At 40.1% G+C, this 52,198-nt stretch overlaps 3 protein-coding genes across 6 annotated transcripts; all 3 read right to left on the bottom strand.

Moving 5' to 3' along the window:
• Window positions 1-7,287: 7,287 nt before the first annotated feature.
• lin7b (lin-7 homolog B (C. elegans)) lies at window positions 7,288-23,866 on the bottom strand. 4 transcript variants are annotated; one of them, XM_026325013.2, is made up of 6 exons: window positions 23,498-23,866; window positions 21,388-21,506; window positions 20,275-20,346; window positions 16,639-16,848; window positions 10,400-10,563; window positions 7,288-7,893 (listed from the first exon to the last, which is right to left on the bottom strand). In XM_026325013.2, the coding sequence occupies exons 1-6, from the start codon at window positions 23,571-23,573 to the stop codon at window positions 7,872-7,874; spliced, it is 663 nt and encodes a 220-aa protein (XP_026180798.1). In that variant the 5' UTR covers window positions 23,574-23,866; the 3' UTR covers window positions 7,288-7,871. The 4 variants fall into 4 exon arrangements, with proteins under 4 accessions (XP_026180798.1, XP_026180800.1, XP_026180799.1 ...); XM_026325014.2 differs by having other exon boundaries at window positions 7,777-7,893; window positions 10,387-10,563; XM_026325015.2 differs by lacking the exon at window positions 10,400-10,563.
• A 48-nt stretch (window positions 23,867-23,914) lies between these two features.
• snrnp70 (small nuclear ribonucleoprotein 70 (U1)) lies at window positions 23,915-34,312 on the bottom strand. Its single transcript, XM_026324993.2, has 10 exons — window positions 34,113-34,312; window positions 33,550-33,703; window positions 33,383-33,445; window positions 29,951-30,005; window positions 29,796-29,860; window positions 29,634-29,696; window positions 29,105-29,186; window positions 25,677-25,778; window positions 25,323-25,422; window positions 23,915-25,240 (listed from the first exon to the last, which is right to left on the bottom strand). The coding sequence occupies exons 2-10, from the start codon at window positions 33,694-33,696 to the stop codon at window positions 24,502-24,504; spliced, it is 1,416 nt and encodes a 471-aa protein (XP_026180778.1). The 5' UTR covers window positions 33,697-33,703; window positions 34,113-34,312; the 3' UTR covers window positions 23,915-24,501.
• Window positions 34,313-36,738: 2,426 nt separating this feature from the next.
• On the bottom strand, window positions 36,739-48,406 carry scaf1 (SR-related CTD-associated factor 1). Its single transcript, XM_026324970.1, has 6 exons — window positions 48,044-48,406; window positions 41,871-45,399; window positions 41,362-41,444; window positions 40,953-41,255; window positions 38,145-38,273; window positions 36,739-37,876 (listed from the first exon to the last, which is right to left on the bottom strand). Exons 2-6 carry the CDS (start codon window positions 45,310-45,312, stop codon window positions 37,718-37,720), a joined length of 4,116 nt encoding a protein of 1,371 aa, XP_026180755.1. The 5' UTR covers window positions 45,313-45,399; window positions 48,044-48,406; the 3' UTR covers window positions 36,739-37,717.
• Window positions 48,407-52,198: the final 3,792 nt, after the last annotated feature.

Below are 52,198 nucleotides of genomic sequence, written 5' to 3'. Positions count from 1 at the left end.
AATGTGGATTATTAAATATTAGGTCCCTTTCATCTAAATCTCTGTTAGTAAATGATTTGATAACTGATCACCAAATTGACCTACTTTATCTTACTGAAACCTGGTTACAGCAGGATGAATATGTCAGTCTGAATGAATCAACCCCCCTCAGTCATAAAAATTATCATGTTCCTCGAAGCACAGGTCGAGGTGGAGGAGTAGCTGCAATCTTCCAGTCAAACTTATTATTAAACTTTCATCCTCAGAACAGTTATAACTCATTTGAGAGCCTCACTCTTAGTCTCTCACATACAAACTGGAAAACACAAAAACCAGTTCTACTTGTCATTTTGTACCGTCCACCTGTTCCTTACTCAGAGTTTTTAACTGAATTCCCTGACTTCCTGTCTGATTTAGTGCTTAGATCAGATAAAGTCATTATAGTGGGAGATTTTAACATTCATGTAGATGTTGAAAATAACAGCCTCAGCATTGCATTTAATTCTATATTAGATTCAATTGGTTTCATTCAAAACGTTAATAAACCCACCCACTGTTTTAATCACACCCTTGATCTTGTTCTGACCTATGGCATCGAAATTGAACATCTAATAATTTTTCCCCCAAATCCTGTTTTGTCAGATCATTCTTTAATAACTTTTGAATTTAAAATGATGGATCATGCAGCGTCTGGAAGAAAATTCCACTACAGCAGATGTTTATCCGACAACGCTGTTAATAAATTTAAGAAAATTATTCCATCTTTATTTGCATCTATGCCAAGTATAAACATAGTGGAGGGCAGCTGCCTTAATCCTACTCCCTACCAAATTGATCATGTTGTTGACAGCGCTGTAACCTCACTGAGTGAAACGCTTGATTCTGTAGCCCCTCTGAAAAAGAAGTTAGTGATTCAGAGAAGACTAGCCCCATGGTATAATTTACATGTTCGTACCTTAAAGCAGGCATCACGAAGGCTGGAAAGGAAGTGGCGTTCCACAAACTTAGAAGAAATTTTTCTAGCCTGGAAAAACAGTCTACTAACATATAAAAAAGCTCTCCGTAAAGCCAGAACTGCATACTATTCATCACTAATAGAGGAAAATAAGAACAATCCCAGGTTTCTTTTCAGCACTGTAGCCAGGCTGACAAAAAGTCACAGCTCCGTTGAGCCCAGTGTTCCCTTAGCTCTCAGCAGTGATGAATTTATGAGTTTCTTTACAAATAAAATCACAACTATTAGAGATAAAATTCAGCAGGTGCTTCCTATACCTGCAACAAATGAATCTTCTACTACAGTAGCTCTTGAATCATCTGTAGGACCTCAGTTATGTTTAGACTGCTTCTCTCCTATAGATCTCTTTGAATTTACATCAGTAGTTGCTTCATCGAAATCATCAACGTGTCTCTTGGACCCCATCCCGACTAGACTGCTTAAAGGCACCCTGCCATTAATGAACTCATCTTTATTGGACTTGGTAAATTTATCTCTAGTATCAGGCTACGTACCACAGGCCTTTAAGACTGCAGTAATCAAACCTTTACTCAAAAAGCCTAGTCTTGATCCAGGAGTCTTGGCTAATTATAGACCAATATCCAACCTGCCATTTATTTCTAAAATCCTAGAAAAAGCTGTTGCTAAGCAGCTATCAGACCACTTACACAGGAATGAACTATTTGAAGATTTCCAATCAGGATTTAGAGCACATCATAGTACAGAAACAGCACTGTTGAAAGTTACCAACGATCTTCTCTTAGCCTCAGATAATGGACTTGTTTCGATACTTGTCCTCCTAGACCTTAGTGCAGCATTCGACACCATTGACCACAACATCTTATTACAGAGACTGGAGCATGTGATTGGTATCAGAGGAACAGCGTTAAAGTGGTTCCAATCCTATTTATCGGACAGATTCCAGTTTGTTCATGTCCATGATGAACCTTCCACACGAACAAAAGTTAGTTATGGAGTTCCACAAGGTTCTGTGCTAGGACCGATTCTGTTCACCCTGTACATGCTTCCTTTAGGATATATCATTAGGATGCACTCTATTAATTACCACTGCTATGCGGATGACACTCAGTTATATCTATCTATTAAACCTGTTAACACAAACCAGTTAACCAGACTTCAAGCCTGTCTAACTGACATAAAGGCTTGGATGACCAGTAACTTTTTACTTTTAAACTCGGAGAAAACAGAAGTCATTATATTTGGGCCAAAAAATCTCAGAAATAACTTTTCTAAAATTATAGCTACTCTAGATGGCATAGCCCTGGCCTCCAAGCACTACTGTAAAAAACCTTGGAGTTATTTTTGACCAGGACATGTCCTTTAACTCACACATAAAACAAATTTCTAGAACTGCATTCTTTCACCTGCGCAACATTTCCAAAATTAGGAACATCCTGTCTCAAAATGATGCAGAAAAACTAGTCCATGCATTTGTTTCCTCAAGGCTAGATTACTGTAACTCATTACTATCTGGATGTCCTAATATCTTAATAAAAAGCCTCCAATTAATCCAGAATGCCGCAGCCAGAGTCCTGACAGGAACTAGCAAGAGAGATCATATTTCTCCTATATTGGCTTCTCTTCATTGGCTCCCTGTAAAATATAGAATAGAATTTAAAATCCTTCTTCTCACATACAAATCCCTTCATAATCAAGCTCCTTCATACCTTAAAGACCTCATAGTACCATATTATCCCAATAGACCACTTCGCTCTCAGAGTGCAGGTCTACTTGTGGTTCCCAGAGTTTCCAAAAGCAGAATGGGAGGCAGAGCCTTTAGCTATCAAGCTCCTCTCCTGTGGAACCAGCTCTCAGCCTGGGTTCAGGAGGCAGACACTCTCTGTACTTTTAAGGCTAGACTTAAAACCTTCCTCTTTGACAAAGCATATAGTTAGGGCTGGCTTCAGGCAACCCTGAACCATCCCTTAGTTAGTTATGCTGCTATAGGCCTAGACTGCCCGAGGACCATCGGTGCACTGAGCTCCCCTACCCTAACCCCCCCTCTCTCCCACCTCATGTATATTCCACCATTGAATGTCACTAACCTTGTGCTCTCTCTCTCCCCTAGTTTGTGCTCTCTCCCTCCCTCTCTCTCTCTCTCTCTCTCTGTACCTTCTGCAGGTGTCCCTGGTCCTGGAGCTGTATATTGCTGATGTGCAGTTACTGGTCCCACCAACTTGCAGTGTCTATTTGTTGTTTATTGTTGCTGTTCTTTTCTCTCTGCTCTATCCACTCACCCCAACCGGTCGAGGCAGATCGCCGCCCAAACTGAGCCTGGTTCTGCTGGAGGTTTTTTTCTTCCGTTAAAGGGAGTTTTTTCCTCTCCACTGTCGCCAAGTGCTTGCTCATAAGGGAATTGTTGGGTTTTTAGTTTTAGTTTTTGTAAAGTGCCTTGAGATGATTTGTATTGTGATTTGGCGCTATACAAATAAAATTGAATTGAATTGAATTGAATTGAATTGAATTACTATCTGGATGTCCCAGTATCTCCATAAAAAGCCTCCAGTTAATCCAGAATGCTGCAGCCAGAGTCCTGACAGGAACTAGCAAGAGAGATCATATTTCTCCTATATTGGCTTCTCTTCATTGGCTCCCTGTAAAATATAGAATAGAATTTAAAATTCTTCTTCTCACATACAAATCCCTTCATGATCAAGCTCCTTCATACCTTAAAGACCTCATAGTACCATATTATCCCAATAGACCACTTCGCTCTCAGAGTGCAGGTCTACTTGTGGTTCCCAGAGTTTCCAAAAGCAGAATGGGAGGCAGACCCTTTAGTTATCAAGCTCCTCTCCTGTGGAACCAGCTCCCAGCCTGGGTTCAGGAGGCAGACACTCTCTATACTTTTAAGGCTGGACTTAAAACCTTCCTCTTTGACAAAGCATATAGTTAGGGCTGGCTTCAGGCAACCCTGAACCATCCCTTAGTTATGCTGCAATAGGCCTAGACTGCCCGAGGACCATCGGTGCACTGAGCTCCCCTACTGCTTACTCATAAGGGAATTGTTGGGTTTTTAGTTTTAGTTTTTGTAAAGTGCCTTGAGATGATTTGTATTGTGATTTGGTGCTATACAAATAAAACTGAATTGAATTGATGTATGATGGTTTTAACAACATTCAATGACCATCTACTGCATCTGTACTTGCAAGAAATAAAGACTTGATACATATATGTTCTCTTTATTTTATTATGCAAAATGATTAAAACAAACTGGGTCCCTAATCATTCTGCCATCTGGCACATCTAGAGGGTAGTCAAGATGGACTGTTTCACTTTCTGTTGGTGCAGGACATTGCTCTCTTCGCACTGTTTCTATGTTGTGGAGAACCACACACAGGTATTCTCAGGTGTGAATCACAGGATTATTCATGATCATTCACACCATATGCTCTTTCAAAACAAGTATGTCAGAAAATTTAAATCAGTGTATTGTTTTCTTTGAATGATTGAACAAGATGATTTTCACATCATTGTGAAGCAGAAACTTTAGCAGAAACTTTAGATGGTTGCAGCACTGCATACAATAATAATCTATCAATTGGGCCTAATGAAATAATTTTAAGTTGAAAAATTAAGCTTTTTCGTGAATTTGTTCAAGTTTCGAACAGAAAGTATGGTAGAAGTCTTGTTGAACCCGCACATTCATGATGTCTTTCCAAACCAACAGCCAGAAGGTCTTTGACCTCTGGAACACCGCCATTCTTTTCTGTTTTTGTTTTTGAGAGTTTAAAGTAGCAAATATTTGAGTCCACAAAAATAAAAATGATGCTTTACAAAAACTCCACAGTTCCATTAAACAGGTGGCAAACCGCCCCAGCACACACAATGAAGCAAGCCAACATCATTAAATTACAGACCTGTGTTAGTTCTTTTGCTATAATTTATATTTACTTGTGGGAGTCTAATTTAAAGGGAAAATGCATTTCCACATTAAGACAACAAAAGTAAACCTGGAGAGAACATTAAGCAAGTTAAATACCTTCAGTTTTCCTAACTAGCTAAAACACATAATCTGCATGTCAAAGTAAGAGTAAAAATATTCACTATACAATGCATTATATCATTGGAGTATTTTACAAATGATAATTTAATCTTATTTTATGGGTTTGGACAAAACTGGGAACATACACTTTTAACATATCACTACTGTCTACTGCCTTTTGATGATGAATCAGAATTGTGCTATGTTGAAAGTGATACAGATGGAACTGCACTTGCTGCACTTGTTCAGAAGGTGTTGTTGCGTTTGCATACAGAGTTACAAGGGCTTTTCCAAACACCTCCTAAAAAGAATCTGTTCATGTAGGTCAGTCAAAGCCGTGGTCTTCCATTCTTGACCATACCGTTTAGACCCTTCCATGTTTGTCATTACAATTATAATTTTTTCAATGGAATGACTCGAATTACTCCTGTTACTTGTAGACTGGAGAGGACCAACTAATGACATCGCCACCCCTCTGAATTATCATCAGAGGGGCTGTAACCAGCGTCTACCTACCAAAGGTAACCCAAATTGAGTGGGAAATGACCATTGGTGGTTAAAAACATCTCCAACAGTACATGAGAGTTAATAAGTTAAAGAAAGAAAGAGAAAGCTCAAACCACTGATTGAACCTGAGCCTCCCACAGTAGCCAGCAGCTCCTGCCCCCTGCTGAATAAGATGGGATTTGTTCAGAGGAGAAAAAGTGATGAGCCTGCTATCATCAGTTTCCTGCTCACAGGAAAAATATCCTGAGCAATTTTATAGCACATTACTGAAAAACTCTACCTTCCTTTCCGATCAGAGCAGGAACTGAAAAGAGTGTCGAACAAATTGTAAAAAGAAACAGAGAGAAATACGAGAAAACAGTGACGACACCGAGCTGTTGAGGAGTATGAACAGAATAGAGCTATGTTTGAACAGTCTGTAAGAGAAGGTCCTGCTACATCTGGAGCATCACTGTGACTCTTCAGAATGTCAGCATAGGAAACCTGACACATCACTTGGATTTACTATAAGAAAGTCCTGTTGGTAACTATTAACAGTCCTGCTCACATGCAACATCTGTGTGACTCCCTCTCACAACATCAGCACAGGATACCTTTGGTATTAGGTGGTGTGCTATGTTGACCACCCACTCTCACAGGCATATTTACCTCTGCACAGCTCTGGGGATCTTTCTGAAGACATTCTGAGTGTTCAGTTGTTGCACACTGAATCCATCCTTGCAGCTTGTGACTTCTTTCTATTCCGTCGCATTGTTGTTGTTGTTGTTGTTGCTTAAAATCACTTAAAACTAATGCAAGTAGCTTTTAAAACCTGGTAGACTTTTCTTAAAATTTAATTAAAATTGGTTTTCTGAAATAGAATATTTAATGTTTGCTAATTTTATTCAGACAACTTGGAAAACTGGGGTTTAATAGATGAGAAGTGTAGAACCGAAGAGAAAAACGTCAGCAATGAGAAACCATAAACCCATGAAACAGAGCGATCCCCCACTTGGTTCAGATCCCTAGACTTGATAAGATTAAGCTGACAACATTACAAAAACCCAAAAGACGAGGCTCCAAATTTACCTATTTGAACACACATAATCAAATGAAGCTATTAACACCACCCATGTTTCAAACTATCAACAATATTATCTGCGCTGATAGCCTGGTGGAAATTCCACAAAATTACAAACTCATCAGTAGCACCATCCAAACACACCCCACTGGAACAAGCCCCATATTAATAAACTTCCATTGTTGGGTAAAGAAAGGAATCATCCACTTACATCACATCTTTCATAATGACTCACTAGACTTATTTCCCTCCATGTAAGAGGGCATTTACTTTATAACAGCAGTGATGCAGAGCATATTTCAAAGGCAACTGCATGTCACACTCAAACATCTGCTGTACAGCTTTGTGGTCATCCCCAATCACATAGAGGAATTTACAAAATTGCAGGTATCAGGACAATCAACAGTTGGCACATTCAGCCTTTAGCTTTGATAATTTATTCACAAATCAATTTGTATATTTTATTATTTCCAGGCTTGAACAGCTGCATAAATAGAACTCATATCCCTCTAGTGGCTCCCTCTGTAAATGAAGGCGATTATGTAAATATAATATGCGAATATGTGATACTTTGATGTTTCAATGAACAGCTTTGTTGAAATGAGCAACAGTTCAGACATGGATTACTGAAATTGTACAAAACGACAATATCCAACAGAAGCAACAGGAGTCAACAGAAATGAACTAAATTACACCAGGCTATATTCATCAAACATATACTGCAGGAAAGAAGGCAGTGTGTAATTTATTCAGTTAGACTTTATTTCATGAATAGTTATGCAAATAATAAACACAAATAATTTGCAAAACTAAGACAATACTTGCCAATCACAAGTTTTCAATAAAGTTCGCCATAATGCCAATGTTTAGCCCTCTAGCTGGAATATCTGACAGAAAAATGGCCTTAAAAGGCTGTAGGTGTTAGCATTTAGACCTCTGATTACCGAGGTCTAAATGCAGATAGTGGACTCTGAGGAGGACTGCAGTGTAGTATCTGAAGATGCAAAAGTAAAACAACTAGAGAATATAAACATTAGGTTCTATTTAAGTCATATAGTAAAGATAATGTGATGCCCTTATGTAATAGGATACTGGAGATTATTTCACATTGGAAATTTTGAATCACAAGCATGTTCTAAAAAGGTTACTTCACGTTTCTCTAAGAACTAAAGAAAGAGGAAGGGTAGAATCTTCTAAACTGGATTCATGAAGTTCAGATAACTTCACAACAGGATACTTTGGTTTTTTGCGTCTTGTCTACAGTCTTCCCCTCCCACTAGAACAGAAGGGTTGATCAATGGATGATGATGGAGGCATTGGATTAGTTAGCCCCTGGACTCCAGCGATCTGCAGGAAACAAGATAGAATTATCTGCTAAACTAGCTTCCAAAACCTGCCAAGACATATGGCCACAACAATATACATTTTTGATATGTAGATAGGTGCCGTAAAATATAATTGTATAATTGTAAAATAACCATAAATGAAGTTTACCACAAATGTCTTTGTGGTAAACTTACCAATGTTGAAATCAATCATTGTCTTAGCTGTTTTTATTTATTTTTTTAATCTAGGAGACAATGAGAGAGAGAGACAGAGTGTGAGACATAGTGACTAACTTTTGTGATATGGTTGTCTCATTGTTGGTTACATGCCTAACACAGAGGTTTGCCAACCATGCCAACCTAGCATGTGGCTAGCGCTAACTGTCATGGGAGAGTTTGTCTCGAGGAGATCGGAGAGCTCATGTGGACCAAAATAATGAGGCGTCAATTTGGAGATTTATTTTGTGTTGATGTTGTGACAAACATTAACATTTCAGCAGAGTGTATCAGCTGTCAGCGTACCTTGCTACTTCAGTGTGGCTCATGTCGTTTCACATTGAGAGCAGTCTATTCCACTTACCGAACAGAAAAACAGAACAGTCAAATTTGGGTTATTGAGTATCAGAACTCTCATCTAAATCTCTTTTAGCAAATTATTTGTTGAAAGAGGTGGAATTAAAGTGATGAGGTACACATTCTTTACTGGCCTAACAGGCCAGTCTCCCCCCCCCCCCCGAAGGGCTGGCTTCCAGAAACCCAGATGTGTTCAGCCAATCAGAAGCTGGGGGATACCATTTCACTTTGTCCCTCACTTCCACCCTCATCTGAGATGGTATCTTCCAGATTCTAATAGTCAGGGATAATTCGTAAACAAGCAGAACACTTGGAACTGGACTCTGAAAATGAACAGACCCTGAAGAACAGTTAAAGTTGCGCTGAGACTGTTTAAAGCAGGGGAAGCACAGACGTCACTAAAAGTTTATGTTGGTTCTTCCAGTAAACCATGCCATACATATATGCACAATGCAACATAGCTAAAATGGAATGTAGCCATCTTTAATTACACCTGTGCTTTTGCTGTTTTGACAAGTGAAGATGTAAAGGACATTTTGTAAAGGACATACTAATGAGAGCTGGGATGTTTGGACATTGTGGTTGAATCACTGGTCAACCTCACATGGGATATTTGGCACAAGCTGTCTTTCTTTTCCTCACCCTGTCAACTCTGTGGCACTGTCAGCTCATCTCACCATTTATACAGACTGAAATAATCAGCAAACACACACACACACATACATCCATTAACATGGATGATGTGCTGTGTGATACTGATACTGATACTGATCCTGATCCTGTGCTGTGGTCTGACTGCGAGGACCCAAATTCAAGACGATGTTTCTGTTATTATTCCTGTATCCACCAGGTACTGAACACAATGGAACACACTCCACACACTATGCCACACGGCATCCAAACAAAAAGAACTCCGCCAATCGGCGTAGACACAAACCCTATCCTTCTACAACACAGACAGTAACGTCATGTAGTCACATAAATGCTCCAACAAAGAACAAAGGGACAGAGGAGGTACATTAAGAACAGAAGACTAATAACAACTGATTGTCATTAACGTTGTACCCTCTTCTCCTGTAGTTTGCTCTCTCTCTCTTTCTCTCTCTCTCTCTCTCTCTGTACCTTCTGCAGGTGTCCCTGGTCCTGGAGCTGTATATCGCTGATGTGCAGTTACTGGACAACAACTTGCACAGTGTTTGCTTGTTATTCTTGTTGCATTGTCACTTTCAGTGAATTCACAACTCCATTTATTATGTTTTTTATTGATTTAAATGACCAAAACACATTCATTCTTCAAGTGTAGGATGTATAGATTTGAACTGGCTACGTTTTAAAGAGTCTCCCTTAAATGGTTTGGACTTGTACTATGTGTACCTACATCATACTGATCCTATACTGACCATTTAACCAGTAATGGCATTTTTCACTGTGTCCTGTGTCAACCTGGAGTTACTTTTGTGGGCACTTGTTGATGTTTAACTTAGTACAAGCTAATGATGAAGAGGTTACAGCAGCCACCTGCCACCTACAAATACAGAATCTGAATAGCTAGAACATGTGTAAATGCAAAGGGCTGTGATTGAATGTAATATTCTAGATGATGTGACTTGATGATGGTAAATAGACGTTTACATTTCTACACTCCAGTGCACTCACAGCATTTTATTTACACAATTATCTGCCCCTGCCTCTACCTTCAGCTCATCTTCATGTTATTAGATTTTAAGAGCGGACTTCACAAAGTGGTAGTGATGTTTCAAAGTTGCTTTTCCTTTAAGGCTCAACATTGTATATGTGTGATTTCCTAAACATATGTTTACCCTTTTCAATACCATGATAAGTAGGATCTAGAACATACTGTGCAGCAGGAGTATGGATTAGAGAGCTGCTGACACTAAGTACCCATACATAAATTATCAGTTCAGACTGGGTGCAGACTAACAAGCAGTCCTCACGAGTAGCTGGTGTGCTGCTGTCGTCTACGGGCACTCCTCATCTTCTCAAATCGAGCCTCCATTTCCTCCAGGACCTTGGGGGTGTAGCGGACCACCAACTTGACTGAACTCTGGGCAGCCTTGAGCAGCTCTACAGCCTTCTCGTGGTGCTCGCCCTCAACGCTCTGCATGAACACCAGCACACAACAAATGTTTTATGAAGTCAATCTCAATAGTTTTGTTCACCCATTAACACACTTATAACCACAGAACAGAAATTAACAAGTGTCCCAAATGAAGCTGATTTGTTGGGTTTCTTGTCTTGAGATGATTTTATTGTGACTTGGCATTATAAAAATAAAATTTAATTGAAAAATTAAAACTTGTCCTGCTAGAGGTCATCACTGTATCTGACACTATTGACCACAACATTTTATTCCAGAGACGGAAACATGTGATTGCTATTGGAAGAACAGCACTAGGTTGGTTTAAATCTTATTTTTCAGGCAGATTCCAATTTGTTCATGTTCATAATGAATCTTCCATGCATATATAACATAGTTATGGAGTTGCACAGGGTTCTGTGCTAGGACCGATTCTTTTCACCTTAAATATGCTTCCCTTAGGTAATATTATAAGAAAATATTTTATTTTCATTTTAAGTAGCTTGTGTGCTTATTTTTTTCCCATTACATGACAAAGATAGGTAGGCCTATGTGAGAGACAGATGTGATGGGGTGAGAATCCAATAATTAAAAAAAAAAAAAAACAACAACAAGGAAACATCTTGCAAACTGCAATATCCAATAAAACAACAACAACAAAATTCTTCGTCACACCCAATACCAAATAATCCATAGCCAGGTATTAATCTAGGACCTGGTGTTTTGGGACCGCTGCTTTAACTCTTAAAGCAAATGCAAACCCTTATGCCCCTGGTAGGGTCACCCAAGGCAAATTGGTCTCAGGTAATGGCCCCAGCAAAGCAATGCTCATAAAGACTCTATGTGAATGAAGAAACATCAAAGCGCACAACCTGCGGCAGGGTTACTGGTTCCCCTCCCTGCAGCCAGGCCTGGGGCAGGGGCTCGAAGGCAAGCGCCTCATGGCCGGCCTCCACTCACGGGGCCTGGTTGGGCATAGTCTGAAGACAAGACGTGGGGTTGTCCTTCCGTGGGTCTACCACCTTCACAAGGGACCATATGGGGCCAGTGGAATGTGGTCTGGGCAGCAGTCAAAGACGGGTGCCTCGGCGGCCCAACCTTTGGACAGCTAAGATGGTCCTTGGGACATGGCGTCACCTCACTGGTGGCGAAGGAGCTTAAGCTTGTGCAGGAGGTTGAGAGGCACCAACTAGAAGTAGTTTGGCTCACTTCCATGCATGCCCTGGGCTCTGGTACCAAACCTTTTGGCTGGACTTTCTGGAGTTTCCCAGGATGAGAGACTGCAGGCTGGCATAGGTTTATTAATAGAACCCCCAGCTTTTAGAGTTCAGCGTTTACCCTGGTAAATGAGAGGGTTTTATCCCTTTACCTTTGGGTTGGGGACTGGGTTCTCACTGTTTGTGCTCATGTACCCAGAGTACCCAGCCTTCTTAGAGTCTCTAGTCTCTAGAAAGGGTACTAGAAAGTGTTCCAAGTGGGGACTCCGTAATTCTGCTGGGGGACTTAAATGCTCATGTGGGCAACAACAGTGATACCTGGAGAGGTGTGATTGGGAGGAATGGGCTCCCCAATTTGAACCTGAGTGGTGTTCTGTTTTTGGACTTCTGTGCATTACAAACACCATGTTCGAACACTGCGGGACACCCTTGTCCATGAGTGCACATGGCACCAGGAATAACCCGGAAGCAGGTGAGTATACACACGGGGAGGAGTAGTATGATCAGGGAGACAGGGACCCAGGAAACACAGAGACTGGTGAGTTGAATATACTAGAACCAGGAACTAGGACACACGGTGAGAAAGGGGAATAGTAGACGCTGGAGAACTTCACTTAGAGGACACACGAGGAAGCAGGTGAGCAATATGCTGGGAACAGGGATCAAGGAAACACAGGGACAGGGGCTAGGAGGAGTAAGAGCTGAAACAACTGTGAACCAGGAACACACAAAACCTGAGGAAGTCACAGGAACAAGTGACATAAGGAGACTCTGGGAATGCACAGAGAATCGACTGTGAACAACACAGGGTCGAAGTACGATCTGGCAACTAGCTGAAGTAGACAGCTACCGTGTGTGTGTGTGAGTGTGTGTGTGTGTATTCTCCTGAGCAACTATGGAGGAGGCGGAACAATATGGTTTTCGTCTTAGTTGCAGAAACTGGACCAGCTCTATCCCCTCGCCAGGGTCCTCGAGGGATCAGGGGAATTTGTCCAACCAGTCCACATGTTTTGTGGACTTGGAGAAAGCATTTGAGTCCCTTGGGGACTTATGTGGGGTGTGCCCCGGAAGTATGGGGTCTGAGGTTCACTGCTGTGGCCTGCAGTTCGCAGTCGAGTGTGAAGCTGCCAGGATATGAAACAGCATCCAACATCCAAGTCTGAGGCCATGGTTCTCAGTCAGAAAAGGGTGGATTGTGCCCTACAATGTTGGGGGAGAGCTCCTACTTCAAGTGGAAGAGTTTAAGCATCTTGGGGTCTGTTTCCCAATGAGGGAAGGATGGAGCACGAGATCAATATGAGGTCGCTGTACCGGTCATGGCAAGAGAGAGCTGAGTCATAAGGCCCTTGATTAACTGCTTGACCTATGTTCATACCCTCACCTATGGTCACAAGCTCTGTATGATGATCAAAAGAATCAGATCTCGAATAGCAGCAGAAATGATTTTCCTCAGCAGGCTGGTTGGGCACTCTCAACTTTAGATTAGAAATAAGCATGGAGAAATGTAATGTCATTTCCACTAAGAACATCAGAACACCATTTGCAAATCTGGTGCTCAAGAGTAGATTCAATAAATTCTTGAGTCATGGACAGTCAGGCCACGTGGCTCAACATTAATAATCTGGATCACAGGTACAGAGGAGAGAGTACTGTGTTTTACGTACTATAAGTCGCACTCATTTTACTCCTCTGGCTTGTCCTGTGAGTTATACAGCCAAGCGACTTATATGTGTATATTTATAGTCATTTTGATGAGTAGTCACTCAATTGAAGATAATAATGTTCTGCTGAAAGAGTAAAAATGTTTTTGTTCCTGCTAAACTCCTAGTGTAACACAAGTGTAAATCCCACCCAAAAGAAAGAGCTATACTGCAGACTTCATGGTGCAGGTAGTAAAGTATGGAGCTGAAACAAAATTTGGAGTGACTGTTGGCATTCAGGCAACTCAAGAGATGAGGAGGAGATGGTGTTTCATCTCCTCCCACCCCAATGTCGGTGCCGTTGTTCAATGTCACTTAACATGGATGAGTGAATTTCGTAATGCACTTCTGCTTGTTGTTATGCCCAGCCTACGCTCTTCAAATGCTAATTTAGACTATAATTGGTATAATTACAAATGTGACTTATACACTGAAGCAACTAATGTTTTTTTCTGTTCAACAAGGCTGTTTTTGCTTATACTCTGGTGCAACTTATAGCCCGGAGAACCTGGTAATTAGACGCTGAATAAATGTATAGCTATGTACAGAGCAGCCCATCTACCTGCACATTAATGCTATGGAAAGGCTTTCTGTTCACACTGTCTTATAACTGGGGGTGCAGTCATAGGGATAGCTATGTGTTCTATCAATGCAGTCTATGAAAATGGGAAACTGCAAAATAAAAATTACTTAAGCCTGATGTGAGAGCATATGTTATTTTAAATTTTGGTACTTGCTTCAACTGCATTATCTCTTATGAAACATGCAATTGTGTGTAACTTTTCAATGCTCATTGCAGGTTTGTGCCCAAAGAACACAACAAAAACTGGTAGCAGGAATTGTATGGCGTTATTTTTGTGCCTCTATCCTGAGTGAGAAATGGGAGATTTTTTTAGCATGGAAAAATATATTTTGCAAGCACATAAATTATATTTATAACAGTCGTTCACTAGACATTGTCTGTGCCCAGAAGTGCCTAGAGAAGGAAGAGTCAAACTTTTGTTAGTCACACAACAGCTAATATCTCAAGTGGAGATAATCTAAACAATGCAACATTACGTGGTAGCACCATAGTACAAAAAGCTAAGAAGGTAGTTCTATAATATGAGTCAATAATAAAAAAAAATACTGAGAGAAATGTGTCTTAACCAGTTGTAGTCAAACAACTCCACTGGGCCAGGCTTCTTCTTCTTTTGACTTTATGATGGGTGTCAACGTTAAAGATACATTACCACCACCTACTGTGTTGGAGTGTTACCCAGAGATATATACCATTCCCAAATCATTTAATAAATAAAAACAAAAATAAATCAAATGAAAAAGAAAGAAAAAATCCTGTTGCTTGTTAAGACAGATTCACTTAAGAAATGCAATAAGGTATTTTGCTTAAGTCAGCGTGGGCGTCTACATTGGCCTTTCCATAACACTTCCGGGATGTTGTAACTAAAGATCTAATTGGAGACAAAACAGCCAATCAGAATGAACTTGCTTCAGTTCCCTGATTGGTTGATTTTGTGCAAAGTGCAAGGGCCCCTTTTCTTACAGCTGTACAAACCATTGCTTTGCAAACATTTTCTGCATCTCTAGTGTTGTATAAAAAGATTCCGTTGGCCAAAAAACAACAAAAGTAATGCTGAGAGTTATGGAGCCAATTCGATGTCTTTAAGTTTTGGCATTGAAAATACAGTTTGGTATTGAAAGAAGAAGCATTGGCATTGAAACACCTTTTTTTCAAAGGGGTATAAAAAATATTTTATTTTTGTATCTTTATGCGTTATGGTGTGTTTTTCAGTGATAATCTTATGAAACTTTCTGTTTGGAGCTGCAAAACAGTCATTGGCATTGTAAACAAAAATGAGCGGCATCGTACAAGAAAGAACGTCATTGAAAAAAACAGATATCAAAACACACCATAATGCAAAACGATACAAAAATAAAATGATATATTTTTAATGCCCATTTTCAAAAAAGGTGTTTCAATGCCATTACTTCTTTTTTCAATGCCAAACTTTCATTTTCAATGCCAAAACTTAAAGACTCAGAGACTTAGCTCCATAGAGAGTTTGCTCTGAAGTGAGAGCACATCTGTGATGTGTAATATTGGAAATGAAACTGTGGAGAAAGGAGTTCAGATAATGTGTTGAATGTGAGAAAGAATGGCAACTTTCACAAGAAAGTCATTTGGGAATGACAGCACATCCAGTTGGGATCTGATAATCCTCAAAGAAAATGGCTGAAAATGTCCAGGGAAATTAATTGTGCTTCCAAATCAACAGGATAATGGATGAAAGGTCCGCTTCTTGAGGTTTGTCAGGTGGTGATCTGACCTACAAAACGACAGCTGTTATAACAGGGTTCTTATAGAATGCCAGTGTAATTAAAGAAAGACTCTAGTCTACAGGTTTAATTTATAACTGTGGAGAAATCCAGATGAACTGATCATAAAACAGTCACATTAGTAAGAGATCTTGAGGATGACAATGAAAAGCCTGAAACCTGAAATGTTCCTCTTTAGTAATAATCATCATAATAACTGTAATAACACTAAAAATATGCACACATATTTGAGAATAAAATTGTAAGAGAAATCAGTCAGATGCCGGTATCAGATTGTGTCAGGCTGTAATTTGTAATTTAGTGACAGTTGGAGAGTCTGACAGCAGCAGGGACAAAGGACCTGCAGTAGTTCTTATTCACACACTGTGGGTACAGCCTGTCGCTGAAGGTACTGCTGTGAGCACTCCTGTATCCTGTAGGACGTGGGAGCTTTAGTTCATTTTGTTTGATTCTTATTCTCGTATCCCCAATCTCCTCCACTGAGTCTCGATAGCAGCCCATAACAGAGCTAGCCTTTTTTTTTTTTTTTTTTTAATCGGTTTGTCTAGTTTCTAGTTTCTGTCTGCTGCTGTGATGCCACTGCCCCAGCAGGCCACTGCATAACAAGTGGCTTAGTCACAAAAAGGTTTGGGGAGTGTACTGCATACTCCAAAGAATGTTAGTAATCTTAATCACTAAGTCATCTAGACCCTTAAGTATCTGATAGAACTTGCACATGCATCTATATGAAAATGTGTTGCACTGTCTGTATGTGCTTAAAGTATTAAATCAAACTTGTGTCAGTGTGTGTATCCAACAGTCAGTGGTTCTTTAGTAGCTGACTATAAGCCTGATCTTCTTACCACTCCATTGACAGACAACAACTGGTCTCCTCTCTTCAGCCCTCCTTGGCGGTCAGCCACCCCACCAGGGATCACTCTGGAGATGTATATAGGGGAGTTCTGTTCTTTGCCTCCCATGATGTTAAAACCCAGACCCTCTTCTGTTTTTGGCAGCTCCACGACCCTTGGGTGAGCATGGCCCTCACTGGCTGCAAAAGCTGCCACTGTGGCCTGGTTAGATAAAAAATATGGCACCAGTAAAAAAAAAAAAAAAAGAAAGAACTACTGTGAAATCTAGTTCACATAGAGGATGTGCATTTCATTTCTCTGAGTTCAATTTAGTATGCCTACGGAATAGTTTGTACGTAGGTTTGTACAATAGCTTGTACACAAGGCCAGACCTTGTATCTTGCATACACCGTTGTATCTCGAGATCTGACAAACAAAATGACAGTTGTTCTAATAGCCTAGGACTATCCATGGAGTGCCAGTGTAATAAAAAGAGGTGTAGGATATATTTTTTATTCATAACTGAAGATAAATCCATGCTGCGCATGTGAAGAGAGGTTGCTGTCTTTACACTAACTGATTGATCATAAAAACAAACACATTAGTAAAGATAAATTATTGGCTACTGTTTCTCCTGATGCAAACTTATGTAAATGAAGGCATTCCAATATGAGCTGTATTAATGGGGAAATGAAACAGCCTGTCTGACAGCTTCTGCAGGCACAACAGGAGGAAGAAGGCAATGCCACCAAGCAGGTTAGTTTCACAGAGTAAGTCAGAGTTAACTGATCTCTGTTTTAGGAACAGAAACTATTGTGTTCCCCTAAACTCAGGGTTAAACTGCTCTAATTTTTCACTTCCTGGAATAACCCCCAGAGGTTGCACTGAGAATAAACCAACCCTCTACTGTTGATTTTGTCAACATGAGCAAACTTTATGCACAGCAATAATTAAGTAATGTTTCACAGACAGGTTTACCTGTTTCAAAGGTTTTGCAGGATTTGCTTGCTGTAAACATTCCTCTCTATTAGACCCCTTAATAATATTGTTTAAATGAAAGTTGTTGTTTTTTTAATTTAACCTTTATTTAACCAGGTGAAATCAGGTTAGCAATCTTTGTACAAGTGAGACCTTGCCAAGAATGACTTCTTTTTTGTGCATATGTAATGTATATTAAAAGATGCATCTGATGTTAATGTGAGTCTGTCTCAGCTCAAGGGGGTTATTTTAAGACTGACTTTAAAATGTGAACCTATACATAAACTATTTTAATTAATCTCTCCTCAGCCAGGTGATTCTTTTAAACTGCTAACAAAAATAAAATGTAATGTGTTTAAAGAAGGTAGTTCTACTTTTATGTATAAATGTGATTACTACAGTAAGCCCTTCAACTGTGAGTACCTTTATTAAATCACAATCAAATTACATCAGGGGGTATTCCAGAAAGCAGGTTTAGTGACGACTCAGAGCAGAGTTTTCTATTCCAGAAACAGAGATCATTTAACTCCAACTTGCTCTGTGAAACGGCCTGTCTGCAGAAACTGTCAGTGTCATTTCCACATTCCTGCAGTTATACTGAAGTGCTGGTCGGAGTGCATTCATTTTGAGAAGTTTCCGTTGGGAGAAGCAGAAAAAAAATGATGATTTATTGAAGTGATTGCTTTTAAGATCAATCAATCACTGTCAGGACAGCAATCTCTCCTCATGTGTACAGCGTGGACAACTTACCCTAAGTTCAAAATTTAATCTATAGGCTGCACAGTCCTTCATTACCCTGGCACTCCATGGATAGGCCTATTACAACTACTGTCATTTTCTAATCAGATCACCTCTTGTCTAGCCAAAAGATAGGAGTATTAGAGCCACAAAGAAAGAGTACAATGTAAAGTCAAAACATTGAGAATAGGACTAAAATATCAAGATTAAAGTTAAAATGCCAGGATTAAAGATAAAATGTTGCTTTATGTCAAGCTGGAACATAATGATTTGCAGGTAAAATGTCTTCTATATGTTGAAATTGCATTGTGTTTTGGAATGAAAGCCACTGCATAAACTAAAACCAAAGAGAAATGTTTAATTCATGTTTTTAAAGATGCTTAAACTAAATGAGGTCATAATAATGATCCTATAGAGTAAGTCTTGCCTGTTTGTTGTATGTTAATACACCATTTTGAGCTGTTGCCAGCAGTTTCTGGCCCAATGGATTGCACTTAAATGAATAAGAACTTTAGTCAAATCCCACCACTTTTTCATCTGTATTCTACTCTTGAAAGAAACAACGTGTTGTAAGTGTTAAATCAAAAGACTATGCATGATGTTTTTGAAGTTTTTCAAATTAATGCAAGAGAAACTTAAGGAACACAAACACTCGGGCTCACCAGCTCAACAATGAACTACCTAAACGCAGACAGCATATTACTTGTCAACTATTGTTTGTCAAAATGGTGACACTGAGGCTGATGTCTAGTGCTGGATCAGGAGAACTTTGGCTATATTCTGTTGCCTCCAGCACATCTGGACATCATTTTCAGTCTGCCGCACAGTTTTCATCATCCCAAGATGTTGTTGCAGAAGCCCTCCATCAATGGACTGAATGACTACAGACCTGTTGCCCTGACATCTGTGCTCATTAAGTCCTTTGAGAGACTAGTGGTAGGACATCACAGTTTGGACATGTTAGGACATCACAGTTTGCCTGCTGGAAAAACACGTCAGTGAAGGATACAGTCAACATAGCCCTGCATTACATCCTGCAACATCTTGAATCCTTAGTGACCTATGTACATGTCCCGTTTGTGGACTTCGGTTTGGCATCCAAAACCACTGTCCCAGACATCCTCCAGTCCAAACTCAAACTCACTCAGGTCAATGAATAACTAGCTTTCTGACAGATAGGAAGCAGCAGGTGAGGCTGGGAAGAACCACAGCCAGCACCTGGTCAATCAGCACAGGGATGTTTACCCACTTCTGTTCTGCCCTAAGACGAGGTAAGAATTTCTAATTCCACCCGTGTGAAGAAAGTAGCCCTTTTTTAATTTATTGAGTTAATCACGTGGAACCAAAACTCCAATCTTTCCAACACACATCAGAACCAGTCAGTGTTTCTGTGGAAGCTATGTATCGTATTCTTCATATACAGTATGAAGTGAAGCCTTTCTGTCATATTAAAAGATACAATGGAACAACTTACTGCGTGAAATACTGTAGAATTCTGACTGAAAATAGAGTCAAATTGATGTGATCATATAAACTGTTTTATATGGCAGGATAATAACATAAGCACCACAAGACCCTCCTCTGACTGCAGATTTGTGGTGCTGTGTGATAACGTGTCCAGCTTTACACTATTAAGATAACAATGCATCACTGTGACTCGCTCAGCTGTTTCAGAGTTATGGCAGCAGTGATGTGACTGGCTCACCATATCCACCAGTCTGGATTCTATAGCACTTGACATTTGCACATTGTGCCTTTGAACCAAACGAGCTTGGGGACATCCACACAGCCAGTGGACCCCAGACTTTTCACTTTGCACTGGATGCTGCGATTGTGCAATTAAGTACAAAAGTACAGTACAATTATACTATAGTCCAACTTTTAGAATTTGTCTTGTAAAATGCGTTTTAGTTGTGAGCGTGCATGTAATACCTTGGCTGTTGCTTGTGCTCGCACCTCTGGTCCTCCAACAATGTCTAAAGTGTCATAAAGCTGCTCGTATACCTGAACAGAAACAGGGAAGAGAAATGGTGAGTTAGAGCACCTTGTTGGTGTAGTAGAGTCATCTATATTGGATCCACACTGCAGACATCAAAGAAAAAAAAGTTAAACCTTTGAGTAATTAAATCATGTTTACAACTACAGGTCAGTAATTTGACATACAAGTTTTCAAAACATTAACACTTATAAGAATAGTTGAACATTTTGGGAGACTTTTATTTGCCTTTTTAGAATTAGATCATGTCTGCTCAATACAAAGCTTGAGACGGGTTAGGTTAGCTTAAAGCTTGAAAGCAGGAGAATCCTGAAAAGGTATGCCTGCCACCACCACCACTGAGCTGCTTAATTAACATGTTGTATCTCATTTGTTTATTATTATCATATTGTTTTAGGTGTTAAAAGTTGGGTGTTACTCCACTTTTCTTCAATTTTGACAGTTTTTATTGACATTTAAGTAGGTCAAGTCCAGTGATTAAGATAAAATGGAATAAAGAAAAATAGTAAACTGCGAGAGAAAAAGTCACTACAAAGTAAAAATAATGTTAATGTCAGCTATCAGAGGGTCACTTTCTGCAGTAGTGAATGAAACCTTGATAACTGATGTCAACATTTCCTACAGGTATCCCAACAATTGTTCATAACAACCTCTTCCTGGTGTTGAAAATTACTGTGTTAATGTACACTCTGAAGTATTATTTGGATCATACAGCACAAGAGGAAGCAGTAATGTTATTATCATGGTAAGAAAAAGGCAACTAACAAAGTACATTGACACATTAGTCTCAGAAATCAAATATTATTGAGATAGATGACACTTTTTCAGAAGTTCCCACAAATATGCTGAAGAAACTAGGTTTCTTTGCTATCACTCTTCACCTGGAGATTCTGGACACTATTGCTGTTGTTTTATCAGTCAAAGCCTACTGCATAGCGGGGAACTGAATAACATCATGTGGATACTCTCAGGACTGAAAAAAATGGCTCTGAGCTCCCTTATATTTCCAGACCCAGACTTTGCAATAACAATCTGCTGCAGCTCCATACCTCTCTGATGGCTGCGCAGAATTTGCTCTGCAGGACTCTCTGTAGGGCCTGCAGTTTGGGAGGAGGCAGCTCACCACTCCGCTGGAGCCTGTCCAACAGCTCAATCACCCTGCATACATCTAACACACACACACAAAGCTGGATGAACAAAAGAGTCAACTGTCATCAAAGAGCACAGATCCTTAGGCTCACTGCGTTACAATCATAATCAATGTGTGTTGAAGTCATTTAATTAATTATAAATAAATAGCAAATAACGACTGAAGCACAATAACAACTTACAATGTAAAGGCCATTAGCCTAATCATGAAGCTTTGTCTTATAATGGGATCCACCCATATGTAAAGATCTAAATTAGGCTTTTCAGATATTATGCAAATGTACCAGGCTGGGGAAGGATAAGCATCCACAATTAAATCTGGAAATTTTCTAATAAAGGTTTTTGTGAATGTTGCAGCTTTGCCCATGTTATTGCAGTAGCTAACACAGGTTATTAAGGGATAGACACAGCAAGCAAACAAGACAAGAAAGAGTGAGATGACCACATCAAGTCAGATCGATGCCCAATCTTAGCCCGGTTCTGTTGGCGATTTCTACCATTAAAGAGAGATTTTCTTTTCCACTGTCGCAAGTGCTGCTCATTGGGGATTTGTTGGGTTTACGTTGAGTCGATTTTTTATTGTGATTTGCCACTCTACAAATAAAACTGAACTGAAAGCATGAGAGACAGAAGTTTCTAATGACCAGTGCAAGCAGTGATTCCCACCATTTCCTGACCTTGAAATGTGTTTCGTGAGGTACACACAGTGCACAGGTGTGAGAAGACCAATGGGAAGTTTATTCAATAAAGCTGTGCAAAGCAAGATGTCTTGTTGCCATGTTGAGAACAGAAGTAAAGCAATGTGTTTTTGAAGCACTGTCACTCCTCTGGTACTTTCTGAACACGGAAATAATAGAATTATACTTAAAATGTAAATCAAACACTTCCCAATCAAAAGATGTGTTTACCACAACAGGAATGACAGTAGGCTTAAGCTGCTTAATAATTTTTTGACCTTTTTTGTCATCCAAAGCTGTACAAAAACCCTCTCCAGTCCATTAAAACTCTACAGCATGTGAAGGTAATAGGACAGATGTGTTGATATCACCTGTTAGGTTCTGTCACTTTCTTTTACGTTTGTGTCTCCACATGTGGAAGTTTATAAAGTAGAAGAAAATCCATTATGATAGACGTCTTACCTGAGGGGAAGTAAGGTCAGAGTTCAAGTGTGCTGTGGCCATTGGGTGATTCAGTTCACAGTGCTGCACTTCTTTAGATAGATACTTTATTCATCCCCCATGGGGGAAATTCAGATTGTCCTGCAGCTCTTATATTAACTTTAACATAGAAATGTCACTATAAAATATGAAATATAATTCACAGATAAAGGCACTCAGTTAATAACAAATGTTTTACGTATTTATGTTTATAGTCTAAAAGATAATCGGTGTTGTTGGTATGAATTGGCATGTATAAACCACAGAAATGTCTGGAGGTGCTACGTTTAGGGGTCGTTAAGTGAATCATGTGAACACCCCAAAATGGGCAGCGTGGATTATATAGGCCAGACAGGAAGCCATATAAAACAGGTCGACGTCATCCAGCACGCAGGACATTAAGCGGAGTGATCGCACTCCTACCGGGAACTAGACGGTTACATCGCACTTCAAGGTGATGGCACAACTGTATTCATGACACTTTTGTGAAATATGCCAATTGTTTAAAAATGTACGAGAATACTTACTCCATTTTCGACATACGTGTGAAGTTAGGCCATACAAGCATGGGTACCAGCAATACTGTTTTGAAGGACTGAAAATTGAATTACAGGGAATCCCTTTCACTACAGAAATGATAGGCAGACGCCTTTCAAATACCTGTAACAGAGGCAACATGCTCTACCACTCTGCCATATGGACGAAAAAGTCATAATAGCACCATTAATTTTTGCCAACAATAATTTATATAGGACTAAACGCTAATTGTCCCGGAGTGCCACCCGTTTAGCAATACGTCTGTTACCTGTTTTTGACAGCTAAAGCTGAATGAGCGCTTTGGCTAGTTCCTCACCTCTTTCCAGGCAAAGTGGCTCTGTTATAGACGCCATGTCGGCTTCCTTGGCTGGGTGATAGTAAGACGACATCATTCTGAGCTTCTCTGCGTCCGGGGTGGTCCCGTTTCAATCTGTGTTAGACCTGAAATCTGGTTCACAGCGATGCGTGGCCTAGCTTTACGACATGTTCGGCAGATTGAAGGCAAGAGATGCTGGACTAGCCAGGAGAACCTGACGCAGCACCTTGTGTGTCACTTAATAAGGAGCTGCTTCAGCATCTTGTACGCATGTTTAAAGTAATCCCGATCACTAGTGCTGTCTGTTATACTCTGTGGTGATCAGAGAAAAGCCAGGGGTGCTTTAAAGGTTAAGGAGGGGGGGGGTGTGTATGTTATAGGAAGTGTAGTGCAGGGCATTTAGACTTAGGCTCCGGGTTTAAGTCACATCTTTATTAAAAATGGCCCCGCAAATCTAACATAGAAAGAGCAGAAATAAAATATATATAGTCCAGAATGAATAAACACAACAGCCCCCAATTATCACATTTCCTTCAATTTCACACAGCAAAAAACAAAAAGCTAGTAACTGGGTCTATAAGCATACAGTCTAACTGCATTTTGAACATAGAAACAAAAGACAACACATTCTACCATTGTCAAAATTATGAGAGCTCATGTTTTTACAGTTCCTAGCTGAGAGAGGTAAGGGAAAATCTCACCAATGAATCACTTTGGCAATTTCGAATCACTTAGCAAAGCATTTAGTGGTACACATTAGGGGGGCAATGCATGTTAAGAAAAATCAAAATCTAATCACCTATATGCATCAAATGTGTGTGCAACATATGTGGAATATTTCAACAGATCCTTGACAGAGAAAGGAAAACTAGCTAGATGTCTGATACTGAGGAAGCCCTGGCCTAATTTAGGCTTTTTATGTATGGCAAAGACAAAGGCCAGGTTAAAGTACAGTATTTCAACAACTTATTTAAGAAATTATGTCTGCTGAGAGGCGGACCTTCTCAGTACTCGTCTCCTGGTGCCTCCATTTTGTACCCATTCTCACTGGAGCCATAGCAGTCAGCTGATGGCACCGACTGCTGTTCCATCATCATCCCATCCTCACTGTACTCTTCCATGTGTGGTGGCACCCCTCCTTCATCCTCATTGCCCATATCATCTTGAGGGCCTATGTCATCTCGTAGAGAGCCATGGCGCTCCTCTCTACGATCTGCTCTGTCTCTCTCCCCTCGGTCCCTCTTATGCTCCCTGTCTCTGTCTCGGTCTCCCCTGCGCCTGTCTCTGTCCCTGTGGCTACGCCTTCTGTCCCTGTCCCGTTCTCTGTCCCTGTCTCTTCGCTCCTCTGTACCTTCACCCACTTCTCCTCCTTCATGCTCCTCCAGCATCCGTTCCCCACCCTCTGGGACATTGTCTCCTTGGCCGATTTCCTCCCCATCTAGTCCCTTACCCCTTTCTCTGTCCCTCTTACGATCACGGCTCCTACTCCTTCTCTTCCGGTCTCGACTCCTTTCCCTACTCCTACTGTTTCCTCCTGCAACCCCTCCACGCTCCCTCTCCCGCTCTCTACGTCGATTAGTACCACTGGCTTCCTCTACTCCAATTTGTCTGTCCCTTTCCCTCTCTCGCTCCCGGGAACGGGTTCGTCGACGGCGTTCGCGGGACCTGGACCTCCGGCGCTCTCTGTCCTTGTCCCGGTCACGCTCCCGACTGCGCTCCCTTCGGTCTCCACGGTCCCGATCGCTATGATCAGCCAAGAGAAATTTTATGTTACACACAGCAGTTCACAATTTTACCAAACTGAGACTTTCTTGACAATACTCACCCTCCCAAAGGCCGATCATCATAACGTGATGCATCATCACGGCCAGAGTGCTTAATGTTGACATCAGCTCCACCTCTCCTAGTGCCACCCAATCCACCACCTAGTTAAAAACAAGCAAAACATTAAATGTTAATTGAGGACCTCAGAGTTGATAACATGAGTTGGACAGTCAAAACTCATTGCTGAAGATTTATCCATGCACACCTCTGAACTGTAGTCTGAGCTTAACAGGGAGAAAAGAAAAAAAAAAAATCTGTTTTCAGACCCTAGATAATGATAATGATAAAGACTTACAGGTAAATCAGGACAGAAAAATAGCAGTAGATAAAATTAAATAAAAGAATGGCAGCAGACCTAGCCTGCGAGGATGCCATCCTTTGACCGTGCGTCCTCGTTCTACGTCAACGAGCACCCTTCTGCCATCAATCTTCTTCCCATCAGCATGCTTGTAGGCGGCTGGAGAAGAGGAATGGTGAGAGGGAAAATAAAATGTAAGATAGGAGTACAATTGCATCAGTGTGGGCAAGGAAGGAAACGTGCATTATTACAGGTGCATTATTATACTGACCAGGAGCAGGCGAGGCCGAGATGGCTGCTCTCTGGATAAAAGCCGAAGGATAATGGGAGTAGACTTCCTTCCACCCGGTGAATGATACACTTCTAACCGCATCATTTAAATACCCAGCTTTTAGTTATTTGCGTCAAAAAATTTATCTAACTACAAATTTTACATCATTCTGGTTGTTTGTAAAATACTTGTGTGATTAAGTGTATTTTGTTGAGGAGATATGTGAACTATTAAACAGTTAAAACAAATGACTCACTTAAGATGTTATCTTTCTCATAGGTTTGACCATGTGATGTTACCTTAAATCGGATGTTTATTCTGGTTTTGTATTCCCAAAATTTACCCCAATGTGCTTGGACAGTTGTAGTCATAATTTAGAAACTCTGCAGTTATAACCATGCAGTGTGTTCACTACCCATGGCTACTCACTCACAAGTGAAATGTCAATCGACCAAATGCACCAAAAATTCTCAAATCAGTATAGTACAGCACACTTTGCTAAAACTAACACCTGTAGTTTATACATAGTACTGAAACTTTAATGTCCAAAAAACTCAATGAAATAGTAACTGCACACATACAACAGCTTGCCACTCATAAGGCAAATTACACTGATCTTGCACTATTAGAACATAGCGTAGCATAGTTGTTGCTTCATAGAGAGCAACATGACTGAAGTCATGGAGGCCAACAGTAAGAAATTTTAATCAACAAGGAGTTTCCAGCATTTAACATATTTTCAGCCTTGTGCGTTTCAGACTTTGTTCCACACCTCATTTCATTATACCACACAACAGTCTTTCAATTCATCTTGTATGATGGAAGGGCTTGGAGAGGTGGCTCATCCTGGCAGCTACACTGGTATGATGTGGCGATGATCTTTGAGGGGAAACTTGCATCCAAGAGGGCCTTACCAAAACCCATCAGTTGAATCATAAAACCTGAGGGCCTTACCAAACTCCCTCACTTAAGAGATTAATGTTCTTGCCATAATCCCTCACTAACAGTCTCTGCCCCAGTCTAGGGCTTTACAAGAATCCCTCAGCACCAGAATACACATACTATCACAGCACCTAATAGGGGCCTTACCAGATCCCCTCCACTTCCAGTGTTCACTAAGGATGACAACATCTCATCGAATAATAGGGCCTTACCAAACCCCCATCAGTTCTAACGAAAATGACCGCAGAAACAAAACAAAAAACAAACAAACAAAAAAACAAAACAAAAAACAAAAAAACGGAACTACCTTCCTTACAGGAGTTGCCTTATCATAACCTCAAATATTTTAATTTACTAGAATTCAAAGGTCAAAATCCTAAGTGACATGGCATGACTCTACAGTGGCCTGAAATGTCAATGACTTAGGATGTCCAGTGTCTAAACAAATTTACTGACATAAGCTAAAATTATAGAAGCTTATTCTTGGACAATCTGATTATGATATTTAAGGCTACATTAACTAATATCCAACTATAGTTATGTAGTGAATAAATAATGTATGAATAGTCTATTTAACAGACTTACCAAAAAAATTCCCCTCATCAGCCTTTTCGATTAAAGCCAGCTCAGATTTATTAGTTTAGATAGTATTACTTCTTCGCATTACATTTTCTACTAAGATGAGGTTGCGAATTATATTGGGCTAATGAGTTTCAGCTTCCCTTACACTCCGTAGTCCAGTTTTATATTATATTTAGCAGAACATCTGAACCCAACAGAAGCATGATCAGTTTTACCAGTTTACATTTGCAGGCTGAATACTAACAACTACACCTAAAGTGAATCCTGTATATTTTTTCTGGCATTTATTTACTAATTTGTTAAATTCTTTGGCCAAGTCACTTTCTTGAAGACCCATATTCATTACTATAATTGACTGCTACACAAGATTGGCATTTGCTATATTCATCATTTTTCAAAAAAGCTGCTGAAACTAATTCATGCTGCTCTGCATTAGTCACAAAACCCATAAGAACTTGATGGGGCTGACAACTGTTACAGATCCTTTGGATCTTTTTCACTGACCCTGTGTCCCTCCACAGCTAAACCACTGGCATTAGAATGACTGATCCCTCAGTACCCTGACATGGCTTTAATATAAAAGGGCAGAATCATTGGGTACTATTTAATACACTAGTAGTTCAGGGTGCGTTCAATGGTCAAAGCCAAGAGCCAAGTAATAAGTGCACTCAACGCTCTTTAGGGATTGCAGCAAAAGACGCTTTACCCATTGAACGTAGCACCTCGTCCCTATGTAGGAGATGGAGGGTGGAAAGAAATCTTACCCATCATACAAACCCATTATACCAACCATATACTGAGTTGTGGTTGTAGGGTGTAGATGTATCATAACCATCATCATCTGCCAGCCAGCTCTGGCCAATAGCCATCACAGATTGGCGGCTGCAGTGGCAATGAGAACAACACACAGTTAATATACTGTTTAGCCCCGTACCTCCCCTCAGTTCACCCCCTGCTGTGACTACATTGCTGTGATTCAGCAACTCTGGTCTTGAAGAGCTGATTGCACTAATATCACAGAATAGTGTCACTGTGTTACAGGGCACCATTCACTTGTCTAATGAGACAATGCTATGGCAGAATTGACTGTGAAATCACCATTAGCTTAAATATCTCACTGATGTGGTGAATGTCAACTAATCTCACCATGACCAGGGTTGAAGACCACCAGTACAAACTCAGACAAACAGCTGACCCAACCTTCACAAATTTTTGCTAAAAACCCCATTCTGAATGATTGGTGACCAGTCTGACCTTGCGCTTACCATTTCAGTCCAACCAGGAGACATGCTCTTCCACAGAGCTACAAGCCTAACAGTTTAAAAGACAATGCACCCATTGACAGGCAAAGATGTTCAGGTTCACAGATGAAAGACAGTTCTATCTCTCGCCGTCCCACTTTTCCTATGATGCCCCACTGAATGACGCGGTTCCCCTTCTCTATCAAAAATATTTGTCAACTGATGATACATATCAAACAGACACACACCACACAACCACCAGAAGTGGATTTCACCATACAAAGGTAGTCAGCTTCTCAATGGGCTAGAGAGGGCTGCCATTCCATATCATTACAATAAAGGAAATGGGGTTCATCTGAACAACCATCCTGCATGACAGAGATTGAGCTTCAAGAACATGTGATCATATATAAAATGGTTTTGGTTCTGTGTTCTACATTGGTACTCACAGTGCATGTCTCGTTCATGCTCATACTCAATGAACGCATACCCCCGAGGCTTTGCAGTCCTTTTGCTGTAGACTATGTAAATCTGGGGAAAAATAAAACAAAATTAAAAAATAAAAATTGGTTGGTCACCAAATTAAACACTGAAAAAACGGACCCACCACATCGTAATATATTAATTTATATTATACAGGTGTATAGCGATATATATTAGTCAATCCAATCATGTGACAAAAAATTAAATACAAGCTTCCTAAATGTGCCATTTACTGTAGGTCACTTGTGTTAAGCTATACATGTAGTTCAATAAGCATATTTTATTCATTATTGAAACTAAACTTTAAATTATTTTACTGACAACAAAATCCTATTTAAGGTGGTATATTTAAATAAAGATGATGTGAATAATTCAAGGTATGCAATTGACATATTTCTTAATGTTTCATATCTTTCGCTGCTCAGCTGTCCCTCAACTTTCATGTTGGTATTTACAGTGTAGTTTGCATACACAACAAACAGCAGATAAACATACCCGTTTGATAGGGCCATAGACCTCAAACTCACGGCGAAGCTTGGATTCTGTAGTGTCGTAGTTCTGCAGAAAACATGGAATACAGTGATATCAACTGGAGTCACAATAGAATCACATTTGCTACATTCACAGACAAGGGTGAACAAATTTTAACCTACTCACCACTCGTGCAACAAACAAAGTCTTGAAGGCATCCCCTTGTGCATTTGGGTCATTATGGGGGTCCCCTGATATAAAAAGGGAAAAGAAAAATTAGGTTAAAGCAAGAGAGGATAATACAATGTAAACTAGATCTACATTTCAAGGAGAAATCTTACAAAGCTTGAGTTCAGTCTCAACCACTGCTTGCCTCCTTTCAATCTTCTCCCGTCTCTATAAAAAAAAACAAACAAAAAAAAAAAGCAAATGGTAAAAACTCAAGCGACACTTCTGTGTAGTGAGCAGCTCTGTTTTGCAAACTTTTCTATAACGTACTTCACATTGAGCAAAGGCTTTCAGCAAAGGCTAAACACCAAAATTGGTCTACAATAAGATAATTGTTAAAACAAGTCATATACATACATTTCAACCTTAGGTGCTGCATATAAGTGGGTGTGACACATGGCCACATGGTTTTGAGCCAATAATTCTCTCAAATCAGCAAAAAGCACTTTCACATGGGGCACTCCTTGAAGAAATACACGTGCAGTATGTTCTGTGATGTATACTAAAAAAAAATCCAGAAAACAGGACCGAAATATCTGTTTTTAGACTGTCATTCTTTCTGTAGTCAAAATAATGATCATGTAACTAGTGTTGTTCATTTTCAGGTTGCAGTCAAATGACTTTCAGGGATGCTTTAGTTGGCTTGTGGGAGTAAATTATGCTACAGACAAATTTCTGTTGTAGATTAGTCATGGAAAATAAGAACCATGAGTTTTCTGTTTTCATCAAGCAAAGAAAAAAGCTGCAGCACGACATTTTAGGCCCAAAACATACCTTAAACAAGTAAACAAATGCAGACGGTTCAAGCTATGCGAAATTGGCTTCATACATTGTTGTTTGTGTCACCTGAAAACACGATGCAAGCGCAAGCATATGCATAAAGCAAGAGAAAGCCTGGGCTGTTTACCAGGGTGGCAGGTTGGAACTGCTGTTATTTATGTCTGCATTATTCTGGGCTTAAGTTGTCTATTTGACATCACAAGTCCTGCAATGTGATGGCTGTGCATAAGCACATGCAATGATGCTGACACGATACAGCATGCAGCTCTAATGCAAATTCTACTCAATCTTTAAATCCTTCAGTTATCCCATTTTCCATCCTTTTTCTTATTATTTCACTATAACACCTTCCTTCAATAACTTCCTTTTTATTACTACAAAACTGTTTTACAATTTTAAGCTATTTCATTTCAATGCCAGCACATATTCTCCATTCCAGCCTTTTTAGCAATGCTGATCAGTTTATTCATTACTTAATATTTCTTTCATTCAGTTCCACATTTTTTTCAATCCTTCCTTCCTTCACAGAAACACCTTCAAGTATTTTCTTTTATATTACTCCAAAATTATTTACAATTTAATGGAATAGTATTTCAACTTTTTCATGTACAAATAATTTTCCTTCCCTCCTTTTCAGCATGATTATCAGGTATTCCTTCCAACAATGTCTTTTCTTTTGGCATTTCTTCAGCTCATTTCATTCCTTCAGTCCCTTCCTACCAAAAACTCCTTCAATAAACATGTCCTTGTATAATGGTGTAACCCTTCATTATTTGGCAATTTTAATCCAATTTATTTTTACTTCCTGCTTTGGCTGCACATCATTTTCAGCAATGTTTATCAGTCTCTTCAGCTAAACAAGTTAAGCTTCCAACTCCAGTTTTACATTCCCACTTCCAGGATTATTCAGCACTGCATTTCAGACTTCATCTTTTTCAGCAATTCATTTCAGCAATGCTAGGCAACTCATTTTAACTTTCAGCATTCACACACATTTTCTGTAGGAAATGCATTTTTCTAGTTGGGATTGCTGTGCAACAAGCAATTCCAAGATATGTTCTGTTTTTCTCTTTATTAGTGGGAGAGCTGATGGAGCAGCTGGTGTCTTGTCTGTTGGTTAGCATGAATTCCTGGTACTCTTTCACATGAACCCTTTGCAGCTACTGAATGGTTGTAATGTTATTGTACCATGCAACTGTGGCTCCACTCCTCAGCATGCTGGCTTTACACACATTACAACTAGTTGTCTTGCTTTTTGGCATTGCCAGACACAAATACCTGCAAACAACATTTTAGGTAATGTTATTTGCTCATTCGCTTACAGACTGAAGTTGCTGCAGGTTTATGGTAAAATGTGGAGTGGAATCTGGATCAGTGATCCAACTTATGCTACATTACATAGGTTGGGGTCATGGCCAAGCACAAACTATGGACAGGAATATAGATCGGTAAGTGGATTGGCCCTATACATCCAATATCAGATGAGAAAATGATATCAATGTTGGACCCTGACAGTGAAGAATAGGTTTGGGCCCATCTCTAGTGCACAAAGAAGGGGTGGAATTACTGCAGTACAAATACTGTCAAAGGCAGCCATTTCATCTTTTTATATCTCAGTACCTGATCACATAATCTAAATAATGAAAAAATTGTAAATTCAGTCCTTACTTTATCATGTTTTTTTTTCTATAAAAATACCCAATAACCCAAAATATCAAACAAAATTAAACTGAATTGAAACCAGGGCAAAATCTGGTCTAACCCAGAACTCATGTTAGCAATATTAAACTAGGACAAAAAGACTAAACCAAGGCTAAATCATTATTGCTATGCAAAGCATACACTGCCTTATTTGAGCGTGATGTAATTGGGACGGCAACACCTGTGAGACAGACTTTCTTCTTCTTAGCGGGTCGCAACCAGCATTCAAAGGTGCTTACTGTACCGGAATCTACATATTTAGGGTAAGTGCAACAACCCACACGCAAACAAGAAACTTAATGAACACGGTCAATTGTCTTGCGGTTTTAAGAAAATTTTTCCACCTAAGTAAGGAGTAATGAGAGCCTTTATAGAAATATAGTGGAGCAAAAGTAATACGTTCCCCCCCCAAAAAATACTACTCAAGTAAAGTACAAATTCTTACGTAAGTACAGTACTCAGGTAAACTTACTTTGTTACTGTCCACCTCTCATTTTAAAGAGAAGATGATTGAATAAAAACACAAATATAAATGCCAAGCTCTTAAATTTCATTTTGGGTAAATTCAATGCCATATTAATCGGGTAATGAAAAAAGTACTTAGATTAATAGAAAAATCAGATAATACCATCTCCAAAATTACACATTCAAAGAAGGCCAGATACAGTCACCCAATCTATATTCCTAAGCATGAACACACTAAGACAGTGATAAATGAATCAACAAGTTGGAAAACAAAGCAGGACAGTGGCCCTCCAGGAACATGGGTTGGACACCCCTGCCCTAAGATAAGGAGCAGCCTGAACTAAGATCAGACCTACAAGGCAGGGTTTTGTTTCTGAAAATCTGATTATACATCAGATCATACATACAGTACATTGCAGCAGTAAGTTTGACTCATCAGACCAAGACATGTTTTGTCTTCTACTGTCAGTACAGTGCAAGCCTGTGCCCCCTGTAGCCAGTTTTCAGCCACTGTGTGGCATTTTGCTGTTCTAGGAAATCCAATCTTAAAATCCCTTTTTACAAAGCACATGTGGAGGTTGTTCTTATAAATGTCTCACCTTTCTCTCCAGCCGCTCATCACGGGTCTCTGCCCTTGTTGGTGGAGGGGCATCTCTGGGATCCTAATCACAAGGAGGAGATATCAACGCAATGTAAATGTGGCATAATGGAAAAAACACAAGATAAACTATAGCATACAGACTATTATGCAAGATTAAATCTTTACCTCGAAGTGCCTGATAAATGGTGCAATACCACTATATGGCTGGTTGTGATGCTTTTCATGAGGCAGCTTCTCCAACTGAGGCAAGAAAGGTATGGGGTCCCGTGGTGCAAAAAGGGCTAATAGGTTCGGGGGTAGAAATTGAGTCATCCTTCACCTAAATAAACAAGACATATTGTTATTACTCGAATTAATATCTGAAACACTGAAAAATGTTAGCAGCGAAAGGGAAATCAACACCAAGAGCGGGAGGAAGTAAACCGTGAGGTTAACGTTAGCTTGTTGCCCTTATGACGACTTCTCCAACGCTACTGGGTAACGTTAGCTCGTAGCGTAAACATGTTTCGCCATTCTGCTGAACAGCATTCGTCATATAAAAACGATGTCAATGCAACATTATACAAATATGGTATGCGATAGACGACCAAAGACAATCGAGGTGGAAATAACACCAGCTGTTAACTCTTATAAGCAAACAATAGTTTCAGGTGAAGACTTTAGTGAATCCCTTTCAATTAGCCACAATGCTAAGAAGCCAACAAGGACCTTCCGAGTATGATTCTTACCTTATTTCCTCAAATGTTTGACAAATATTACACCAGGAACTCAATGGAAAAACTGTACAATATATGTAGGCCTTCTGGAACAACGTACTGTTACAAAAAAGGACAAACAATCGCTAAAACCCTAACCCACTCAACGTGCCGACACCACGCGGTAGTAAACCTAATGTGTATAAGGTTTTGCGTTCTCTAGAAATAAAATGGCGGGATGCCGTAAAGGAATATCATGTGCCGTAAAGCACAGCGGCAAGGGTACGCACAGCACGATCGGTGAGCGACAAGACTTCAGCCCTAGTGTGGAAAAGATGGCCGTACTGTCTGCACCGTATACGTACTTACATGTGTAAACACAGTGTAGCTGTAAACCTTTGGTCTTCAAACCACCCTGTACTGCTTTCAAATACCATAATTATAAGGTGTAAACAAAGCCTTAAAAAGCACGACAATCGTCCCTATTATCTCGGTCAAACAGGAAGTCATTCCTATGAGCCATGATGAGGACCAGCCCAGACTATCTTCAGTCTTGCGGCGACCGCCGCCCTCAGCAAACTAGCGACGCAGCGATCCGCGGGGAGTACAATTCATCAAGTGGTCAGATTCAAATCCGATAATGTATATCTTGAAGGTGCCAAAAATGTACGTCAACTTCTCGAAAACCGTAAAACTTAATTACGAAAGTTGTCCTAGGACAAGTTCGTTACAGTACGAGGTGAGCAAAAACGCTGAACTCAATGATCTCAAGTAAAAATCCAAGCTTGGCCCGACATGAAGAATAAGCGTGCTGAGATTGGTGACTGTGCGATGAGAAAAATGTTGATCGGGCTCCCACTGGCGCAATGTATTTTCACTTTTCTCCGGGGCCCTACATTCTTTTGAGGTTGTTTATGAAACCTTTAAAAAAACAAAATTTTCACGCCGTTCTGAACTTTGGGCAAATTTTGCTGAGTTTTCGAATATATTGATGGGGTTAAATTTGAGGTCGTTACGGAACATGGTTGGTCAATGCCAGACGCTGCCTAACCCACCCACCCCAATAAAAAATAAATAAAAATAAAAAACTGAAAATTGGTGTATGCATTTTTCTGACACCCCTAAATTAGTACTGGTGTTACCGATTACCTTAAGAAGTTCCATAATTAGTTAAATTAAGTCCGCCTGCAGTCTAAGTGTCACGTCATCTGAGTGTACATATATACCTGCTGTGTAAAATCCCAGCATCTGCAATGCCATTGTGCAAAAGACAGTATCAAGCAAGAAACATGATGAAGACCAAGGTGCTCTCCAAACAGGTCAGACATGAAATTTTAGAGTATAAATCAGGGTTGGGCTACAAAAATATCCAAAACTTTGAATATCACATGACGCAAAATTAAATCCATAACAGCAAAGTGGAAGGAAGATGACACCACAGTACTGTTGCCAAGAGAGGGCTTTCATCAAACCTCACAGACCATGCAAGTATGGCAGTAATTGGAGAAACATCCCAAAGACCAACAATAAACCTGGAGGAGCTGGAGAGCTTCACAGCAAAGACTGGCATATCATAGGACCAGTATTAGCTGTACACTCCACAGAGCTGGGCTTTATGGAAGAGTGGCCAGAAGAAAGCCTTTACCTAAAGAAAAAACATCTTGAGTTTGCCAAAAGACACATGGGAGACTCCCCAAATGTCTGGAAGAAGGTTCTGTGGTCAGATGAGACTAAAATTTAACTGAATGGCAATAAAAAAAAAAAGCTGTTTGGTGCAAACTCATCATCTCTTATCACCCCCAGAACACCATCCCCACAGTGAAGCATGGTGGTGGCAGTATCATGCTATGGGAATGTTTTTATCAGCAGGTACTGGGAAACTGGTCAGAATTGAAGGAGTTATGGATGGTGCTAAATACAGGGCAATTCTTGAAGGAAACCTGTTTCAGCCTCTCCAAGAGTTGAGACTGGGAAAGAGGTTCACCTTCCAGCAGGACAATGACTCTAAACACACTGCTATAGCAACACAACTGGTTTAGGGAGAAACATTTAAATATTTGAGTAGATATCTTGAATTAGAAATTTGACTGTAATTTTAGATGTCTGTAATGCAATTCTGTCAAGAGAACTTTAATTGTGACTAGTGTATTACTTTTGGATATCCAAAAAGATATTTGATATCTCTTAAACGTGCGAAATTTCACGTATCTTTAATTGGAACTATCTCTAGTCAAAATGTAATAATAGGTATTTAGAATTCACAATGCGTAGTCCAAAATCAGTTGTAGATATCGGTTTTTCCCATTAAATTCAATGAGCAATTCTTACTGGTCTAAATATCTGTAATTTGGTCAAAATGCCAATGCAGATATCTCAAATTACATTTTTGACTAGTCATATATACATTACAGATATCCTAAATGTGAATCCTGTCCAACTGTTTGATGTTAAAACAGCTTGCCATGATTTGGATTAACACCACCTCTTTGTGGGTGTCTTGGCATATTTGGTGCAGTTGTTTTGGTCCACACCCGAGTGCGATTACTGTATTCACACAAAATAAAATGAATCACACCATGGAGTACAACAAACTAGAGTTTGATTTAAACGGACTCAAGGTTGTAGGTGTGAAATCAGGATACAAGAAAGACATGTAACGGAAGCATGTATGCAATCAGTTAGATTGGGATTTATCTAATGTGTTGGAACGGCAAGATTCACGCTTTGGTAACTAATTCAAAATGATATCTTTGTTTAGCATCCTACAAATCTTATTAAAATAGACAAGTGAGTCCAGCATTTGGTGATCGTCCTCATAGATCATATGAGTGACAAAGGCCTAAAGGTCTATACCAGTGTTGGTTATTTATCAAGTACATCAGTTTTATCCAAGTACTAAATGATGTAATTGTAAATACAGAAAACAGACTAAATAAGACCATTCTACTTTATGCTGGTTTCCAAGCATCATTTACATTTTGTCAATTATTTCATAAAGAGATTTAGCAACTTTCTCAACCTCAATAACACATGCACACAAAACAAAGACATCAGAATCAAACTGAGAGGTCAGGTGTTAAGTCTATCTGAACCACTGTCATTCCGTTGTCCAACTCGCTGACAGCTCCAGCTTGCATACTATCTACACAGAGACAGAACTCTAATGTGATGTAGTGTTTCTTTTGTATTGTACAATATATTGGTGTGAAAGTTTTTTAAATCTCCCATCAGATTAAATTTTGATACATATAGAGTGGCATGGACCACATGGACTAGCATGAAAACATAATCCAATGCTGTTAAAAGCCCTGCAATTAGTACTACAAATGCAAAGCTTCTAAATAAAAAGAGAATCAGCATAAGCTTCACAAAGGTAGTATTTATTGCAGGGCTGTTGTGCTAGACTGGATTATATCAGACAGGTGTGGCATCCATTTCCTTAACATTGTGTACATGATACATTTTCTAAGTGAGACATATTTACAGTGACATCACAAAGATAAGGAGACGTCTATAATATCAAATAAGAACATAGACAAGGTGGGATTTAAAAGCAATAAAAATATTAGATAACACAATCAGTGTATGGCCCAGATCTTGAGCAGAAGGCGACATGGGGGAAGATTTTTAGTCTTGTATTAGGCAGAGGAATGCAGTGCTCCTGCCTCCCTGTCATCCCTCTCTTCCTCATCCATTTTTCGTCCATGTTTCCTGAAGTATTTGTAGCGCTGGACATACAACTTCACTAGGTTGCTGACTTTGACTGGGTTGATTTCACCAGTGCGGCTGTGACAGATCTGAAACATAAACAAGTTTTTGTTCATGTGGTTTCATTTGAAGAATAGATGCTATACAATATTAAAAGCGCAGTGGGGCAAAGTACAAAAAAAAGGAGATATACAGTGGCTTCAAAAAAACATTCAGACATCTTTGTATTATGCTGTAGATTTATTTATTTAATTAATAAAAAAAGCAATTTTGCCCATCAGTCTACATCCAATGACTGATAATGAAGTGAAAACATTTTTTTAGAAATTTCTAACTGGGTGTATGTGGTGAGCTAACCTTATGCACAGCTTTCCTCAGGATGTCTTTGTATTCATCCTTGTTGATGTCCTTGCGCTGATAGTAAGGTTTGATAGCAAGCTTCACTTCCTCTACTGCCCGCTCTTGGGTGTGCAACTTCTTCAGGTACTAGCCAATTTATAAAAAGAAATGTGTTAAATTAACAATAATACAACTCTTAAGTGTTATCCAACGCTAAAAACAAGATATATAGTCAAACTGAAAGACATTATAGGAGCTCTACAGCACAAACATTTAGCTAGCATATGTGAATGAGTTTTCACTTCCCCAGTTAAGGCTTTGACCCTCACAAACACATTAAAAAAATAAGTGTAACATTTACTTATTTTATTGATACAGTAGCAGCAGTTCAAAGAATCACTCTCTGCCGCAGTAAGTTTCTACTTTTACTGCAACTGTGTGTCATTTGTACTGCAGCACAGCATTTAGGTGGTGCTCAGCTTACACTCACACCTACAGCACCCTGTACATGCACAGACCATGCTGTAGCCCATACTATAATGAATGCATACTTAAAAAGTGAAGGTTTGCTGTAAACTGGTATTATTGTGTGTAGATTCTGTTATTTTGCTTTTACATTTTGGAAATTTTTGCATGACTGCATGAGGACAATCAGCCCACACTCTTGTAATGACCATATGTGATTATATTCTGATATAACATAGTTCTTGAATGAACACCTATTCTACAGCAACAGTAACACTCAGACACTGACAGCCTGAATCTACAGAAAAACTGCAGCATCTTCTCCGTGGTGCTGCAAAGTACCATGAGAAATTGTGTGCAGTTTAAACCAAAAGGAACTGTTGGTGGTTTAAGGACAAAGAGTGCTGCAAATACTGATTAGATTTAGGTTTTGTTCCATTCATTGGTATGAAGTTAATTTATAAATGAAAACACAATTCATGGAATTAAAATTAAAAGCATCCCCTGTGTATTTTTAGTGCCTAAAACTTTTGCACAGTGCTGTATATTCTTATCTAGCATGTTTATGCAGCTTATTTATTCAAACATTCAGTAGGACTTCCGCCTGCAGATGCAAAAAATGTAGAAACGCTCATTTTCTGTGGAATGTATAGATTTCAGTAAATGTGAATGCAGATATTTAATAACAATGAAGTTAAGGCATTACATGTACAATATGTGCACTGCTGCCATTTGTCAGTCTATGACATTGTTTCTGTTGTTTTCTGTGGAAATAATTAATGAAGTTAAGAGAGAATAAATCTTAAAACCTGACCCCAGCCTGGCTGAGCAGAACCGAACTTGAGCATTTTCTTAGGAATGACACAGGGTGAATTAATGAGTATGCTATAAAATAATAATTTGGGAGAGTTGATTGAAAGTAGACAGTGCAGCATGCACTTAAACCTCCAGTACCCCTTCTCTGTGGTCAGCTATATGAAGCCCAGTTGACGATATTTTTGGTAATAAAATCAAAGAAAATCTATAGTTGTGACAGCATCTGCGTGATATTAGATTTGAAATGGGTGTTTACAAAGATGTTTTAATTCAAGCAAACTGTACATGGTGTTTGCTATTTTCGTAATGTATGGCGGTGTTCTTCATGTTTAATAGATCTTTGACTAGAAACATGAAACCTGTTGTAACAGATTGTTATTTATCTGACGCTGTACCTGTATATTTGCACATCAACAAACAGGCTAATAAGTTTTGCAACACAACTTGTTTTGTGACACGTTTTGCAGAAAGAGAGACTGCACACTTTTTTTTTTTTAGCTCAGTGCAAGATTAAAACCACTGCAATTCTGAATTAAAGCCACCGTTAAAGTGTGACATTTAGAAACGCTACAAGTGTAACTTCAGTCATAAATTTTAAAACTACATTTTCCTTGCTTACGCACCATCAGACACCCCTAAAGAGGATCATACCATTTCTACTCTGTATTGAAAACCATACCTGATGGAGACTTTCAGTAGTTATGACATAGTTATCCATCTATTACTGCATCTAATTGATAAACATTTTCATTTTACTCATCTTTGTAATGCCAGTATACTTGGTTTGGAAGGATTGCATTATTAACAAGTATCACACTAAAACTTGATGAGCAAAGCAAGCTACCTGCTTCCATCTGGAAATGTAGGTAGTCCAGTTGCTACATCATGTTTAGGTTACTGTTGGTTTTAGTCTTGGACAGCACAGCAATACAGTGCTTCATCTCATATAAAAAAATAAATAAATAAAAACAAAAAAACTGTGTCGAATTTGCGTGTTCTCCCTGTGCCTGCTTGGGTTTGTACTGCAGCTTCCTCCCATAGTCCAAAGACACAGAGTTTGGGGTTAGGCTAACTAGTGACTCTAATTTACCCATACCCTGCCTCTAGGTGTCAGCCTTGTGACAGACTGCCAATCTGTCCGGGTGTACCCTGCCTCTTGCAGAATGTCAGTTGGGATTTGCTCAGTAGTTACGGAAGTTGAGCATTCAGTAATAACTGTGAAGAAACTTTGTAGCGCTCCATTTATAGTTATATTTACAAGTAGGACATTTTGACTCAAGACTAGGGATATAAAGTTTGTAGGACAACATGCTGATATAGCTATATGATTTGCCTCATGTTAACCTTTACTTCTTACATATATTAAATTTAAACAATTAAACTCAAATACTTGAATTAAAGGTCCACAATTAAAGTTTATCGTATTTCTGTATGTTTTAAAACTATATGGATATTTTCATCCTGGAAATTGACAAGTAAAAAATGCTGCAATGGTTGGATTTATGCTATACATTACTCTGATCTGTTCTTGAGTTTCAACTTTACCTTATCGGGGTCTTTGCTCTCAATGTCCCATCCAGTGTCACCAGAGCTCCTGGGCGCTCCTGACAGGCCTACAGGCATGATGGGGGGTGGGGTCTGTGCACATCCACCACCTATGGAGGAGTGCAGGTGAGATGGTGGAGTTTTTGTGCAGCCAACCAATGGAAGGGTGCTGTGGAGGATGAACTGGGCTGGGCTCAGACCAGGAGGTGGAGGGAGAGAGGGAGGTGGAGGGATTTGTGAGGAGGAGGCTGAGGAGGGAGGAGCATGCTGCTGAGACTGGCTCTGATTGGCCTGTGAGAGGATCTGCATGAGAGACAAGAAAGTGATGCAAAATCAGTCTGGACTTTGTTCCTCTCATACTGACATGAAACTTCGAGGGTCTCCCAGTCATTCTTTGTCACCTTCTCACCTGGCTGGTTGCTTGGATGAATTCTTGTGCTTTGGCTCTGCTAGCAATATTGGCTTCCTCCATTTTGAAGAGTAGAGCAGTCACTGAGAGGAAGAAAGATAAAGACCATTATTTCTCCACAGGTTTATAAATTAACTGATAAGCATATCATAAGGCCAGTACTTCTAGTGTTTTTGTCACAATGTCCTTAAACGCTATAGAATCAATTCACTATACACTATGAGCTAAGAACTTACAGACAATAAAAAGTCTGCAATGCTACCACAGAGCAATAAACTATCCATCATTTCATCAATCATTTACCACAATTAGAGTTAAGATCTTGACAATACTGCATTTCTGTCACGAGGTTCAAATCATGCATGTGCATGCTTTGAGCATGTGCTTTTAATTAGAAATTAAATGAAACTGACAGAAATCTGTAAAATTGGGAATACTTATCATTCAAGGTGTGTTGAATGTTTCAGAATAACACTGTAGACTTTTGTACATCTATAGAGCAAACTCACATGCTAAGACTCCTCCAGTTGTGCAGTCCACCCCAGTCTGCAGACTCCAAGGAAGGGTGGGTGCTGTTGGAGGGGGGGGAGGAGGAGGAGGCTTACTTGCAGATGAAGAGGACACAGAGGAGGAGGAGGGGTCAGATGAAGACAGAGGTAAAGAGTGTGAAGTGAGACTGCAGCCTGTTGAAGAGGACGAGCAAGGAGGTGAAGCCATAGATTTGGATGTATCATCCAGAAGTGGGAGCTTGGCAGTTGGTGCAGACAAAGTGATACTGAGGCTGTTTCCCTGGGTGTTGGACAGGCTGGATGGACTTGAGATTGGGAGTGTGGGGCTGGCGCTGGTCTGAGTTGGACACTCCTCAGCTAAGAAAGAAGGGTCTGGAGTCTTACAGCTGCTATCCACAGTCTGTGAGTCTGGCGAAGATTCCCTGGTGTCACGCAAAGGAGCCATAGAGGGTGGAGGGGTATGTGGTGGTGAGGAAGAAGGTGGGGGCACACTGGTGGTAGAGGAGGTGGAGGAAGAAGAGGAAGAGCAGGGTGCAGGGCCAGCTTGGCCAGTATGTGGACTGACTGACTGGCTCCCATCCCCAATGGCTGACTGAATATCTAAAGAGGCTCCACCCCAGCCCTCAGATGCAGCTTTAGTTTGAATGCCATCTCCAGCTGTTAACCCTGCAGTTCCACCTTTTTCCCTCGTCTTCTTGACCAGACGTCGACGACGGCGCTTGGTTACCAGAGATGATGAGGGGGACGAGGCCGAGGAGGATGTGGATGTGACAGAGCTGGGTTTTGTTTTCTTGGAGTTTAGTCTTGCAGGACTGGTTAAGGAGGCTGGTGGTGAAGCCAGGCTCCTTCGCTTTCCAACGCTGGCCAAATCGTTCTTGCGGCTGCTCAGAGACAGAGGTTCTGAGCAAGGTTTGAGGAACGGAGACCTGCTCTCATTGTCCCTGCAGAAAACTACTGCGATTGAGCCACCAGCACCCCCTCCAGTACCTCCTGGCCCTAGAAGGTCCATGCCCAACTTGCCACAACCAACTGAAGCACCTGTGGTGCTGCTCACACCCTCACGCACCAGTACAGACACTTTGGACTGTAGCTTGCCCTTCCGACTGCTGCCCCCTTCTTTCTTGGATTTGCCAGAATGACCCAAATCTTTTCTGCCTTTATCACGCTCTTTGTCCTTTTCCATTTTCCTGGACAAGAGGGAGGCAGAGCCTGAAGTGATTGTCAACGAGGAGAGGCATTTCCCTTTAGATCTGTTGGCAGAGGAGGATTCAGATTGGTCAATTTTCTTCAATGTGCGAGACTTCTTTTTTGGGTGATATCGTCCAGTCTTGGTGGTAGTCTTAATCTTGGGACTGGGGACAGGCGGTTCTGGAGGTAGGGCAGGAGGAGGTGTATCCTCCAAAGATGGATAGTCTGAATCCAAAGCCTCACCATCCAAAGACAACATGTCAATTTCCAATTTGTCTGAATAGCGGTCTGACTCATAGCTTTGATACCTTGGTGGCGAGAGTGACTGTGACTGGCTGTGACAGCTTCCCTGATCTGCCACTTCTCCAGTTGAGTGCCATTTTCTCTTCTTCTTCCTCTTGTGGGGCTTGCTGGAGTCCTGTGTAGGCCGACAAGGAGAAGTTGGGTTGAGTCTTGGGGAGCTGGGTACCGTAGTTGTCGTTGTGGTGGTGGTCACTGTAATGGTTCGCTTGATGGCAAAGAGGTCGGACCCATTGAGGTCTTGGATAGATGGCGGGACAACAGGACGGCAATCCCTTCGCCGATCCCTTTCACACTGCCTGTCTCTATCAACTTCCCTCTTTTCTCTGCTTCGTTTTGACTTCTTTGAAACGTCCTGCTCTTTGCTGCTTGAATGTTGTCCTCCTCTCCTTTCCCGCTCCTTCTTTCTAGAGCTAGAATCACAATCTCTTTCTTCTCTTCTACAACTGCTGGCCTGATTTTGATCTCGATCTCTTTCTCTATCTCTATCCCTCTCTCTATCTCTAGTTCTATCTCTGTCTCTAGTTCTGTCCCTGTCTCTAGTTCTATCCCTGTCTCTGTTTTTACCTCTTTCCCTCTCTCTTCGTCTTTCATCAGACAGACTGGAAAAAGAGCATCTAGTCTGGGCCCCTCTTACTAAAGAGTTGCACGATCGCGAGGCCTCTGGGTTACTGTGCTGACTTTTCTTCCTCTTTCTGCTGCTGCTTCTGCTACTCCTCATTCTTTTAACCTCTTTCCCAGCTTTTTCTTTGCTCTTCTCCCGTGGTCCCTCTTTGTCCTTCCTTCTCTTTTTTTTTCTCTCCTCCTTCTCCCCAGTCTTCTTATCTTTGCTTTTCTTTCGGTCGCAGTCCTTTGAACTCTTGAAAGACTTGAAGTTCTCGCTGACTGGTTCTACAGAAACTGTGAGAGGGGAGGAGGGTGCAGAAGCTTGAAGAATGGAAGGAGGAGGCAGTGGCTGGGATAAGATAGGTGTAGAAGCAGGAAATGAGAGATATCTTTCCTTTCGCCTGCTGACCAGCTTCCTTCTCAGATCCTCCACTCCCACCACAGGCTCATCCTCACATTCTCTGTCCACCTCCCAGTCGCCCTCTGCACGCACGGACACAAAGCTGTCCCCATCCAGCACCCGGAGGATGCGCTCCGGCTTTGAAGTAAAGAAGGAGACATTAGGAGAATTCAGTGTAAGAATTTCTCCCGTTGGTCTCTTATTAGTTCCATCTTTGTCAGCAGCCCCAACTATCTCCCCCTCCTCTATTTCAGAGTGATCAGAGTCAGCACTCTCCCCCTGCTCTCGAGCTTTGGTGGTGTTACAGTCCACTCTCCTCCTCAGAGGGAGCTGGCTGGCTGGAGAGGGGCTTGGCAAATCAGTTAGAGTTTCAGTAGAATCTGGATGTTCCTTTTCTTTCTCCTCCTGATCTCCTCTTCTCTCAGCAATTCTCTTCACCTCCTGCCCACGGCCACTTCCATGATCTGTGTCTGATACTGGGGAACCAGTGGGGTCAAAGGGGTCATATTTCTCCGCTTCATCCTCTTCCCCCTTCACCCTTCCCCTCCTATCTCCTTCAGTTGGACAAAAAGGATCATACATCTCTCTTCTCCTGCTTTCTTCTTCACAATCAACACTTACCTGCAATGAAGTGTGAGGGAAGGAATTTGGAGAGGTGGTGTTGGACGTAGGTGTGGGGAGAGATTTAGTTGCAAGATAGACAGAAGCGGAGGATATCCTGGCCACTTCTGTCCCTTGGCTGTGACCGTTTACATGGTTTTGATAAACTGATGTATTGGCACAGACAGAGGAGTATGTAGACAAGTGTGAAGATGCATCAGATGAAGGAGAAGACAGAGACAAGGGGGGTGAGCAGGTAAGAGGGCTCCTGGCAAGTTCCCTAAATCCACTTTGAGATGATGAGGCAGAAGACCTCCTTCTGAAACCTGATGCCGGAGTCAAGTCCATAGGAGAAATTATGGTGCAGACAGGGATACTGGAATGTTGGCAGTGATGTATGAGGACACGCTGGACAAACTGAATCCAGGAATACACCTAGTAGAAAAGACAGGAAACAATTATCTTACAATGAGAATCTAACAGTAAATGTGGAGACCACAAGCACTGATGGAAGCACTGGAAACACAAATAGACTGTGAAATAATTTGTGGGCACTCTAGGAAGGTAATTTTATAAAGCTATAAAGTGAAGAAACAAATTCCATATTATCATTATTTTGCTATTTGTCAAAAAGCAATTAGCTACCTACAAAATTAGTCGCCGACATTTAAAATTGTATCTTATGGATGTTCAAGTCAGTGAAAAATAAACATATAATCACAATATAAGGGGTCCTTCTAAAAATGTTATATGTGTTCATGTTGAAATGAAATATACATGAAATATACATAATACTGTTTCAAATCAAAAAACTGTCTAATATCAATATGAAAATCATTAACTTAAAAGAAAGAGAAATATAATATAAAACAGGAATGTTATATAAAAATGTAACTACCAAAATCCACAAAAATAAACTAGAAAAGATGGTGAATGATGGTCTGAAAATGTAATGAACCATGCATGTCAATCATATTATGCCTACAGCAAAAATGCTCATTATCAAATGTAAAATATTTGTCACACAATGCATGTGTGGAAAAAGGGACTTCTAAGGAGCAGAACAATTTTTACTATAATTACACTATAGCATGCTTTTTAGCCCAGCCAAAAGTAAGACCTTTGGAATTACTTCACCGTTTTCAGATTAATGTGGAGATAGATATATAGATTCAATATGGGTTCACCTTAAAGCTCCAACAACTAATCGATAAAAATTATTCTTATTTAGAAAAACAGTTGGCCACAAATGTATTTATCACTTAGTTAGGCCTAGTGATGTAGTTGTGATGGTACATGGTGACACAGTGAAAGTGCCAGAAGCAGAGAAAAGTGAAACTCACATTTCCATAGTTAATCAACTAGTTTTTCTGTTATGTGGTCAGATAATTAGTCATCTAGAAAAGTATTTACAGTTCTCAGACATACTAACTTGCACATTTCACTAAGCAGACAGAATTCTGTTTTATCTAATGTCATTCCACACTGCCTCTAAGATTCGGGCATGAGAGCCATGTCACCCATGTCTACGTTTTTTAGGCTTCATGTCCATATTTCCCCCTGGTGCTTTTTTTTTTGTGTCCGTTGTGTCAGTCAAGCTGAAAACGCACACACACGTTAGGTTTACAAATTACAATAAAAATTATTACAAACATTATGAGACTCAGGGTCATTACTTAACGTAATGGCTCTGTCAAATGCTGACCTGCAAACTGAGAAGCTCTTGAAATTGGGTTTGTGCTCTCTCAAAAGATTTGGCTTTAAATTACTTCCGTAGAATCCACACGTGAGCGCAAAATTCTGAGTGTGAGCAGAGGAAAATTATGCTCTCAAACTACCAGCTGATGCTTGTGAATTATGATAATAACGCCATAATCTGTAAATTCAATTTCAATTTTAACTCTATTCATTTGTATAACACCAGGGGTAGCACAGTGGTATATCCTGCTGCTATGTTATCACTGGTCAAGTTGACAGTCTTCAGCAGGTGGAACGAGCCACAGGCCATCAAGGAAATGTCCCGATGCTCCTGACTGTCTGCTACTGGCTTATACCATGACATCACTCAGATTTTAGAGGAAAAATTTCTGTATAATATCTGGTCCGTGTTCCATGGACAGTTGTGTTCTTACATGGAGCTCATAGGGACAATGTCTAGCAATGTTCAATTGCATGTCACTTCATTTGGATAAATGGAACATACCCCTCCCTTTCCAAATTCTTACTTTATTAAAGTAACAAAATTTAAGATCTGTTTACGTCTTCACAAATAATAAGTTCTGCTTTTTTAATCACATATGTAGCAAGCTTAAGTGTCATATTCTGACAATAAATGTTGCAAACAGACCTCTATAATATGATTAATCAAAAACATAATCGCTTAATCAATTTTTTAAACAGTTGTCTTTGCAGCCCTAATTCACCTCATGCCCACCAGCATAGTACAAAAGTTAGCACTGCCGCATTCTCAACAATGCACTCTGGCATTGCTGATTCATGCTGATTTACAGTGTAACATTACAATGCAAGTAACAAGGTGTTTGAGCTAAGAGGCAACAGCAGCCCCTGAACTAGTAACGTTAGCTAACAGCTGAAATAAGCCCTCCTTGTCTCCAGTCAGCTGCTCATTCGTGTATTAAACCTATACACATACATCGAAGTTTAAACACTCCTTTGTTTTTAATAATAACTTGTGCTTATTCCCACTATTTATGTATTTCGCACTTATTTCAGTTTGTTGGTCCCTGGCTCTGTGCTCTGTGTAATTTCTGACTTTTGTGGTAGGAAAAGAATATAATTAAAGTTTTGTTTTCGTGCCCGAGACTTTGCTATTATCTGTGCTTACTCTTAGCCTGTGTTAGTCTTAATGTTGACGCTTTCACGCTAACAGCACTGGCTGTGTAGGTAAACATCGCCGTTGCTAACATCGTGTATGTCGCATTGTTCATAATCTGGTTAGTCACTGCTCATGCATTTCCTCAGAACTGATAAAAGACGGACCCAGGACCAGGTATTCCGATAGCTAGTGAATGTAGCCTACATTAGCTAGTTAGCTAAAAGCAGCAGTATGTTAAGTTACCTCCACTCTGATAATCTGCAGTCTTAAGTCGAAGGCCCCGTGTTCTGTTTACTGCCACGCCATTTTCAGACATTAAATCAGGCGTTAGAGCTCACACCGAGTATTCCTTTTTCGTTTTAAAAGCGCAACCCAATCCTTGTTCCATCAGTTGTCGCCATCTTCCTTCTAATTAAACCGGACGATACGGAATGGTGGGAAACGTAGTCCTCAGTGGTCTTCTTCTAGACTTCCTAAAACACAAATTTCCTTGGCATTCGAACACCACATGCTCAACTATTTTTAGGGTATTACATTTTACATGATTTGGTCATTTGTTTATTCTAAAGAGTGTCTTGTTGAGTCCTGTATGTCCTATCCTCAAGCTAGTCATTGCTATTTCCCTTCAGCACTTCCCCCATTTATTGTCCCCCTATTTGCTTTAGTATTTATAACATTATTATCATATTATGTGTTATTCAAATGTATTTGTTAATATTGTATTCTATTTATTTATAACAATATTTAAGTTTTTATCGCCGTCTTCATCTTCTTCTTCTTAATCTAATTCAGCAGTTTATTGACGGCTGGCAAACAATGAATTAGTGCAATACTGCCGCCAGCTGGTAGGGAGTGTGGAACAAGCGTCTAGTAAACTGCTAAAATAAATTAACGGAACATTTCATGGAATTAAAATAGCGCAAATACAAATTTTGTTTGCAGTGCACAAAATGTTTATTACATTTGTAAATCTTAAAACTTACTGCCAGTTAAAACTTCAGGGATATCACGTGATTTTGAATCAGTTTCACCTGCTTTCATGCCAGTGAAAGTCACAACTGGAGCAGTGGAGGGGCAAAGACCAGACAACCTTCAAAAGCATGGGTTTTATATGTGGTGGCCACAGACAAATGCTCACTCTGTTCTTACTGATTCTTTTCAGGTTTTGTCATTACTGATCTATAAGCTAAGTCATGGCAACTGAACCTCTAGTAATTAACTTGAAACACTTCGCCAGTAATTTGAGTAACTTCTTCAGTCTAAATGTAAGCTGGTTAGAGATCTCAAATTTCTCCTCCAAACTGGTTTCACTCCACCCCTACCCTAAATAGACTTGTTAGGTGGACTATGTAAATGGGGCGAAAGCAAGGGTTTAATGACTCAGCAGATTTCCTATCATAAAATCTTAAACATTTTGCCTCTTGACTCATGAAGATTTCTGTTATCACCCATACAATGACAACTGAATAATATAGAATAATGGAAATACTTCTAGTTTGCATGTTCTCCCTGTGCTTGCGTGGGTTTACTCCCGGGTACTCCGGTTTCCTCCCACAGTCCAAAAACATGCATGTTAGGTTGATTGGTGACTCTAAAAATTGCCCGTAGGAGTGAGTGTGAGTGTGTGAGGTTGTCTGTCTTTGTGTGTCTCTATGTGGCCCTGTGATGGACTGGTGACCTGTCCAGGGTGTACCCCTGCCTTCCACCTGAGAGAGAGCTGGGATAGGCTCCAGCAGATCCCAGTGACCCTGAGCCAGGAAAAGCGGGTATAGAAAATGGATGGATGGAAATACTTCTCAAAATTATATTCATTTCACAATCCTCCAGTAGATTAATCTGAGCCAGAAAAAGTAGCACATGAGGTTATCACAGAGGAGCTATATCTAGATATTAGAGCTGTTGAAACATGAATGTGCTGCTAAACATAATTCAGTCAGATCAGACTAGTTTCATGTTTGGTGGTAATAGACATATAATAGAAATAAATATTATGCGTTCATTAGGGCCTTAGCTTTTGAGATTTTAAGGAAGTCCATCTGGATTTTATCTATAAATATTCAGAGCATTTTAGCTTTGTAAATTCATTATTAGTTGGATAAATGTCATGTAGATTTAAATAATCCAAAATGTCTAATAATATTTATTATGTATTTATATTTCAGAGAAAAATCAGACAGGACAATGAATTTGAATAATTTCCATTTTCTCTATATTTATTCTTTATATTTATTATAGCAATGTAGATATTTTGTGACCCACCCAGACTTCCTGTTATTCTGGATTTTTTTTATACTTTTTTTTCTCTCTTCTACTTCACTGAATTCACTCAAAGGATTGTGTCATAATTACTAGATCCACTAGAGGTCACCTGCCTGCCAGCCAACGCCTATCAAAGATAACCTCCTGGCCTTTAGGGAGGTACAGGAGGTCCCTACAGAAGCACATTTATGGCCACGATAAGAAGTGATAACGACTTTTGGTTGTGTCAACACTCAAACTGACTGCTATAACAGAGCTTTCATTTCAACAGATGTTTCTGAAAAACATACCCGACCATACAAAGGCACTGTTACTATTCCTTACAAAAAATATATATTTATTCAAGTGTGCTATCAGTATACGTCTTTACTTTGTATGTAGTTATCAAAAATATGCTACACAAAATATACCCAAGTATACAAGTATACAGAAAAATTTAAGTATATTCATCCTGTACTTGTACTTACACTTAAGAATATTTGGTTTATATTGACAAGTATACAGAAGATTCTAAGTATGCTTGGACTATACTTCTATTTTTTGACAGTGATAAAATTACGTATAATTAAGTATTCTTGCCATATATAGAGGGCTGAGAATGGAGACCAGGTTTCAGTATAGAACCACTTCCAAATTGTCTGACACAATTGAATTGTGTGCCTTACTGCTTATCAATTCCTTTTATTGGTGCCAACATTTTTTTATGACAGTTGTCTGTGTGTCGAAACTGCAGCTTTGCTTTTGGAAACTTCACAGAAGGAGCCGAAGGCGGAGAGGGAGAAGTGGTCCAAAGCTTGGCTTCATTTCACAAAGAAAGATGACAGCAGATCTACTTACATCCAGTTGCTGGCTGTCTAGGTGGTGTCCAGCAAACGATGTGGGCTTCATAGACAGTTGGGCCACTTTCTGGGGAAAACCTGGTCTGGTAGCGAGAGATGGCATCCATCCCACTTTGGATGGTGCAGCTCTCAGCTCTAAAAATCTGGCCGAGTTTATTAGCCGACCTAAAGTTTGACAATCCAAAGTGGGCACTGGGACGCAGAGACTAAAACACCTCTCTTCAGCTTCCTTAAAGCCGTCACCCTCCCTCCCAAACCCCATAGAGACTGTGTCTGCTCCTCAAACATCCATCCATCCATCCATTATCTATATCCGCTTATTCCTAACCAGGGTCACGGGGATCTGCTGGAGCCTATCCCAGCTCTCTTTGGGTGAAAGGCAGGGGTCCACCCTGGACAGGTCACCAGTCCGTCACAGGGCCACATAGAGACAAACAACCTCACACACTCACACTCACTCCTATGGGCAATTTAGCGTCACCAATCAACCTGACATACATGTTTTTGGACTGTGGGAGGAAACAGGATTACCCGGAGTAAACCCACGCAAGCACAGGGCGAACATGCAAACTCCACACAGAAAGGCCGGTTGGCGAACCTGGGACACAAGAGGAGTTATTCATAAAAACCTAATAAAAATTAAGACCACTCCTCTTACTGAACAGAAAAACAGAACAGTCAGTTGTGGATTATTAAATAACAATATCTCTTTCATCTAAATCTCTTTTAGCAAATGATTTGATAACTGATCACCAATTGACTTACTCTGTCTCACTGAAACCTGGCTACTGCAGGATGAATATGTCAGTCTGAACATTTATAACTCATTTGAGAGCCTCACTCTTAGAGGCCTCAATCCCACTCCCTACCAAATTGATCATATTGTTGACAGCGCTGTAACCTCACTGCGTGATACTCTTGATACTGTGGCCGCTCTGAAAAAGAAGTTAGTGAATCAGAGGAGACTAGCCCCATGGTATAATTTACATATTTGTACCTTAAAGCAGGCATCACGAAGGCTGGAAAGGAAGTGGCGTTCCACAAATTGTTATTAAGAGATAAAATTCAGCAGATGCTTCCTATACTTGCAATAAATAATAATAATAATACATTTTATTTCAAGGCGCCTTTCAAAGTCTCAAGGTCACCTTACAGAGAGAAAAAAGAAAGCATACAGCATGAAATACATAGAGTGCATTAAAACAACAATAACAGCAATACATAAACAGAGGGCCAAAATGTAAAGTCAACGGTGTAGAGTATCAGTTATGTGTCGGGGTACTGGAAGGAGGAAGGAGAG

The sequence above is a fragment of the Mastacembelus armatus genome, chromosome 8 (assembly GCF_900324485.2).
Source record: "Mastacembelus armatus chromosome 8, fMasArm1.2, whole genome shotgun sequence".
Taxonomy (NCBI): domain Eukaryota; kingdom Metazoa; phylum Chordata; class Actinopteri; order Synbranchiformes; family Mastacembelidae; genus Mastacembelus; species Mastacembelus armatus.
The sequence above is the reverse complement of the archived record's forward strand: the minus strand, read 5'-3'. Positions and strand labels throughout refer to the sequence as shown.

Bases quoted from the DNA above. Each gene is read 5' to 3' on its own strand.
- lin7b (XM_026325013.2), bottom strand. From the start codon at position 23,573: ATGATGTCGTCTTACTATCACCCAGCCAAGGAAGCCGACATGGCGTCT. The intron at 20,347-21,387 runs GTATGGAGCTGC...GTTTCTGTTCAG, and splicing joins TCTGCGCAGCCATCAGAGAG to GTATACGAGCAGCTTTATGA. The intron at 7,894-10,399 runs GTGAGGACTGCT...TGTTTCCTGCAG, and splicing joins CAGCAGCACACCAGCTACTC to ATCGCTGGAGTCCAGGGGCT.
- snrnp70 (XM_026324993.2), bottom strand. From the start codon at position 33,696: ATGACTCAATTTCTACCCCCGAACCTATTAGCCCTTTTTGCACCACGG. The intron at 30,006-33,382 runs GTGAGACATTTA...TTTTTTTTATAG, and splicing joins ATGAGCGGCTGGAGAGAAAG to AGACGGGAGAAGATTGAAAG. The intron at 29,861-29,950 runs GTAAGATTTCTC...TTTTTATATCAG, and splicing joins TGAGACTGAACTCAAGCTTT to GGGACCCCCATAATGACCCA.
- scaf1 (XM_026324970.1), bottom strand. From the start codon at position 45,312: ATGGACTTGACTCCGGCATCAGGTTTCAGAAGGAGGTCTTCTGCCTCA. The intron at 41,445-41,870 runs GTGAGTTTGCTC...TCTTCCTCTCAG, and splicing joins AACTGGAGGAGTCTTAGCAT to TGACTGCTCTACTCTTCAAA. The intron at 41,256-41,361 runs GTGAGAAGGTGA...TCTCTCATGCAG, and splicing joins TCATCCAAGCAACCAGCCAG to ATCCTCTCACAGGCCAATCA.